Genomic DNA, 71,782 nt, shown 5'->3' on the forward strand with positions numbered 1-71,782 from the left:
ACATGAAATCCTCATGAAGAAGATGGTCAAATATTGCAATCAAGATACTATAATGACAGATCTTCCGGCTAGGTGTTTCGGCTAGAACATCAATCTTGTCGGGACCTACATCATAGTTCTTGGAAAAGTTCCAACCATCATATCTGCCAGAGATTCAGATCTGGTTGGTAAGGAATATTTCAGACAGCATGTCCGGAAAAGAAAGTTTGCAACACAAACCGACGAGATGATGTTGCGAGATTCTCGGGGAGTGAACTACGATAGCAAGCTCCAAAACATGAGCTGGTTCTGCTACATACATGTGAACACACTATCCCAGACAAGCATGACCACGTAGTAGTCTTATAATAAACACTACCGAGTTCAGGTGGGGAACCATCATCGAGGATATCGAAGTCCTTGTATAAGTCTTGCTCTTAAGAAGGAACTTCTTTTCCTTGAACAAATCAATCAGTGGCTTGGTGTACTAGGAGATACATATGGAATGGAGGTAGCGAGCCTGTCAAACCATAGCATACTTCGTACATGCATGACTGACTTGGGATGGTACCGGAGGGATCAAAAACAATCTTTCTCGAACTCACGGCGGCAACTTCCACCAAATGCACATGAATCAGAGAAAGTCGCTTCTTTCATCCAACATATGCTTCATGAACGGGACATGAAGATAATGCTTTTAGAAGTTTCCAACACTAGCGGGATGTTCAACACGAATCATGGAGGAGATAAAAATGTTGCTGATGGGCTCAACAACAATTCATCCAGGTTTCCATATAAGTGGAATTCCACAATTATGTGAACAAGGTGATAGCATTGGTCAGACCCAAAATATATAATGGTGTATGCTCGAAGAAACAACCACGAGTAAGACAACATTACGAATATCGTTGGTTCTGATTTGATTTGAGGATAGCCCATACTCAAATCAAAGATTGGATAAGATGATAGGTCCGTTAACTGATCACAAGGGTCAGTCGATGAAAATGCCATCTTTCTTCAACACACTTACAAGATATCCCTTACAATGAACTAAGTCGTACAAGCTTTTATCTTCCAACTCTCCAAGTTGTTGTTTAGCCTAACCAACTAGCTCAGGGGTATCCAACACAGATTCTTGGAGAAAAGGGTGGTTTATAAGAAACCAACTTGATCACGAACTCAACATAGCGGTCAGGTGACAACCTAGTAATACCTCCGAGAAAATATTCGGAATATTACGAACCACCGATATGTTATTAAGCTCAAGAACAATCTTGCCTTTCAAGGCAGGATGACATGATCAAAAGAGCGAGGGTTTGGCAAAATCCTAACTCATCGATCGAAAAGTGCACCAGGAATAAGGACTAGGTTGCACGATCAATCTTAGAATGATGATTCAGTTACCATCACGCTAAGAATGAGAATATTGTCCATTTACTACCAAGCAACGAGTTGCTCGGAGTATTGATTTCACACATCATGATTCACTTGTCGGCATTTCGGTTACGACAACACGATGACCGAGGAATGAATGATGATGGTGAGAAGTATCACTGCATCAAGAATTCATAAGAGATGGTACAATTCCTATGATATTCTTGACATAAAGAGGGCAACACTCCAAGGTAGAATAGAACAAAAGATGGATTGGCATTTTGATCTGCGGGATACAACTACTTTGACCCATTCCTAGATATGGATGAGGTACTAGAGTTTGTTTCTCCTAGACATTCCGGAATAGAATGGCTTGACGGACCACAAGAATAATAGGCATCAATGAGCACAAATGCACGACATACTCTTGACTATCAATTGGTACACGAGGGTCGGAATCCAACCGAAGAGGGACAACTCAAAGGAACATAGCACTTTTTGAGTTGTGGATGCATAGATTAGTATGTTGAACAAAGCTCAACACATTTCTTCCAGATAATCCATGCATAAAGGTAGGACTGGCAGATTCACAATGCATAATGGAGAACTCCTCAAGAGCACTCTTGTTGTGATCTTTTGGTTCAAGAGAACTCTTGCCATATTGGTTCATGGTATTGGAAGAACGATGTACCACGGACCTCGAGGACTATCGCAAGGTTACTAATATCCTAAAGGAACTAGCAAACACTTTCAAGACGAGGTAAGTAGTGTGAATCTCGGGTTCAAAAACCCAGGAATAGAATGCCTACTAACTAAGTGGCATCACGAGATGCTTTCGAGAATGATGGCCAGAATCATCACATCGGAACACAAAACATGGCTAGATTACTAGGTGACTCCCTAAAACACCTAGGGTCATAATAATAGCCCCAACATATATACCGAGGCAATAGAGTACCTCAACACACCGGTTAGTGTGCTTATTCTGACCAAAAGGACATCGGGAATGGAAAGAAAGGATTTGCAGATGCATCAGACTATTTAGTAACCTGGGATGACTCGGACAACATAACGGCTATAATTGCTCAAAAGATTTGAGACAACTTGCAAAAAAATGGTGGCATAGCCACTCAACATCACAAACTCAAGGTTCTGAGGCCAGCTATGAACATATGGAAGTAGTAGGAACTAAACTGAGGCTTGAACTCAACAATCCTAGGCAACTACGGTTTAGTAACACGTCATCCTGAGAGATAGAAGAGAAGCCTAGTTCTTACCCCCGTAGAAAAGATAAGATGACTCACATCAGAGGGTCATGAGGATAAGGAGTAAAAAGAGCCTTACGTTCCCATCCACAATCAATTCCCTTATATAAATAAAGCATTTCTAGACACGACTTCGACCAGCTTGGCTTGGTAATCCTACAGGAAGTCAGGCTCTGATACCAAAGCTGTCAGGACCCCGATTCCAAGTCACATCGATATAGCCGGTAACACCTCATATCACTTTGCGGCCTCACGCATGGTATTCCCACGGGTGTCGCCTTACCATGGCCCGAGACCATTTGCGCCTTTTGGCTCACGTATATGATAGTGTCGCTAGCATCCATATGACAGAGAACCCGGGCCGACATGACTAGTCATGAACCCAAAGTGGCACTAACTTACGAGGACAGGCATACATGAATCAACATCGAGCATGTCGGTCAGCAGCGTGCGAATCCGGGATGTGGCACTGGGCTAACAGGACTCCGGTGAACCGGTCTGTAGCAGGCTAGGCAGGACTCCGGATGTCACCGCGTGACATTTCCCCGAAGGGACAGACACAGGAACGAAGTGAATCACATGCCGGCCAGTCAAGTGTCTGGAGCAGTAGTGCTGGGCTAGCAGGACTTCGGTGAACCGGGCTGTAGTGGACTACTATGGCTCATGGAAGCACAAGACTACATTTCCCCATAAGAGAGGCTACCAAGGATAAACAACTAGGTTGTCGGATCCCACACATACCAAGCATTTCAGTCATACACACAATATGCTCGATATGTGTAAATACAACATGGCATCACAACAAAACTCTACGACTCAAAGTATTTATTCAAAAGGCTCCAGAGAGCCATACATAACATGTTCATACAGGTAGGGGTCACATTACTCGACACTCAAGTCATACAAGCATACAAGCACATGCGGAAGCTTAACATGTCTGGGTACAGACATCTACAAATGAAAAAGGCTGAGAAGCCTGACTATCTTCAAGACACTGCCGAGGTCACATGAACGTAGCTGAGGTATCAAGCTAAACGTCGAAGTACACACGAAACTAATAGCGAGACTGACGTCTCTCTGCAAAACATAAAATAGGCAAACGTGAGTACAAATGTACCCAGCAAGACTTACATCAGAACTAACTACACATGCATCGGTATCAATAAAGGGGTAGTGGATTTTAACTGTAGTAAGCCAGCTTCGACTCGGTGGCTATCTTAAACTACGACTGCAAGTAACTCTTTTGAGGTGGCGCACACGAGTCCACATATTCACCATATCAATACACCACTATGGATCCGCTCCCGTCTCCCTACGAGAACGCCATCCTTAGCACTCACGCTTATCTTGTGCATTTTAGAGTATCCACTTTCACTTGTCTATGAACTATGCAAGGGGTCCAAGTTTCCATATCCGAGGAATCCGGCTATTCAAATAGATAATGATAACCCTGCAGGGGTGTACTTCTTCACACACGCTCTCACCACTTATCACCATATACACGTCATGTATCTCAGCAACCTTCAAGCGGAAGCCTGGCGAGGGTGTCGGCCATGACCTGACTAACCACACAAGTCTCTAGTCCAGGTTTATCGCCTATTCGGGTTCCATCCGCGAGGAGATCCGGCCGAAGTTTTGCTCACAACCCCAAACAATGTGTGCAGGGTTCCCGAGACACCAAACGGGCGCCCGGTACACCGTGCCACGGTGTATCTACCGCATTATAGCCCACCCCTAGGGTCAGCGCTACGCACGGCCGCCAACACATATCCTATAAACACCAGAAACTAGTTGCAACTCCTGGACAGAGGACTAGGGCAGTTAATAAGTCGAGAGGGTCAATTAAGGATCCCAATGAGTGGTAGTAGCTGTTCATGGATCACCAACACAGAACTCAGTTCCTGAGGACGGTTTCAATGAGACAACCCACCAAGTATAACATGGCCTCTCACCGCTACCTTTACCAAATCGTGTTCACACACTTAGCTCACACACAGTAGGGCATGTTCATCGCCATTCCAATTCATCCCCGATGAATCAGACCTGACTCAACTCTAAGCAGTAGCAGGCATGACAAACAAGCATGAATGAGTAGGCACATCAGGGCTCAAACAACTCCTACTCATGCTATTGGGTTTCATCTATTTACTGTGGCAATGACAGGTCATGCAGAGGAAAGGGGTTCAACTACCGCAGCATGTAACAGTTGAATCGTTGTTGTCCTAATGCAGTAAAAGAGAGCAGGAGTGAGAGAGCAGGATTATATCAGAATGAACAAGGGGGTTTTGCTTGCCTGGCACTTCTGAAGATAGTATAGTTCTTCATTGGTGTCAACGATCTCATCGTCGAAACCACGTCTATCGAGAGGGGACAAATACCGGCACAAAGAAAGAAACACAATCAATGCAATGTACAATATGATGCATGATCATGACATGGTAAAATGAGAGTGTTGGGCTAATGCAACTACAACCAGATGGGTTTGAGCTATTTTGAATCAAAGATTCAAAGTTCAAACTCATTTGTGATCTTAAATAGTGCTTTATCATGTTTTGCACTAAACAGCAAGTTAAATTGTTTAAACATGCATGAAACTAGTACATATGGATAGATTGGATTTTTCTGATCATTTTTCATATATAAATCTTTTCAATCCGAGTTATAGATTATTTTCTATGATTTTTAGAAGTTTTGAACATTTTCTGGAATTTCCTGATTATTAATAAATCCAGAAAATGTATTACTGCGTCAGCATCAGGTCATGCTGACATCAGCAGGTCAACAGGGGCTGGTCCGGGTCAAACCTGACCAGTGGGGTCCACTGGTCAGTGACTCAATTAACTAACAGGGTTAAATAGGATTAAAATTAAGAGGCACTTGGCCCATTATCAGTGTCAGAAGTGGGGTAATTAGTCCTAAACTAAACGAGTCAGGGCGGGGCCCACATGTATTGACCACAGGGAGGTCAAACCCCGGTCGAATGGGACAAACTCGCTGGTGTTGAGTCGCCGGCGAGGTCAGCGGCGGCGAGGGGCTTCGGAGAACCCCTCTGGTGCACCGTTTGGCACGCGGTTGGGCTCTGCGGGACGCTGGCAAAGCGGCGCATCGAACGGCGATGGGCTCCGGGCCTGGGGTGGCCAGAAACACCGATGGCGAGCAGTGCAGCGGAGGCTGGAGCTCAGGCCCGCTCGGGTTAGGTGCTATGGCGCGCAAACGCGCGAACTAAAGCTCAGGGGCTGCTCTACGTGAGGCTGCTAACGCGTTGCACACTGGCGCATGACCAAATGGTCACCGGAGCGTCGCCGGGGTCGAGCTTGTGCGGCGGAGCGTCTCGGCTCTGGTGGATGAGGCGGCTAGAGCTCGAAATTGGGCATGGAGTTAGGGGGAAACGAAGCAGGGGCTCACATGGAGTCAGTAGGGCGGCTCAGCAAGCTCGGGGAGGTCCGGACGGCGGCGGAATCACGGCGGCGATCGTCGGGACCCGAGGATGAAGATGACATTGATGGTGGCACTTCGGGGGCCTTCCAGTCACGTGGATCGGCGGGGACGGTGTAGCGGATGACGGCGGAGCTCATGGGCCGGTCGAGGGAGCGAGGGGGATGCGGTGGACACGGTGGCAGCGAACGGCGGCGACGGCTGCGCTCGGTGTACTCGGGAGAGAGAAACAGAGGAGGGGAGGAGCACAGGGAGAGTGAGAGGGGTCAGGGGGTTGCGTGGCGTCGCGGAGGACGTCCAGGGCAACGAGGGGACAGCCAGGCAGGCAGCTGCCGGCGTGGCACGCCGCGACGCCGTGGCTAGCTTCTCTACCTTCTGGCGAGAGGAGGAAGACAACTGGCAGGGGGTGGCTGGGCTGGGCCGGCTTCAACAGCAGGCCGCACAGGTGGGCTGGTCTCTCTGGTGGGCTGCTGCTACAGGTAAGAAGCCCAGGTGAGTTTTTCTGCTCTGTTTTAATTTTTGTTCTGTTTTCTTTTATTTATTTAAACTTGCCACTGTTTAAAATTTAGAACAATCAAAACAGTGCCAAATATCCTCCAAGTATAACTTATGTTGCTCATTGGACATTTCCAAATGCACATAAATTATCACAGAGCATTTAAAGACATGTCCATATATATATATATGAATATATTTTCAAATTCAAATATTGTTTTAAATTCAGAGACCAAATAATTTCTTTAAAATGTTCCAAAATTTTGGTTTGGCATATAACCCTTGCCAAAATTCTCAAAACTATTTTTAGGGAATTTTGGATTCACTGAATGCAATTTAAAGGGTTCTTGCCCTTCTTTTAAAAGATTTTGAGGCTTTCAAATTCCCTCAATTCAAGTTTCTTTAATTTAAACATGATGCATGCTCACGGATGCAACTATTACACTCAGATATTCTAGGGCTGTGACAGTGATTTTTTGAACAAATGTGATCCAGGAGACTTGGAGTGGACGTCAAGAATCAATCAAGGAGGCCACAAGGCAGGGGGCGCGCCCACCCCCTGGGCGCGCCTCCACCCTCGTGGGCCCCTCGTTGCTCCACCGACCTACTTCATCCTCCTATATATATCCATATACCCCGCAAACATCCAAGAGCACCACGAAACCCTATTTCCACCGCCACAGCCTTCTGTACCCAAGAGATCCCATCTTGGGGCCTTTTCCGGAGCTCCGCCGGAGGGGCATCGATCATGGAGGGCCTCTACATAAACTCCATGGCCCCTCCGATGATGTGTGAGTATTTTACTTCAGACCTTCGGGTCCATAGCTAGTAGCTAGATGGCTTCTTCTCTCTCTTTGGATCTCAATACAAAGTTCTCCTCGATTCTCTTGGAGATCTATTCGATGTAATCTTCTTTTGCGGTGTGTTTGTCGAGATCCGATGAATTTTGGGTTTATGATAAAGTTTATCTATGAACAATATTTTATGTATGATTTTTATGTATGATTGGTTTATATTTGCAAGTCTCTTCAAATTATCAGTTTGGTTTGGCCTGCTAGATTGATCTTTCTTGCAATGGGAGAAGTGCTTAGCTTTGGGTTCAGTCTTGCGGTGCTCGATCCCAGTGACAGAAAGGGAAACGACACGTATTGTATTGTTGCCATCGAGGATAAAAAGATGGGGTTTACATCATATTGCAGAGTTTATCCCTCTACATCATGTCATCTATCTTAAGGCGTTACTATGTTCTTATGAACTTAATACTCTAGATGCATGCTGGATAGCGGTCGATGTGTGGAGTAATATTAGTAGATGCAGAATCGTTTTGGTCTACTTGTCACGGACGTGGTGCCTATATATATTACCATACCTAGATATTCTCATAATTATTCGCTTTTCTATCAATTGCTCGACAGTAATTTGTTCACCCACTGTAATACTTATGCTCTTGAGAGAAGCCACTAGTGAAACCTATGGCCCCGGGGTCTATTCTCCATCATATAAGTTTCCAATATATTTTATTTGCAATCTTTACTTTCAATCTATATCATAAAAATACCAAAAATACTTATCTTATTATTATCATCTCTATCAGATCTCACTCTTGCAAGTGGTCGTGAAGGGATTGACAACCCCTTTATCGCATTGGTTGCAAGGTTCTTATTTGTTTGTGTAGGTACGAGGTGACTCGCGCGTGGTCTCCTACTGGATTGATACCTTGGTTCTCAAAAACTGAGGGAAATACTTATGCTTCTTTACTGCACCACCCTTTCCTCTTCAAGGGAAAACCAACGCAGTGCTCAAGAGGTAACAATCATGCACAACCCAATGACAAGCCAAGCAATTGTTTCATACTTTTGATGTTCTCAAACCTTTTCAACTTTCACGCATTACATGAGCGTGAGCCATGGATATAGCAATATAGGTGGAATAGAATATGATGATGGAGGTTCTGTGGAGAAGACAAAAAAGGGAGAAAGTCTCACATCAACGCGGCTAATCAACGGGCTATCGAGATGCCCATAAATTGATGTCAATGCGATGAGTAGGGATTGCCATGCAACAGATGCACTAGAGCTATAAGCGTATGAAAGCTCAAACAGAAACTAAGTGGGTGTGCATCCAACTTGCTTGCTCATGAAGACCTAGGGCACTTGAGGAAGTCCATCATTGGAATATACAAGCCAAGTTCTATAATGAAAATTCCCACTGGTATATGAAAGTGATAACTCAAGAGACTCTCTATATGAAGAGCATGGTGCTACTCTAAAGCACAAGTGTGGTAAAAGGATAGTAACATTGTCCCTTCTCTCTTTTCTATATTTTTTTTACTTTTTTTCTTTTTTTGTAGGCTTCTTTGGCCTCTCTCTCTCTCTTTTTTTGGGGGGGGGGGGGTTCTCTGGCCACTTTTATTTTGGTAACCTCACATGGGACAATGTTCTAATAATGATGATCATCACACTTTTATTTACTTAAAACTCAATATTACAACTCGATACTAGAACAAAGATATGACTCTATATGAATGCATCCGGCTATGTATCGGGATGTGCAATGATATAGCGTAGCAATGAAATCAAAAAAACGGACAAGCCATGGAAACATCATGCTAGCTATCTTACGATCATGCAAAGCAATATGACAATAAATGCTCAAGTAATGTATATGATGATGATGGAAGTTGCATGGTAATATATCTCGGAATGGCTATGGAAATGCCATGATAGGTAGGTATGGTGGCTGTTTTGAGGAAGATATAAGGAGGCTTATGTCTGACAGAGTGTATCATATCACGGGGTTTGGATGCACCGGCAAAGTTTGCACCAACTCTCGAGGTGAGAAAGGGCAATGCACGGTATCGAAAAGGCAAGCAATGATGGAAGGGTGAGAGTGCATATAATCCATGGACTAAACATTAGTCATAAAGAACTCACATACTTATTGCAAAAATCTATTAGTCATCGAAACAAAGTACTACATGCATGCTCCTAGGGGGATAGATTGGTAGGAAAAGACCATCGCTCGTCCCCAACCTCCACCCATAAGGAAGACAATCAATAAATACCTCTTGCTCCTACTTCGTTACATACCGGTTCACCATACGTGCATGCTACAGGAATCACAAACTTCAACACAATTATTTCTACAATCCACAACTACCCACTAGCATGACTCTAATATCACCATCTTTATATCGCAAAACTATTGCAAGGGATCAAACATATCATATTCAGTGATCTACAAGTTTTATGTAGGATTTTATGGCTAACCATGTGAATGACCAATTCATGTCATCTCTCTAATAGATATAAGTGAAGAAAGAGAGTTTAATTGTTTCTACAAAAGATATGCCCATGCTCTAACAAATATAAGTGAAGCACAAGAGCATTCTACAAATGGCGGTTTTCTATGTGTAGGGAAACAGGCAATCCAAACTTCAAATGATATAAGTGAAGCACATGAAGCATTCTATAAAGCCATACTCAAAATATATAAGTGAAGTGCAAAGAGCATTCTATAAATCAACCATGGACTATCTCATACCAGCTTGGTGCATCAAAGAAAAGTGAAAACTAAATGCATAAGGCACTCCAAGATTTGCACATATCACATGAACGAAACAAAACCGAAAACATACCGATACTTGTTGAAGAAAGATGGGATGCCTTCCGGGGCATCCCCAAGCTTAGACGCTTGAGTCTCCTTGAATATTTACTTGGGTTGCCTTGGGCATCCCCAAGCTTGAGCTCTTGCCTCTCGTCCTTCTCCTCATATTAAGACCTCCTCGATCCTTGATCACTTCATCCACACAGAACTCAACAGAAAGTTTTGTAAAATCCGTTAGTATAATAAAGTAGATCACTACTCTAAGTAACATTGCAAACCAATTCATAATTTGTTTTTGCATTGTAGCTACTGTAATTTAACTTTTCCATGGCTTAATCCACTAATAGAAATCAATAGTTTCATCAAAACAAGCAAATAATGCATCAAAAACAGAATCTGTCTTAAACAGGACAGTCTGTAGTAATCTGAACATTCACCATACTTCTGGTACTCCAAAAATTCTGAATAAATTAGTAAATTTGTATATAAAGACAGTGCAAAAAAGTTTCAGAACCGTTTGACATTCCAGTCAAAAATGTAAAATCGCGCACTACAACCAAAGTTTCTGTTTTGCACCGCACAAACCAACAAGCAATGTAGACATCCTAAAAGCAAATCTTGGCCATTATTTTTATAATACAATGAAATTGTACAAGGGGATAATTATTTTTGTTGAAAAGTTTCTGTAATCAAGATTCACAAAGTTTCCGCGAGCATGGAAAAAGTTCAAGGAGCTCCCTCACTTCAACAATGCTTGTCTCTCTCACTTTCACTTTCCTTTTTGAAAAGTTTTGGGTTCCCCTCTTTTGTTAAAACTCTATAAAAGCACTCAACAGAAATAAATGACTCTCTAAAACTTCCGGGTTGTCTCCCTGGCAGCGCTTTCTTTAAAGCCATTAAGCTAGGCATAAGGTGCTCAAGTAATGAATCCACCCGGATCCCAAGGTATATCAAAGCCAATTTGAATTAGCAATGATTTGGCATTTAGTAGTGAGCACAAAGCAACATATATCAGGCAATGACGAAGTCTAACTCTCTTCCTATGCATCGGCATGTCATACAAGAACAATTCATGCACATCAAGTAAAGGCCAATGCATAGCAAAAGAAGTTTCTTGCAATTTTATCGTGTTGGAAACATAGAGAGGCGGAGATGTAGTTCCTCTCTCATAATAATTGCAAGTAGGAGCAGCAAGCACATGCGTATTATATTCATCAAAGTTATCATGTGCAACGGTAAAAGGCCACCCATCAATATAATCCTTAATAAGTGCAAACTTCTCCGATATAGTGTAGTTTGGAGAATTCAAAAAGATAATAGGACTATCATGTGTGGGTGCAATAGCAACAATTTCATGTTTAACATAAGGAACAATAGCAGGTTCATCTCCATAAGAATAACTCATATTGGCATCTTGGCCACTAGAATAGCAAGCATCAAGTTCATCAAAAAGGGATATTTCAAATGAATCAATGGGATCATAGCAATTATCATGGCATTCATCCTTCGGTAAGAATGAAGGGACATTAATAATGTATGAGTTGGAGAGTTACTCTCACTACAAGGTGGGTACGGGTAGCTAATACGATCTTCCTCCTTTTGTTCTTCGCTCTCATCATCATCTTTTTCATCTAATGAGCTCACAGTTTCATCAATTTCTTCTTCCATAGACTCCTGTAAAATATTAGTCTCTTCTCGGACAACGGAGACTTTCTCAATAAATTCATCAATATCATAATTGCATTTATAATTCTCATAGCAATATTTACGGATAGCTAAATTTTCAGGTCTATAAACTGAATCATCAAAATCTTCAAACTCTTTAAACAAAGATTCAATTTCACAAGCACCCTTAAAAGCAACAAATTCTTCTATTCGTTCCATATCATAGTAATCATATATACCATTAGCATAAGAAGCTAAGGTTTCATTATCATTAAATTTACATGAAAAGGGAAGGTGTGGAGCTTTCATCCTAGAGCAACAAGTATAATCATATATCAAGCATAGTTGCCGAGCATACCAATGCAACATATAAATTTGATTCCTTAATAGTTTCCCTTTTTGAGTCAAGCGATAATCCCTAAAGTATTCACGTTGATCCAACGTGTCTCCCATTATATAATTGAATCAGGTTTTCTCAGGGTTATTAAAGTAGTGCATAATATCTTTCACATAATGAGCATCAAGGGTTTTACGAGGTTCCCCATCTCCATGAGTAGCAAGAAACCTATTTTTTTGGTATTTAGTGTTCCATATCCATAACTAAAGACAGAGACACTTCAAAAAAAGACACTTCTGTGATGATACGTGTTTGTCATAGTAGGTCACATTTTCTGTCATGCATGTACATCCATGACAAATTTATGATGGAACGAAGATAGTCATACATGTGTTGTCGTAGAAGTGTTCCATGACATTACCAAAATTATCATCACGGAAGTGTCCACTTCCATGACGATAAATCGTGCGTCATAGAAGTGCTGTCGTCAAGGGTGACCGACGCATGGCATCCACCGTAACGGGACGCCGTTAAGCTATAGGGTCCGGTTTTGGATCCGATAACCCTCTAACAGCCATGACCAATGCCGATTTTCCACGTGTAAAATTCTCATTGGCCGACGGAACCACGCGTCAGCTCCGCGTTGGCACAGGTGTCACTCATCCAACGGTCGAGATGGGCCTATGATATGTTGACACGTGGACGGGCCCAAAAGTGTCCCATAAAGTTTAAATGGGTCGGCCCAACTAAAGGCCCATAAGATTTAGCAGACCATAATGGGTTGGCCCAGCTAAAGGCCCACAAGCTTTTGCAGACCATAATGGGCCGGCCCAGCTAAAGGCCCACAAGATTTAGGAGACCGCAATGGGCCATCCCAGCTAAAGGCCCACAAGATTTTGCAGACCATAATGGGCCGGCCCAGCTAAAGGCCCAACATTCTCAATTAAGTCCCGTACAGCTAGTGTCAAATCGGCCCGTCAACGGCATGTCCTAAACTTGTCATAATCGCGGCCCATGGTCACTTCTGGCCCATGAACAGTCCGCTAAGTATATCGGTTGAATTACGGCCCGGTGTATTTCCGTCCTGTTAAAGGTCCTGCTTCATTTGGGCCCGTTTACAGGCCATTGAAACTTTTGGCCCATAAACGACCATGAAGGATTTGGGTCATATTCGGCGATGTCTGACATCCGGCCTGTTAGAGGCCCACTATAGATTTGGGCCACTTTCAGCCTGTTGTGATTTTCGGCCTGTTAACGTCGGACGAAATCCATGGGCCATATGTGGCCCAACGTCACATCAGGCCCATTAACGGCCCATATAAAAATGACGATAATCTAGCCCGACCGAACTTCCAGCCTGTTAAAGGCATGTGTATTAGGTCGGCGGATTTACGGCCCGTCCGAATTTCGGCCTGTGAAAGATCCGCATCGTAAATGGGCCACTGTTTCGTCCTGCTAAGCCTAGTGGGTTATTTGGCACAATCAGGGCCCAATCTCACTTTCGGTCTATTAAAGGCCCATGCTTTTTATGACCTCGAGATATTTACACTTGTAAACGGCCTATTGTTACTGACGGCCCAAATTATGTTTAGGCATGTTAAAGGCCCACTATTGGCACAGGCCTACCAGAAAAATATGAAAGCTTATGCTGATTTAGGCCCAGATATTTTTAGTGGGCTACATGCAAATTTCGGCCCATAATCGTTTTTAGCCCAATTGGAATGGGCCCGACGAATGTTGGCATGTTGGGCTCCTATGAGGCTTTCCGCCGAATACATTACTAAGATAAACCTACACTATACAAAAATAGCGTCGTAATTACTGCAGCCTTTGGCAGCATCATAAATGTTGTATCACAACAAAATAAATTCCAACCATACAACAAAAGGCCTCTTGGCATAAAGTTTATAGTCCTTGCAGATAAAAGCACCATCAGATGTATATAAGCACAGATCATTTGACCTGAGTGCTGATGTTTCATGCTGTAGAATATGATGGAGCAGCACGGTCTTCACCTTTTATCCACCATTGCTCTTGAACAAAGAAGTGAATGTCTGATAGTCTGGTTCCAAAACCATTCATATCTTGACGACATTTGTCAACCACTATTCTTGTTTCCAAAACAACGTCCATTAGGGATTGGACTTGTGTCTGGAGCACAGATATATCACTCTGTCTAGCAGGAAGATTTTGTTCAGTAGACGATTTGGACGAGGTTGCCTTGACAACCAATCCAGAATTACGCAGGAAGGTGCTTTTTGCACTGTTAGTGGAGAGATACTGATGCACTGCAGCAAGAGGTGACATTGTGCCTATGGTAGCCTCGTCACCTTCAGGTGGTTGTGGCTGTTCAACCATTTGTTCCATAGCTTCCTGAAAGTTTGAACTTGTAGATTAGTGTACTAGATAAGTTACTAATGAGACAAAAACAAACAAAGTAGGTTACACATTTATACATAACTTATTTTGGTGAACTACTGTAATACATTAGCATGTATTGTAGTTCCAACTACATAATAAAATCACTTTCGGAACATATGTCCATGTACCATGCCTACTGTATTATCTATTTCCTCACATTCATTGACATCTAAGGATAAAGAGACATGGTTTAAAGTAGGATGAACATAGTATGACATCATTCATATCATGGGCAAACATATATAAAACAAACAGGCTATTTTATCATTATGTGCGCATGTGAACATAACAACTAGATTACAGATCAAGATCAAAAGAATATCATTCATCTCTTTTAAACCATGTAAGGTGAAATGATACGTTAAGAAAACTGTGTATAAAAGTGAACAGAGTAACTTACATTGGCTGCAAACCAAGTAGTTAAATGAACATATCACAGTACCAATCAGTTCAAAGGCAGGAGGAGTAAGGACTTACAACATCGGCTTTAACTGGTGTGCTCATGCCCTTCATCTTGCTGGTGTGGCAATCCTTGAAGATTTGCACTGCATTCGGTTCAGGTTCTTTTTGGTCCGCATAGGCTTTCCTCTGTATTTGGAACAAGTCAATGTAGATACGATAATATGGCACAGAAAAAATAAGGAAGTAGCAGCTATTTACAAGAGCCTCGCAGTGTGCAATATAGCTACGAGATCCTGTTGTCTGTTGGAATTTCACTTTAGAACAGTTGGTCTTGTTCTCAAAGAGTTAGCCTAGAAGAATATACACTTGTAAGGCACATACATAAATACAAGTTCAATATGTGGTCTGATCAAATACATATAGCCTACCTGATACTTTGGATCAGACCAGTGTTTAACGAGGTATGTCCAGTCTTCATCTGTAATATATTCCACTAGAGATGTTTGGGCGATTTCATTGTTAGCCCTGCCGTCAAAGTAAGATTTTCTAAGGTAGTACCGATACTGTCGCAAAGAAGACTGAAAAACATGAGTGCATGCTTGTTTAGTTGCATCATCTTTCGGATCCAACTTGAACCTCATCTGTTGAAAAAAGAATGTGAGTCTTATTAGGAGGAAGCTAGAAAGTATGGGACAGAGCACGACAATATTACTAAGTGCGATGAATAACATTACTTACGGATAAATGGTCAAGGAAGGTGTTAAACTGGGTATTGTCTTTCTCATTCCTGTACTGTATCCACGTTGGGAGGATACGTGCATGACACCTAACGGTAATGGCTACCTCTGATACTAACTTGGCTGACTCTGTAGCATCACGTGGCCTTTTTAAACCTACCTCAAAATGGATCTCCATTCTTCCTCCTTTAAATTTTGTTAATCTATCAAGCATTATCCCTGATGTTTGTTTCCACTTGCGTTGTGGTGCTAGTTCAACAACGAATGTGGAAAGTGTTAGTGTACATCAAACTGTGGGAGTACATATAAAGGAGCATGCAACTGCAACTTGACTAGGTCAGGTACCGTCTTGGTGTTGATGCTCATGAGGTTCATCCGATCTTGCCAAGTCCTGTTGTGTCAGCAGTGCTTCGGAAGTAGTGTTAGGTGTGAAGGCAGCTTGGGAACTGGCCAGTTCCGGAGCAAACGAACGAGTAACTCGTTGAGATGCTGGTACAGTTGAAGCGGATGTTGCAGCTGGTGGAGCAGGTGATACTGGTTGTAGATTTAGCCGGTGGACTTGGACCTTCTACTGCACTATAAGTACCAGTAGAATCTGGACAGCAGATCCTTTTCCGTTTCTCCTGACGAGTAACACCACTCCCTACTATATTATTTTCCTTGCTCTTTTTTGACTTTGCCATGTCAAGCTATACCCACAACACAAAAGAATAAAATCGCTCTTCAGAACTCATTGATGCATAATATAGACAAGCAATACTTTGATGTAAGACAACCGTATGAGGATGGAATATGTAAGAAAAACAGGACGGCATGACATATTCATAGCTACGATGTGTAAACTAAGCAGAAGGATTTTTAATAAAATAGAAGTAATGCAAGCTAGACACCATATGAAAGATGCAACCAGTATTACTCTGCCAAGTTAAAGTGTCTTGTCATAAGTGGCAATTCAAAAAATTAGAAGCAGTACAATGTAGAAATCAATGCAAGATGCAACCGCTATCAAACTGCCATGTTAAAAGCCTCCAATCATGAGTGACATACGGGATACACAACATTAGTACTTTGATGTAAGAACATGGTATGATAGATAGATGCAGTGTATTCTAGACACAGAATGCCATGCCATGTGCACATGTATAACATATAAACTCAGCAGGTGCAATTTAATCAAAATAGAAGAAATACAGACTTGACAACATATGCAACATGAAACCAATTATCACACTATCAACTTAGAGCAAGCACCTGCGATGGTGGAGTAAGGGAGATGAACTCATCATGTAGACTTGGGACTTCAACTTCATTAGCAGTGGCAGTGGCAAATCTAGAGAGTCTCTATTTGCGTCGGTGCGGAGGACCACCAACATCCCCTAACTTACTTTTTTCCTTCCTATTTTTGATATTGCCTTTTGAAGTCAAAAACCACAAGAAGATGAATAAAATTAGCTCTGCATAACTGGTTGATGCATGATACAGACGAACACTACTTTGATCTAAGGCAAGCGCAGGATAGGAGGATGGAATATATACAAAAAAGACAATGTTTCATATTCAAACGTACGATAGGAGGATGAAATATGTATGAAAAAACAGTAAGCGGAAGGCATTTCAACAAAATTAGAAGAAATGAAAGCTAGGCACCATATGAACATGCAACCAATATCACTCTATCAGGTAAAAATTGCCTCGCCGTAAGTGTCATTTCAAGAAATTAGAAGCAGTACAAGCTAGAAGACAATGCAAGATGCAACCTACATCACAGTCCCAAGTTAAATGTATCTTATGGGTAAGTGATCATTGCAGGTATAAGTTGTAAGCTTCGCGGATGCAATTCAACATAATCAGAAGCAATACAAACTAGACATCATACGGAAAACGCAACCACATATAACATTTCCAAGTTAGAGCAAGCACATGTGATGGTGAAATAGGGCAGATGCACTACTGGAATCAGAATCTCTGCCGTCAGCCATCTCTTTGTCGTCTGCTAGCTGACAACAAAGAAGGTCTTTGCCGTCTGCTAGAAGACAGCATAGAAGCTTTGTCGTCTGCTAGAAGACGGCAAAGAGGGAGGGTGGCCCACTAGTGAGAACCAACTAACAGCCACTTTCTTTGCCATCTACTGGCAAACGGCAAAGCTTGTTTATCGTCTACTAGCGGATGGCAAAAAAAGTGACCAACCTAACATTCGTTAACTAGGCGCTTTGCCGTCTGCGACCTAACTAAAAAGCGGGCCAGCGCCCGCACCCGTGCCCCACCGCTCTCTCTGTCCGCTCTCTCTCTCTCCTGCCCGAGCCACCGCCGCCGCCCCTCACCCGCACCACACCCGTTCCCGAGCCACCGCCGCCCCACGCCACCCCCGCCGTCGGCCACCCGCCCCCACTACCCCCGTACCCGCACCCACATCTCCTCTCTGCTCTCCCGCGCCCTCGGGTTAGCCACCGCCACCGCCCTTAATCCGGCGAGCTCCGGCAACCATGGTCGGCGTGCAGCATGCTACCGAGCTCACCTCGCCCTGCTGCGTCGATTCCTCCGGCCAGATTCGTCCCCCCCCCCCTCGAACGCTGGCGCCCAACCCATCCCTCCGCGACTAGGGTGTGGTGCGCGGCCTCGTCTCCGCCGCCGGCATGCCTCTGGCGGTCCTCTACGCCTCGTCGCATGGCTCCTCATGCGGCTGCGCCTGCTGGACGCTGCTTCTCCACCACAAGGCAGCGGCAGAGGAGGGCCTTATCCACCACCACGCAATGGCAGCCAAGGTCCTCCTCCCCCATCTCGCCTCTCTCCCTCTCTCAACCCCCTGTTTCTTCCGATTTGGGAAGAAAATTTCCTTTTTCCCTTGTGCAATTTCTGATCTGACCGGGTTTGTTTTTAGGGGCATTAATTTGGTGCTTTCCGTGTCCAGAGAAAAGTAGTAGAAGGGGATGAGGAAGGAGGAGAAAGACCAGAAGAAGGGCAAGGGAGGTGGGGCGATCTGAATGTTCCTTGTTTAATTTTTTTATGTTGCATGCTCTCTGATTTCAGAGTAGATTTCTTTACAGCTTGTTGAATACCAATGGTGTTCTCCTCTGTTTGATTACTATGGCTGGTTGCTTGTTTAACTTTTGTGTGAGAAATAATGGAGATCAAGTGAGGTAATCTTGTTTCTAAATTTAGATACATGCATGTATGTGGGGCTCTAGTTCTAAACATAGCAGACTACTACCCTCCTATATGTTGTGCGAACCAGAGAGCTTCTTAATTGATTAACATTTTGGATTGGTTTAATTTTTCTAAAAATGGCTGCTTCTGTTGTCACACATACACATGCTTCTGGACAGTGCTACTAGCTATTATCTTTGCTATTTTTTTTATTTGTTTCAACCATGTACTGCTAGTTGTGGTTGTCAAACAAAAAGAATTGGTTTATGATTCATAATGTACAGACATTAGCTTGTCTTTTCAAGGAGTCGGTTTGTGATACATGCCCACCTATTCATTTTACTTTCAAAGAAAAGAATTGGCTTGTGATTTGTTATGCTCAGGCCTCGGGCATTAATTTTCACTGTCACATGCATGGTTTCAGATTACCTGTGAGGTCGTCCACCGCGACTGTCACTGTGAGGTTGGTTATTTCCCTACAAACATTGCTCTACTGTAGCCTAGTTCGTTTCTATGCTGCTGGTTGTGAAACCAAACTAGGTGGGGGTGTGTGTGATGAGGTTTGGTTTAGTGCTTGATGCCACCGGACTGTAGGTTCTTGTGTAGGACTACTTGTTATATAACTCTGGTTCCTGATGAGATCATGTATATACTAGGCTAGTTGCACTTTGGTTCTATCTATTTCAAATCATATTTGGTCATTCATGTTTGTATGTGTGTGTGTGTGTGTGTGTGTGTGTGTGTGTGCGTGTGCGTGTGCGTGCGCGTGTGCGCGTGTGTGTGTGTCGTCTCTCTGCCTCTGCATCTCTGCCTCTGTCTCTCTGCCTCTGTCTCTGTCTCTGTGTCTCTGTCTGTGTCTGTGTGTGTGTGTGATGCATGTGTGCTTCGATTTGGAGCAGCAGTAGGACGACGACGAGAGGACGAGTACCTCGACGGCGACGACAACCAGGAGGATGAACCCACCCACAAGGGCACCGACGCCGGCCATCAGAACGACGACTCTTCGTCCTGCACCACCTCACGCTGCGACGGCTACAGGTAATTTTTTGGGGATTGCCTATGTTTCAATCCTATGGATCCGCTGCATGCTTGGTACTACTTGCAATCTGCCTTTCAAGTAGATCCAATCAACATCCAAGTTTCTGAAAATTCAGTTTAGAATTATATGCAATTCCATCAGTAGAGAGAGAGAGAGAGAGAGAGAGAGAGAAAGGGGGTCCATGGTCTAAACATACACATCATCTGCAATGCAATCGAGAGAGAGGGAGAGAGAGGCATCAGCTGAGTGTGGATGAATTTCCTAACCCTAATAGGCAATGCCAATTTATTTCTTGAGCCACATGCTTCCTGGTAGGTAAACTCAAGAAGGTTCCGTTAGTGTTGGTAATCTGTACTTGTGTTATTCAAGAGGTTGTATTATTTTGAGAAGGCAAGAGGTCGTATTTACAGTATGTTTCATAAATCCTACAATATGTATAGCTTCCCATCTCGATTATTTTCAGGATTGCGATCCTTTTGACGTATTTAATTTTCCTTTAATCATTGGGACTGGGCAAGGGTTTGAGCTCTGTTTTGTGCACTGGTTTTAGCTCATTTATGCTGCCTAAATTCTGCTTTACTTCCAAATGCAACGCACTAATTAGTGCATGTACATGGTTAGTGAAGGAAAGTTTGCAGTTGCAGCCGTCACTCTAGATGATTATCTTTCGATGCAAAGTACTGAAGTGAAAAGTTGGTGACTTGCTTTCTAAAATATGAAAGCATTAGTTTCTTGTTCTATTCATTTCATCATAGATTTGGTAGCACAAAAATGGCATACTTAGATAGGTTAACTCTAAAATAACACAAATAATGAATAAGATGGAAAAAACAAGGAAGAGGAGGAAGAGAAGGAATAGGAAGAGCTCTTCTTCTTCTTCTAGTCTTCTTCTTCTAATTTCTTACTCCCATTTTTGCAGGTTTGGTTCACTTCATGGAAGGGCAGAATGCTACTATTTAGATGTTTGATGTTTGATGTATTGGATGTTTGTGGAACTATTGGATGTTTGTGAAACTATGTATATATGAATTGGATGTATGATGTTTGATGTTTGATGACGATGGTGAAACTATGTTTGATGTATGATGTTTGAAACTATGTGATTCTGAATATATGTGTGTGTGTGTGTGTGTGTGTGTGTGTGAATTTCTATGAAAATGAATTGATATAACAAAAAATAGAAAAAACAGGGGCTATATAGCCACTGTCGGCGTTCTGGGAACGGGGGTCTCCAGACTTGCTTGTCTGCGGCCTGTGGCGTGGCTCAAAGGGGGGCCCAGCACAGCCCATCTTCACCAACACAAACCCAAGACCCTCGCGAGGGGCCAAGCCTCGCGGGGCGGACGACGCGAAGCCTCCTCAGACACGGCCTCGTTAGGCTGGCTCACAAGGAGGCGGAGAGATCAAGGCGGGGTACCTCACGAGGTGCCCATGACACAAGCCGTGACAACTCAGGGCGCCAGGCGGGTGCCAGCCCGCGGAGCGTCCTCCTTTCCTCTTTGGTGCAAAGGGGGCAAGCGCAGCCGCGGAGTACCGAGACATCAGGCAAAGGTTGCCATTTCGGTGCAACGAGACCAAGACCAGGAGGACTACGAGACGGAGGTCACCGTGGAGCCCAAGACGGCGTCATCATCAGAGCTTTGCGCAGGCGAAGACTACTTTTGTCAGGATAGTTGATACTTGCTGTCCCCCTTCAAATTAGCCCGTCATTGTTGGCTCCCTTCCCGCTCAATATTTGGGGAGAGGACTAGGGCCTCTATAAATAGGACCAGCCACCCACATAGCTGGGGGGGAGGACGAAGACAAAAGGAGAGCAGAGAGAGAGAGAAAGGTGGCTGAACTCCTCCCAGCAGTTCATCGCCTCAGCCAAGAACAGATCCTCGCGAGGCTGTTCTTCCTTGTATCGTTCATCATCATCAGCCCAAGAGGCAATCCACACACCACACACTGGAGTAGGGTATTACACCATAACGGTGGCCCGAACCAGTATAAACCCTGTGTCTCTTGTGTTGTTCCTTCCTTAGTTTAGATCTTAGCATGGCAGAGGGGTGCAGGTAGGTAGGAGGCGAAATCTCCACGCGCACCCCAGTGTTCGAACCTCAAGGGTCTGCTGGAACCCGAAATCCGACATTTGGCGCGCCAGGTAGGGGTGCACCGGAATTCGTCTTCCACCGCCCCGTTCTCCTCCGACCGTCACGCCCATGTCTGACGCTCGTCGGGCCCGCGCCGAGCGCCGGGCCGCACTCGCTTCCCGCGTCGCCCAGACGGCCCCTGTCGGCGGGCATCCACGCCGTTCCCCATCGCCTGCCGCCAACGCCGCCACCGGCCCGGCGGGGGACGAGCGGCAAGCATCGTCCCAGCATCCGTCCGTGCGGCAAGACGGCCGCACCGCAACTCCCTCGCTCGCCCCAGCTGGATCTTCGTCCCGCGCGCTCCGCGCGCCCATGGAGGCTCGGGTTGCACTCATCGCGGCAAACGAGCTCCTGCGCTACCGTCCCGTCGACGACGTCTACGAAGAATGGCTCGACCGCGTCGCCGAGCTCGTCCGCGCTGCAGGGGGCTCTTTCGCGCCATCGTTCTGTTGCACCGCACCCCGCCCCGCGTGGGCGAAGAGGCTCCGGCGGCGCCCCGGCCGCCTCCTCCTCAAGAAGACGCCATGGCTCCAAGGCGCTGGCCCCTAGGCGGAACCTGCTCCGTCAGGTGCCAGCGCAACAAGAACAGAGCTGCCAAGAAGTCCCTCGCCCGCCAGAAGCTGCCCGGGCGCTCCTCGCTCCAGCACGTCGCGACCATCCCCCTGCTCCAGCGTGTGGGGACATGCAAGACCAGGCTCTCCGTCACCTAAGGCCTCCCGTGGCCACAGCAGGCTGCGCGCCTACACCACCAAACTACGCAGCGTCGTGTGGCCCGGCAAGTTCAAACCAGACCTGCCTCCTCGCTACGACGACACGGCCGACCCTGTGGAGTTCCTCCAGCTCTACGAGCTGGGCATCGAAGCTGCCAACGGAGACGAGAAGGTCATGGCGAACTGGTTTCCCATGGCGCTCAAGGACGGGGCCCGCACCTGGCTCCTGAACCTGGCTCCAGGCAGAATCTCCTCCTGGAAAGATATGCGCACCCGCTTCATCGCCAACTTCCAAGGTACTCGCGACCGGCCACCCGCCGTGAGCGACATGCGCCGCATCAAGCAACAACCCGGGGAGACCCTGTAGAAGTACATCCAGCACTTCAACAACGCACGCCTCAAGATCCCCAAGGTGACTGAGGAGGCCATCATCTCAGCTTTCTCCGACGGAGTGCGCGACGTCAAGATGAAGGAGGAGCTGGCGATGCGTGAAGACCTGTGCACTTCCTTGGAGCTGTTCAACTTGGCAAACAAGTGCGCCAGGGCTGAGGAGGGGCGTCTCTCCCTCCTCGAGCTGCCTGCCGCAGACCCAAAAGAGAAGAAGCTCAAGGCCAAGGATGTGAAGCGCAAGGGGGCTGTAGTGCTCGCGGCAGAACCAGACACCAAGCGGGGCAGAGATCAGCCCGAACCTCCCAAGGGTAGCCGGTACTGCGTGTACCACGACCTCCACACCCATAACATCAACGAATGCCAAGGATCGGCCGTCACCCCGACCGCGGTGACCGGGGCTACGGTCGAGGAGGAGGAAGAAACACAGGACGCTAGGAAGACCGTGGGCCGCGCCAAGGGTGGCGCGACCAACCTCGCGAGGATCGCTGGCAAGACCCGCCTCGCGAGAGAGGATGGAGGGATCAGCCTCGTGAGGATCGCCCGCTAGGCAATGCAGGCCTCCCACCGCTGCCGCCACAGCCAAGGAGAAACGAGGACCGCCATCAGGACGAGGAGGCTGGGGGCTTCCAGGAGCCACGCGCGATCGCCTGCATCTTGGGCGGAGCACAAGCCCCAGCCTCTCAGCGCATCTTCAAGCAGTTCGCCCGCGAAGTGAACGCAGTACTCCCCAGACTCGAAGCCACACGCCCTCTCAAGTGGTCGGCGTGCGCCATCACGTTCAGCTCAGCAGATCAGCTCAAGTGTGCGGCAACAGCCGGAGTCCTCCCGATGCTTTGTTCCCCAATCATCAGCAACGTGGTGGTCACCAAGACCCTCATCGATGGCGGGGTAGGGCTCAACGTCCTGTCCGTGGAGACGTTCAACAACCTCCAAGTGCCCTACAGCCAGCTTCAGCCAACCAAGCCCTTCTCCGATATCACTGGTGGCTCCACGGTCCCGATTGGGCAGGTCCGCCTCCCTGTCACCTTCGGGGCACGCGACAACTACCGCACCGAGCTCATCAACTTCGACATCGCTCACATTCGCCTGCCGTACAATGCCATCCTTGGGTACCCAGCGATGGCCAAGTTCATGGCCGTAACTCACCACGGCTACAACGTCCTCAAGATGCCAGGAAGTGGCGGAGTCATCACGGTGCCCTGTGAAGAGAAGGACACGGTGTGTTCCCTAGAACGAGCCTTTCAGGCCGCATCACTGAAAGACCCGGATCGCGGAAGCAGGAGGCTTCCTGAGACCGCCCCCAAGAAGAAGAAGACATCGTCCGGCTCGACCACTCAGGAGGCAGGCCCCTCTGGGCCCGCGCCTGCCCAGGGGGAGCCTCCCTCCATCCCATAGGAAAGCACGCCCGGCGCCCTCCCCAGGCAGGGCTCGGGGGCTCCCCCCTGGAGGGCCACCGACCTAGCTAGGATCACAAGGGAGGCGCTTGGGCACCACATGGAGGCGTGTTTTGAAGCACGTTTACCTCAAGAAGGAGCAAGGCAAGGAGATCCAGACCCACAGGAGTTCGTCAGCAAGGCCATTCAGGAGCTACAGGAGTCAAGAGTCATGAGAGGCGCCCGCCGCCTACCAGAAGTGGCCCCCCATCCAGGCGAGGATGGTGGGCTGCGCGTCTGCATCGACATACCAAGGCTCAACCGAGTTATCTCTCTGGAGCGCCTCTGGCCCTCGCGAGTGGGGCGCTGCGGAGGTCCACCCCACAGCTACGTTCGCATGCCTTACGGCTTGCCGAACGCGGCTGACGCGTACCAGCGCCTCATGAGGGGCATCACGGAGGCACGAGAGGCCAGGCGTTCCACAGCCCCGGCAGAGATGGAGATGGCCCGCGAGGAGCCGCCAGCGCCTCCGGAGCCTCCCGAGGCCGCTGGGCCTGGGGGCTCGTGAGGATCGGCTCCCGCAGCCCCCCGAGCCTGCTACACCAACACCCCTTCGTCCTCAACATCATCAGGTGACATCTTTCGAGTTTTACTTCCAGCTGGGAGCGCCCCCAGGGCTGCATTATTCCCAGGCCGCGTGGGTCCGTCCCTGCGGTGAGTATCCCTTTATTCCATGTTGTTAGCTTACCTTGTTGGGGGCGCCCCTCAGGCTGCATGATCCCTAAGCCGCTCGGGCCAGGCCAAGTGGCATGTATCCCATTTGTGTTTATTTCCGATCATGCGTTAGACCCACCATGCTTGATTATTTGACGCCAGTCCACGGCACGTCTTCTCCTCCATGCCGACCACTGGCACGTTAAAGGGGGGCACCTGAGCATCGCGACTCAGGGCTCTTACTGGCTCTCCAGCCCTCACCCTCTGGCCTTGTCCATGGCATCGCGACCTGGCATACCAGCGACGGCTGAGACCAGCTCGAGGGCCGGGACCCGAGGATGTAGAGTGCCGACATCTAACCAAAATTGCAGGGACACATCACAAGATAAGGCCTGGTGCCAGGCGCAACCCGCCTAGAGGTAGGGCCCCGTGAGTCCCGCGTTGGCTCACGGGTGCCCAGATACACCTCGCCAGGCCCTACCGTGCTAGCCACGTGTCAGGGCGGGGCTGTACACGCCCCGGGGGCTCCTCCCGAAGGGGCCCCCCTCCCACGTACCAGTGGAAGCACCATGCTCCGTGCTGGCTGACGACACTGCCGAGGAGCGGCTATGCCCGTACACATACGGTAGCACTATGCTCTGCGCTGGTGATAAACAACTGAGGGTGGTCCCCGGGCCGCATCAACCTCAGGGAGCCCAGAGCTCAGTGTCCAGACTCATCGTAACGCCTCCCCTCGGGAGTGCCGCGCGAGGGGGCTGGGCACGGGGGCTGCACCTGGGTCACACCCAGACGCACGCCGCCCGGCCAGGTCCCCCCGGGCCTGGTTCGTCGCGCGTCTCTCCCCGAGCGGAGCCAAGGTACGAAGGTCGTTTGAGCGTCAAGGGGGACTCCTGAGCATCGTGACTCAGGAACCTAACTGATCACGTAGCCCCTCACTCCGTGGCCCCGTCCTGGTTTCTGGTCGGGACCATCGCTGGGTGAGGCACGCGCGCGGCCGGGCCCTGCAGACGTAGAACGGTGGATCCACCCGCATCACACCTCCCTACTTGCTGTTTGTGCGCCAAGGGGGACTCCTGAGCATCGCGACTCAGGAGCCTAACTGGTCACGTAGCCCCTCACTCCGTGGCCCTGTCCTGGTTTCCGGTCGGGACCATCGCTGGGTGAGGCACGCGCGCGGCCAGGCCTTGCAGACGTAGAACGATGGATCCACCCGCATCACACCTCCCTACTTGTTGTTCGTGCGCCAAGGGGGACTCCTGAGCATCGCGACTCAGGAGCCTAACTTGTCACGTAGCCCCTCACTCCTTGGTCCCGTCCTCGTTTTCGGTCGGGACTATTGCTGGGTGAGGTACGCGCGGGGCCAGGCTCTGCCGGCGTAGAACGTAAGCAAGTAGGAAGAAAAAGCGCTAATCTCAAGGAATTCAAGAGCAAATATTACAGTCCACACTATTATTTCAATGCCAAACGCAAGTTTAAACGCCTCCTGAGGCACGATACGTGTGCAGGAATTAAAAGCAAGACAGGAGCCACGACGGAGTCACTTGGCGGCGGGGGAGCAGCACGGAGCGGGTTCGCCTCACGGAGCAGCGAGGTCGGCAGCGCCTTGCTCCGGCTTGGTGCTGAAGGCCCGGAACTTCCCTAACAGAACCTCTGCGCGACCCTTCACGGCCTCGGCAGCGGCAGCGGCACGCTCACCGCTCACTGGCTCCAGCAGGCTGTCGAGGTCGACACCGGGATCGCGAAGGTAGATGTGGGTGAGGACCCGCATCAGTGCTGCAGAAGACAGGACACGCGCCTCGGCCTCGGCCGTGGGGCCAAGGCCAAGGGCGACATCTTCAAGAGCGTGAACCAGGAAGGGAAGCAGCTTGGCGGGGCCATCCTCGGCGCCAACCAGCGCGCTCTCCAGGCCGCTGTCGTAAAGCGTCCTCAGCGAGGAGCGAGCCTTCGCCTCCAACTCCGTGAAGGCCGCGCGGTCCTCAGCAAGAACCAGGGCCTTGCCGTCCAGCTCGGCCTTCCTCGCCCCCAACTCCTGCTCCAGCATGCCTAGGCGGTCGCGGCACTTCCTGAGCTTGGCCTCCCGGCCCTCGACGGCTGCCTCGCGAGCCTTCACGCCTTCTTCCTGCTCTTGGCGAAGGCGGAGCTCTTCCGCGAGCCGATCCCGCAGGCCTTGTAGCTCGCCCTCCAGCGCCTTGCAGCGACCGCGGACATCGACCACCTCCCCCAAGGCTGCATCACGAGCAGCCTTCGCCTCCAGGACGGCCTGCTTCTCCTTGTCGCATGCCGTCGAGGCCTGGACCAGTGCCGCCCGAATCGAGGCGTCGGAGCGAACCCATCCAGAAGCCAGCTCCAAGCGCCCGGCCACCAAGCGGGGGTCGGCGCCAAGAAGATCCTGTCGTAGTCGGTCCAGCTCAGCAACAGCACGATCCAGAACGGCAGAAGGAGTCGGAGGGACAGCGGCCGGTGGAGTAGGAGGAGAAGGCGGCAGCGCAGCCACAGCATCCTGAGGCGGAGTCTGCCGCGCCCCGACAGCTTTAGTGGCGGCGGCAGGAAAGAGCACCTCGGGAGCCACTTGGGCCGTGGGGGCTGAGCTCGCCCCAGCCAGCTCAGCCAAACCTCGCGAGGACGACTGGGCAGGAGAAGCCTGTGCGTCGCGGTCACCTTCCTTCGCGGGCAGAAGCGCCGCCACGGATGGAACCTCGGGAGCCCCCTTCGGCTTCTTTGTTGCGGGCTCCAACCTATCCAAAGATGCGGACGTCAAGCCTCAGAAGCAGAGCAAGTGATAAAGACAAGAATCGAATGCTTACGGGTCATCGCCAGTGAGCTCAAGCGGCCTCCGGCCAAATTTGAAGCCTGAAAGTCGGCTGGAAGGGTCGACCTCGGGAAGCTTGGAGGCGGAAGGTGCGTCCGCGGTTCGCCCCAGGGCCGGGGGAGACCTGCGGGAGATCAGCCTGGTCCTGTCCTTCTTCGGGATCGGGGGCGAGCTCCTACCGTCCTGCTCGTCATCGTCTTCGTCGTCATCCTCGTCGTCATCATTCAGAGAGAGGCGGAGAACGCGGGACCTGCACCAGGGGAGGGGAGGCCTCGACTCTCCGTCAGTCGCCTCGGAGTCAGGCCCCTTTCCGCGCTCCCCTCCCTCTTCCTCTTCGCTGGAGTCGCCGGAGGGCACGTCCACCGGTTCCTCAGGAGCTTCCAGGGGCACTGGCCCATCCCCGTTGAAGACGGGCATGGACTTCACCACCTACTCCCAGTCGTTGCGGAGGAACAAGGGCGTAGGAGCGCCCTCCAGCCTCGCCACATTACCCCCGACCAGAGATTGGAGAACCGCAGCCAGGTCTCCGGCGGCCAGGACCGCGGGGTTCGGACGGGGCCTCCACATTGGAAGCGAGTACTGCCGAAGGGGAGCCAGCCGGTGCTCCAGGAACTCCCTCAGCAGCGACGCGCCGGTCAGCTTCGCCGCCGCCATGTCGGCCGGCCTCAAATCCGCGTCCATCTTCTCCAACACCATCTTCGCGCGGGGATCCGTGAGCTCCGCTCGACCCCAGTCACTGGAGCTCGTGGGCTGCTCTGTGGGCAGGATCAGCCGAGGGTGGATGCGTCCAGCATCCACCAAGATCCACTTGCTCCTGAAGCCCTCAATCCTCTTCCCAGAGTTCGAGATGGCAATGGCGCCGCCGGACGCGACGAAGCTCGTGCACGCGGAAGCGGTCCCACGAGAGGTCCGGAGGTAGAAGTAGTGGCGCGGCAAGGCCACTGAGGGCTGCACCCCAACATGTGCTTCGCAATAATAAGCAAAGATTGCCAGGAGAAGGACAGAGTTGGGATGGAGATGCAGAGCCTGTAGCTTGTAATGGCGGAGGACAGAGAAGAAGAACTCGGAGAAGGGAGGCACCAGGCCAGCAACAATGGCACTTACGAAGAGCGGATAGAAGGTGCTCCTTTGACCCTCAGGGGTGGCGGAGCCGGCCTTGAACACCTTCTCCCCGTCGATGCCCCACGCCGTCGCCATCCGGCGCAACCGGGCAAGGCCCGCCTCTGACATGTTCGGCGTGTCCAGGGCGGACGAGTACCAAGCTACGGTCGGGGGCTGACGAGGCGCCGTGGCTCCCTAGGCCGCGCGGTCAGAGCAGATCTGGAAATCTCGGAGGAAGGAAGGAGAGGCGCAAGAAAGGGGATCTGAGCAGCAGCCGGAGAAAGCAAGAAGCAGGGCCTAGGCGGATGCCACTCCTCTATCAACTCGCGCGGTTGCTGAGGCGCCCACGTCCAGTCAACCGCCACGCAGTGCCCAAGGCCGCAGGCTGTTAGGGCCCGCGACGCTTCGCTCTTGCCATTCCGCCTCCCTGCACGGCCAAGCCCGGGCGTGCCTTGGGCCCGGGGGCTACTGTCGGCGTTCTGGGAACGGGGGTCCCCAGACTTGCCTGTCTGCGGCCTGCGGCGTGGCTCAAAGGGGGGCCCGGCACGGCCCATCTTCACCAACACAAACCCAAGACCCTCGCGAGGGGTCAAGCCTCGCGGGGCGGATGACGTGAAGCCTCCTCAGGCACGGCCTCGTCAGCCTGGCTCACGAGGAGGCGGAGAGATCAAGGCGGGGTACCTCACGAGGTGCCCATGACGCAAGCCGTGACAACTCAGGGCGCCAGGCGGGTGCCAGCCTGCGCAGCGTCCTCCTTTCCTCTTTGGTGCAAAGAGGGCAAGCGCAGCCGCAGAGTACCGAGGCATCAGGCAAAGGTTGCCATTTCGGTGCAACGAGACCAAGACCAGGAGGACTATGAGACGGAGGTCACCGTGGAGCCCAAGACGGCGTCATCACCAGAGCTTTGCACAGGCGAAGACTACTTTTGTCAGGATAGTTGATACTTGCTGTCCCCTCCCTTCCCGCTCAATATTTGGGGAGAGGACCAGGGCCTCTATAAATAGGACCAGCCACCCACATAGCTGGGGGGGAGGACGAAGACAAAAGGAGAGCAGAGAGAGAGAGAGAGAGAGAGAGAGAGAGAAAGGTGGCTGAACTCCTCCCAGCAGTTCATCGCCTCAGCCAAGAACAGACCCTCGCGAGGCTGTTCTTCCTTGTATCGTTCATCATCATCAGCCCAAGAGGCAATCCACACACCACACACTGGAGTAGGGTATTACACCACAACGGTGGCCCGAACCAGTATAAACCTTGTGTCTCTTGTGTTGTTCCTTCCTTAGTTTAGATATTAGCATGGCGGAGGGGTGCGGGTAGGTAGGAGGCGAAATCTCCACGCACACCCCAGTGTTCGAACCTCAAGGGTCTGCCGGAACCCGAAATCCGACAGCCACTTTGCCGTCTGCTAGTAGACGGCAAAGAAGTTTGCCATCTGCTAGCAGACGGCAAAGAGGCCACATGGCAGCAGCCTGGGCTGGCCTATTTGGGCTCTTTACCGTCTGCCAGCAGACGGCAAATATGCAAAGGTCTTTGTCGTCTGCTGGCAGACGGCAAAGCACGTCGTTAACCCCCTAACGGACCTACGCTGCCACGTGTGCCATCTAGGTCCTTTGTCGTCTGCTGGCGGATGGCAAAGACCATTTCATATTTGCCGTCCGCCAGCAGACGGCAAAGTGCCCTTTGCCGTAGCTTATTCAGCCGGACCTTTTGCCGTCTGCTGGCTGACGACAAAGGTCTTTGCCATCCGTGATCCATGCCTTTGCCGTCCGCCATGGCGGACGGCAAAGAAGCTGATTCCAGTAGTGATGTGCTCATCATGTACACGTATGTTCTAGAAACAGGAACACGTGTCATATTCACATGCATTATGTGTAAAGTAAGCAGATGCAATTCAACAAAGTTAGAAGCAATACAATCTAGACATCATACACAACATGCAACCACATATAATAGTGCCAAATTAGAGCAAGCACTTGTGATGGTGGAGTAGGGGAGATGTGCTCATCATCTACACAGCTACGTTGACTGTCCAGCCTTGTGTTGTCTTGCGAATCTTGTTGGGAGGATGGTGGAGTAGAATCTGTAGAGACCCCCTGTTTGAGTTGCTCCGAAGGACCACCATCATCCACTACCGGACTAATTTCCTTCAGCTGTAATGATTTTGCATTGTGAAGTCAAATCGATAAGAAAAAGGGATCAAATTCGCTCTTCAGAACTCATTCATGCATGATACTGACGAACACTACTCGGATGAAAGGCAAACACATTATGCAAGGATGGAATATGTATGAAAAACAGGATGGCGTGACATATTCACACCTATGATGTGGTAACTAAGCAGAAGGCATTTCAACAAATTAGAAGCACTGCAAGCTAGACACCATATGAAAGATGCAACCAATATCACTCTGCCAAGTTCAAACTGTATGGCGTTTCAACAAATTAGAAGCAGTACATGCTAGAAATCATATGCAAGACACAACCAATATCATAGTGGAGACTTAAAGGTGCCTTATCATAAGTGACTGATGCAGGATATGCAAGATCAGTAGTCTGATGTAAGAACATCGTGTGATCAGATATAGTATGTTCTAGAAACAGGAACATATGTCATATTCACAGGCATTATGTGTAAAGTAAGCGGATGCAATTCAACAAAGTTAGAAGCAATAGTACAAGCTAGACATCATACGCAACATGCAACCACATATAATAGTGCCAAATTAGAGCAAGCACCTGTGATGGTGGAGTAGGGCAGACGTGCTCATCATCTACACAGCTACATTGACTGTCTAGCCTTGCATTGTTTTGCGAATCTTGTTGGGAGGATGGCGGAGTAGAATCTGTAGAGAACCTCCGTTTCAGTTGCTCGGAAGGACCACCATCATCCAATGCCTTGCCAATTTCCTTCAGCTTTATTGATTTTGCATTGTGAGGTCAAACTGACAAGAAAAAGGAATATAATTCGCTCTTCAGAACTCATTCATTCATGATACTGACGAACACTAATCTGATGAAAGGCAAAGTCATGATACGAGGATGGAATATGTACGAAAAAATGGATGGCTTGACATATTCACACCTATGATGTGGTAACTAAGCAGAAGGCACTTCAACAAATTAGAAGCACTCCAAACTAGACACCATATGAAAGGTGCAATCAATATCACTCTGCCAAGTTAAAAATGTCTCGTCATAGGTGGTGTTCATCAAACTAGAAGCAATACATGCTAGAAATCATATTCAAGGCACAAACCAATATCACACTGCCAACTTAAAGGTGTCCCATCATAAGTGACTGATGCAGGATACACAAGAAGAGTAGTTTCATATAAGAACATGGTGTGATAGACAGATATAGTATGTACCAAAAATAGGAAAGCATGTCATATTCACATGTATCATGTGTAAGCTAAGCAGATGCAATTTACACTAATTAGGAAAAATACAAGCTAGACACCATATGAAACATGCAACCAGATATCACACTGCCAAGTTAGAGCAAGCACCTTGGATGGTGGAGTAGGGGGAGCGGAGACTTGGACCTTGTAATGCACTATCAATACAAGGAGAATCGATACAGATACTCCATTTATGTTGCTGCAGAGGACCACCACCATCGCCTTCCTTACTCTTTTCCTTCATCTTTCTTGATTTTGCCTTGTTAAGTCAAACCCACAAGAAAAAGGAATAAAATTTGCTCTTCAGAACTCATTGATGCATGATACTGACGAACACTACTTTCATGTAAGGCAGCTGCATGATAGGAGGATGGAATATGTATGAAAAACAGGACGGCGTGACATATTGACATGTATGATGTATAAAGTGTAAACTAAGCACAAGGTGCTTGAACTTGTTAGAATCAATGCAAGCTAGAAACCATATGAAAGATGAAACCAATATCACTCTGCCAAATTAAAAGGGTGCCCTAACAAATGTATTTGACCAAATTAGAAGCAATACATGGCAACAGGCTAGAAATAATATGCAATATGCAACAAATAAAGGTGACTCATCGTAAGTGATTGATGCAGGATACAGAAGAGATGTAGTTTCATGTAAGAACAAGGTTAACACATAGATGTAGTGTGTACCAAAAATAGGAAGGCATGCCATATTCACAGGTATAATGTGTAAACTAAGAAGATGCAATTTACCCTAATTAGAAGCACTAGTCGTCAACCCGTGCATTCGCACGGGCTAGTCTTGACGGTTCTGCAAACCATTATTATTTTGTCATTTGTGTTGCCTTCTATTTTCTATGCATGCATGACTTATATGAGATTGTTAATTTGTAAGCTACTTTAAGAAAGTAATTCAGATATCATTGTATTGTAATTTTTCAAATTTATTTAAAAACAACTTCATATAAAAGAATCATTTATGAATTCACATTAATAAAATTCTTACATGTTCGGCGTTGCAGCGTTAAACTAATATGTACTCCCTCTGTAAAGAAATATAAGAGCATTTAGATGACTATTTTTGTGATCTCAACATTCTTATATTTTTTACGGAGGGAGTATTATTTAACTTGCAACAACCATCCAACTATTTGATCTCAAAGAAGAAGAAAAAACCCAACTTTAAAATGGTGCAAAACATGAGGTGGACGTACATAGATTTATAGATCCCTTTTCCTGCAGAGTTTATATCTATTTGACATTTACTTCAGAATTTAAGAATTCATTTCATGTAGCAAAGAACTACTAAATCATTGTTATTTGTGCCAATATGCATCTGAGAATTTAAAGCACCAAGAACAAAGGATTCAACAGTCCAGGAGTTTTAGTTGCCAGGTTCTAAATGAAATAAAGAAACCAATATTTAGAAAACTCCAAATACTATACTGTAATGGTTCTAAATAAAATTTGAAAATAGACATACCTAGGCCTTAAACATCATGCATCATGCATGCATAACTGCAAATATATATATATATATATATATATATATATATATATATATATATCCTAAGAAAACACTGAAAAACGTAGCCAACATGTAGGAATAGAATAGTCCAACATATTAAATAAAACCTGGCATATAACCAATAGTCACATTGAAACATCATTCGCTTTTATTCTGATTGGACAAAGTGAATGTTCTTTTTTTAGTCACACTGACCCAAGACATAAATCAACTTGTATCTTGAAATTCGAGCGTAGCATAGAAACTGAAAATTGCCTAAAAGGTTAAGATTTGCACATGATCCAACTATCCAAGTGAACCAATCTATAAAGTCTACAAAGATGATTCACTACCTTACCGTGTAATTAACTGATGGAAAATTGGCTCAGCTTCTAGGATAATCCTGCTACTACTTTACCAGTTGGATTTTTTTTCATTAGAATAAAAGAACACAAACCATTATGAGGCCGCTATGGAATTAGCAGAACCATGATTCTGATCTTTTTTGCATGAACCATGATTCTAATCTGCTATAAGATTTATCCTTATGTTCGTCATATTCAGACCTCACATGTGAAAAAACACCTAGCAAAACTGTGTATGCATGAAAGAAACATCAACAGTTAGTATTATCTAGATAATCATGGGAAGAACATATAAAAGTTAATAAAGTTTGGTAGGAATCGATCAAGTGTGGGGAATTCACCTGGTTGCTAGCTAGCTAGCATGGCCTATTAGCAAATAGAGCACGTACTGCAGGATTCAATCTACGTCATCGTTGCCGGGTAATACGTTCGCATCTGGGCAGCTTGTGGTTGCTAGTTAGCTAGCATGGTCTATTATAGCCAATAGAGCACGTACTGCAGGATTCAATCTACGTCGTCGTTGCCGGGTAGTACATGCGCATCTGGGCAGCTTGCTTCGTCATATTCGCCGGTGGCACGTGCGGCGCCATCCCAATATAAATAAAACATGGCATATAAAAATTACGTACGATGTTTGTGGCATGTTCAAACCATCAATAGAAAGATCACATTAAGCAAACCTTCACTATTCTTGATTTCATATATGTGAAGGGAGAAGCGACCATGTACAACACATATTTTTGATGTACTTCTCTAATGCACACAAATCCCTTATTGAACCAATCCGATATCCTAGCGGCAAGAAGAAGAGGACACCTTCGTCTAAAAAAGGAGAAGAGGACACCATAGCTGGTGGGAGGGACGACATGAAAGGAGTTGCAGACAACACGGAGACTTGATGGTTGTACATGGCGGCTTCTTGAAGGGCACTTCGGCGGTGGTGCCGGCGCATGGCGCTCAAACGAAAGCGGCCGGAGGCATCTTGTAGTTTTGTACGTGGATATCTCATACGAAGCTGGTTGTTGGGATATCTCCGGAGAGGGTTACGGGATCGTATTTCCTAACGTTGTTACGAAAGTGGCCAGAGGTGCTCAGTAGTATTTTCGTGCGTGGATAATTATATTATGAGAATATGTGGGAGTTTTTTCTTGTGATCCGTAATGAAACAATTTGTTACATGGTCACATAAAGACATGAACCAATTTTTAACATGGTTACGTAAAAAGAAACATTGTAACGTGGTCTTTTTATGGAACTTTGTAACGCGATTTTTTCATGTTTTTATACGAAGGTTAATCTACACCGTAATAATTCGGTCCCACTGCAGATGAACGGCCTCTAATTTCTAATTAATATGGTACATGGTCACGTAAAAAGAAACATTGTAATGAGGTCTTTTTATAGAAGTTTATAACGCGATTTTTTCATGTTTTTTACGAAGATTAATCTACACCATAATAATTCGGTCCCACCGCAGATGAACGGCTCCTAATTTCTAATTAACATGATAATTATTTGAGAGTCTGTAATTAGTATAGGTATAGATAGATTACAAGCTAGACACCGTATGCAACATGCAACCACATATCACACTGCGAAGTTAGAGCAAGCACATGTGATGGTGGTATGGGGGAATTGCGGTCATCAACTAGAGAGCTGACAGCTGGGTCCACGGCCGCAGCAAGGAAGTGCATCCTTATTACGTGGAAAATAATGATTCCTCCACCTGACAGCAGGGACCCACCGTACGGGCCACCGTATTTTGTGAAAGAATGTTTCCCCCCTGACTGCTGGGACCCACCAGACGGGCCATCATATTTCGTGAAAAAAACGTTCCCCCCGTTGTCAGCTCGGACCCACCGGAAGTGCCTCCTTATTACGCAGAAAAAATGAATAATCCCCCTGCTAGCTGGGACCCACCTTGGTGAGGCTGACTTGTGGTCCTACTAAGTTGACGGGAATGGAGAGCTTTGTCAACTTAGTCAATATGAACGATTCTAGCTCCAGTGGCCGTACAATGTCCATCCAACGGCCGTAGTGATTCTTCAACCTCTGGTCTTCTTGCTCCAGCCGCCCAAACCAGCACCGATTGTGCCGCGTGCTCCTGCCTCTCGTGGCCGGCTGTGATGCCGCGGAGGCCTCACAGCCCCCTACTACTCCCACCGCTGGCCAGGTCATCCCTCTACTCACCCACACCCCCTGTTATTATGCGGCGACGGCAGCCTCACACCATAGCCGAACCAGTGAACCCTCATACTCCTCTACGCGTGGGCATCCACTGCCGCCTCTTCCCCGGCTCCGTGTCATCGCCTTCCTAGGCCTCGCCGTCGTCCATCGCCCTGGTGCTCTCGGCGTGGCGTGGTGAACATGGTAAAGGAACGGCTTCCATAAGACGTGGATTGTATGTGGAGAGGCTGACAGCTGGGTCCACGGACGCAGCAAGGAAGTGCCTCTTTATTACGCGGAAAATAATGATTCCTCCACCTGACAGCAAGGACCCACTGAACGGGCAACCGTATTTCGTGAAAAAAAGTTTTCCCCCTGACTGTTGGGACCTACCAGCTACATCTTTGCATGCAAGGAAGTGCGCCCGGGCAAAAAAAATGATTCGCTCCCATGACTGCTGGGACCCACCAGCTACATCTTCGCACGCAAGGAAGTGCGTGACAGTCGGGACCCACCTGGTCGAAGCATACGTAGCGTTGTCATTCTGGTCGCGAACGTGTACGTTCATACTGGTCGATGTAGAGGCGTGCACGTGTCGTAGTAGAGGCGCGCACGTAGCATGTACATGTACATACAGCGGCCAATGTGCAAGAAAGAAAATACGGCCACATACGTACATACAGGCGGGGTCTCGAACGCCTACTCGTGCATACGTACGGCCATGGCTTGTGTACATGGATGGGTCGAAACGGAGAAACTGCGTCATCGTCGTGTTCATGGGGAGGCAATGGAATGCGTCGTGTTCATCAGGAGGCAACGGAACGCGTGGGAGCCAACCGGCTTGGACGGAACAGCCGATGGAAACAAGGCCTGGCATACCGCACAACGGAGGAAATGGCCTTGTGTTTGACCGGCCACGTTCGAAAGGGGGTCCTGTTCATCGAGAGGGGTGTGGCGTACCGCAAAACGAAAGAAACGGACTTGTGTTGGAGCGCTACGGTCGAAACGGGGGTCCTGTTCATCGGGAGGGGTGTGGCGTACCGCAAAATGGGACTCCACGGGATACTATTCATCTCCATCGTCGACCCCCTCCAGCCTCCATGGGCTACTGTTTATCCACCGTCGACCTCCTCCAGCCTCCACCTGCGACTGTTCATCCACGGGCTCCTGTTCATCCAGCCTCCACCGCGCGCTACTCCACCGGCTACTATTCAACCAACCCTCTCCACGGGCTCCTATTCAACCACCCCTCCACGGGCTACTGTTCATCCAGCCCTCCATGGGGTGGTCCTGTTCATCCAGCATTCCACGGGGTCCTGTTCATCCAGCCCCAACCGGCTTAATCGATCAGGGTCCTCTTCATCTAGAGGCAACACCATGGGGTCCTGTTCATCCACCCCCATTGGGAACTGTTCATCCAACCCCCCCCCCAGCAACACTCACTGTTCATTCAGAGGCAACATCGATCGGCTTCAGTAAAGAAGGAATTGCTCGATCAGGTTCAGTTAACAGCCACCGATCGATCGCTCGGGTTCAGTAACGCTTAGCCTGCAGTGCAATCACTCGGGTTTAGTAAGCGTACGCCTCGCTCGGGTTCAGTTAGAGCCCAACGCCTCGCACCCATGCGCGTGCGTGTACGAGAGAAACGCGCAAACCTTCGTGCATCGCTCAGCCCCAACCACCCACCGTAACCGGGAACACCTCGATATTTTCCTCGCCCTCGCTTCTACCACGGTTTTTTCCGTCATGGACGGCCCAAAGAATGTCATGCAGTTGCATCTCCGGCCCGCCCAGGACGAAAAGCCCATTTTCTGTCATGATTTTTTGTCATAGAAGTAGGAGCCCACCACATCTATGATGATACCGGGTTTTGTCACAATTATCGTCATAGAAGTGTCATAAGTATGACAGAAAAAATATTCGTTTTGGCCCAAAATGTTGTGGATGTGTCTTTTTTTTGTAGTGAGAACAACTTAGAACAACAAATAAAATCCACTTAGTGATAATGCAAACAAGCACACACAAGAATATTCACCCCACGCTATTGCTCCCGGCAACGGCGCCAGAAAAAGGTCTTGATAACCCACTAGTATAGGGGATCAATTGTATCCTATTTCGATAAGTAAGAGTGTTGAACCCAACGAGAAGCTAAATGTAGAACAAATATTCCCTCAAGTTCTATCGACCACCGATACAACTCTACGCATGCTTAACGTTCGCTTTACCTAGAACATGTATGAAACTAGAAGTACTTTGTAGGTGTTGTTGGATAGGTTTGCAAGATAATAAAGAGCATGTAAATAAATTCTAGGGGTTTTTTAGATAAAGAAACAACTAAGTTACTTTCAGTACAGAGCTTTTTGTCACGAGAAAGTTATTTGTCCCTAGACAATCGATAACTAGACCGGGTAATCATTATTGCAATTTTATTTGAGGGAGAGGCATAAGCTAACATAGTTTCTCTTCTTGGATCATGTGCACTTATGATTGGAACTCTAGCAAGCATCCGCAACTACTAAAGATCATTAAGGTAAAACCCAACCATAGCATTATAAGGCATCAAGTCCTCTTTACTCCCATACGCAAACAACCTACTTACTCGGGTCTGTGCTTCTGTCACTCACGCCACCCACAATAAGAAAATCATGAACATATTGCAAACTCTAAAGTGGGGATCCCTCATGCTTGCGCGACATGGAGAGCACCATAGGACAACACCAATAATAAAACATGCAACTCAAACCAATCACGATCATCAATTAACCCATAGGACAAAACGGATCTACTCAAACATCATAGGATAGCCATACATCATTGGGAAATAATATATAGTATTGAGCACCATGTTTAAGTAGAGATTACAGTGGGTAAAAGAGGGGTTACACCACTACATAGAGGGGGAAGAGTTGGTGATGACGATGGTGAAGTTGTTGGTGTAGATTGGTGTCGCGACGATGGCCCCGGCGGCGTTCCAGCGCCACCGGGAAAGACGGGGAGAGAGCCCCCCTTCTTCTTCTTCTTCCTTCACCTTCCCCCTAGATGGGAGAAGGGTTTCACCTCTAGTCCTTGGCTTCCATGGCAGCGGAGGGGCGGGAGCTCCTCTGAGATTGGATCTCTCTCCCTCTCTCTGTTTCCTTCTATTTCTGTGTTCCCCGATTCTGCCCTTTCACCGTTTCTTAAATTCCCGGAGATCCGTAACTCCGATTGGGCTGAAATTTTGACATGATTTTTATCCAGATATTCACCTTGTAGACTATTCATCGTTACAATAGACAAGGACGAACCCGGTCTAACCGATATGCATCATCCTTGACACTGCCAACTCGGTGTCACCGATGAAAGTGGATCAGCCTTACCGATTTCACTACTGAGAAAATATTTTTGCCATTACTATTGGCATTCCTTCTCCAGCTCCACTCGATGATTCTTATCCTCTACTCGCATCTTAAACTACATGTTGCTTTGTACTGTGACTCAAGGACCAAACCTATTTGACTCATGCTCCAGAAAATCCCTTCTTGGAAATTGATGTCAAAGGGGGAGAGAGAGCACATCAAAGCTTATCTCATGGGAGAGAAAGCACATCTGCTTATTAACAATAGAGGAGAGAATTCACGTGTATTTAAGAGGGGAGAGATAGGTTAGTGTATGTTATATTTTCTTTGCTATGATTTTCCTTTGCTCTGATTTTCTCTTACCCTACCTTCTCCCATTATCCAATATCAAATTCAGGGGGAGAAAGAGTTCATTTCTAAGGGAAGAAAATCTTTGGGATTCATTGCATATCTTTATTCCTTAGGGACATGTCTATATCCAAATAGAGTACTAAGTAATCACCCTTTACATGTCATCCTAGTCTTGGTACTTTTGTGGTTTTTCTGAACTTGCTTTGATTAGTAGTGTCCTTGTGTTATCTAACCCTGTTTTCTCAAGTTCATCTCTTTCAAAGGCTAGCTCAAGACCACAAGGTAAGTATATGCATCACACTCATGTGCATGATGATCTCTAGCTGATGTACATATTGTTTGCAAGAAGGACTCATGTATTTGCATCATTTGCTCTGTTACATATAGCCAAGATACATGTAACTCATTGCTTGCTCTGACATGCCTATGCATTCACAGGCTCTTACATACTATCTTTACATTATTGCACACATGTAGTGGGAGCCTATGCATGTTACATGTCTTTCCAAAGCTTTACTTGTTACTCTTCATATCTTTATCTAAAGCTTTGATGTATGTTGTCATCAATTACCAAAAAGGGGGAGATTGAATTCACAAGTGCTCCCTGGGTGATTTTGGTAATTAATGTCAACATATCTCTTGTTGGACTAATATCTTTATCTAGTATATTTCAGAAAGTTCAACAATGGTGTGGCATGGACTAGAGATGTGGACCCTTCAAAATGGTAAGGACAAAGATTGGCAAAAACTCAAGACTCTTCATTTCTGTTTTAGTGATCCAAGATCACATTGAGTCCATAGGAAAGGCCAATACTATTAAAAGGGGATGAGGTGTTGCCTAATGGTCTACTTGCTCAAAGTGCTTAGTGATATGCTCCAAAGCCCTCAACCACTCTCTTAATTCCAAGTATGTCCTAAACCTAAAGTCAAACTCGGCCCCACCAATTTGATTCATCCGGCGCCACCGAGTTCAGTTGACATAGCCACTGCTAGAAACCCTAATCACTTTGGTCTCACCGATAGGATCTTGGTCTCACCGAGATGGCCTTGCAAACTCTGTGTTCCCTGTTGCAATTATTTCGGTCTCACCGAAATATCCAATCGGTCCCATGGAGTTTGCCTGACAAACTCTCTGTTTTCTTATTACTGAAATTGGCCTCACCGAGTTTATGTAATTGGTCAAACCGAGATAAGGTTTTGCCTTAACCCTAGCACATCGGTCCCACCGAGTTGATCATGTCGGTCCGACCAAGAATCCTAACACTCACATTTTGAACTGAATCGGTCTCACCGAGTTCACCTATTCAGTCTGACCGAGTTGGGTCAAATGTGTGTAATGGTTAGATTTTGTGTGGAGGCTATATATACCCCTCCACCCCCTTCTCTATTCAAGAGAGAGCCATCAGAACGTGCCTACACTTCCACTACTCATTTTCTGAGAGAGAACCACCTACTAATGTGTTGAGACCAAGACATTCCAATCCAACCACAAGAATATTGATCTTTATCCTTCCCCAATAAGTTGCTTTTCACTCAACTCATCTTTCCACCATAGCCAAATCTGTGAGAGAGAGTTGAGTGTTGGGGAGACTATCATTTGAAGCACAAGAGCAAGGAGTTCATCATCAACACACCATCTATTACCTTTTGGAGAGTGGTGTCTCCTAGATTGGTTAGGTGTCACTTGGGAGCCTCCGTCAAAGATTTTGGAGTTAAACCAAGGAGTTTGTAAGGGAAAGGAGATCGCCTACTTCGTGAAGATCTACCCAAGTGAGGCAAGTCCTTCGTGGGCGATGGCCATGGTGGGATAGACAAGGTTGCTTCTTCCTGGACCCTTTGTGGGTGGAGCCCTCCGTGGACTCGCGCAACCGTTACCCATCGTGGGTTGAAGTCTCCACCAACGTGGATGTAAGATAGCACCACCTATCAGAACCACGCCAAAAATCTCCATGTCTCTGATTGCATTTGCACACTCCAATCATGTCCCTTTACTTTCTTGCAACTTGCATGCTTTACTTTCCGCTGCTCATATACTCTTGCCATGCTTGCTTGAAATGTATTGTGAATGCTTAAACTTGTGCTAAAACTCCACCTCAACTTGAAGAACTTAAAAACTGCTACTTTTGCCTGTTGAGGGTCTAATCACCCCCCCTCCCTCTAGACACCTCTTCTCGATCCTTTCAATAGGTCGGTGTTGGCCGGCCTTTATCACGTGTACTCGAACATTGGAGGTTGTCGGGTGTCGGTGTCAAAATAGGCCGACCTCGGGTAGGGGGTACCGAACTATGCGTCTGAGGATCAAAGGTAACAGGAGACAAGGGGGACACGATGTTTACCCAGGTTCAGGCCCTCTTAATGGAGGCAATACCCTACTTCCTGCTTGATTGACTTTGATGAGTATAGGGGTTACAAGAGTCAATCTACCCCGAGATCATAATGGCTAAACCCTAGATGTCTAGCCTATGTGATTTTTGATAGCCTCTACAGACTAAACCCTTCGGTTTATATAGACACTGGAGGGGCCTAGGATTGTACAGAGTCGGTTTACAGAGAAAGGAAACTACATATCGGGATGTCAAGCTTGCCATCCACGCAAAGGAGAGTCCCATCCGGACACGGGGGGAAGGCCTTCTACCTTTTATCTTCATGGCCCACCAGTCCGGCCCATGTCACATAGCCCGGACACTCGAGGATCCCGTAATCCAGGATTCCCTCGGTAGCCTCTGAACTAGTCTTTCGATGATGATGTGTTCGGTATGCAGATTGTCTTCGGCATTGCAAGGCGGGTTCCTCCTCCTAATACTTCAAAGCAGTCTTCTGAGCAAGAGAACAGTATCTGGTTCTATATAACGGCCACAAGCCTCAACTACAAGGGCATAATGCTTAATAAGGTATATCCACTGGCATCTTTTTCGATGAAATGTTATGTCTAGCCTCTTTATCATTTCGAACCGTTTTTTGGCCTCTCACTTCGTGTTTCGAGGTACAGTCTCTATCGACATGTCTTGTGAAAGAAGAGATCGTGTCCCCTCATTGTGGGATTCTCATTAATACGGGTTTGGGTAATCCAACCATGCGATTCGCACGACCCCTTGGGAATAGACGAGTTTTAAGGCTAGTGGGGCGGGCTCTTGGTATTCACGGCCTATATAAGCGGATAAAGATCCATCTTTTTTACCCCATGCCTTCTTCTTTCCTCAGCCTTCCCATCCTTGAGCTCCAGCACTCAAGCTTCGATCTTCCCCACCGTCACCAACCTCTCCAGCCATGTCTAGATCCGGTTCTCAAGGAAAGTGGGTGGCCTCCTCCGTGACGGAGAAGGACATCAAGGAGCTCCGGGAGGCGGGGTACCTGAGTGCGGACGTTGCACACAGGATCCCTGCCAAGAAGCAGGTCATCCCAACTCCGGAGCCCGGCAAAAGGGTGGTATTTATCCCCAACTTCCTTCACGGACTAGGGTTTGCACCTCACCCTTTTGTCCACACCCTCATGTTCTATTATGGGCTAGATTTCCATGATCTAGCCCCAAACTCCTTCCTCCACATCTCAGCGTTTATCGTCGTGTGAGAGGTGCTCCTCCGCATCCCCTCCTCCCACTTCGTCCTATGGCTCAAAGTCTTCAACGCGAAGCCGAAGGTGGTTGACGGGCAGCACACCGACTGCGGAGGTGCTATGGTGAGTAAGCTCCCCAATGTCACCTGGCCCAAAGGGGCCTTCGTGGAAACTGTCAAGATATGGTAGCAGGAGTGGTTCTACATCACCGAACCCCACGGCGCCAACTGGGCAGCCACTTCTGAGTTTAGATCTGGACCCCCGATGTGGCTCGCGTCGTGGACTAACAAGGGTCTGGACTGGGGATCGATCGACGAGGTGTTGGTGCTGCAAAAGCGCATCAAAAACATTATAGAAAAGAACACCAGCCTCACTAACGTGATTCAGGTGATGCTATTCCGCTGAACCCTTCCCTGCCAGAGACAGCCTCTCCACATGTGGGAGTTCAATCCGGAAGGGCCATGGACCTTGTAGTGATTCTTCGGCACGATGCACGAAGATATCTCGAAGCTGCTTTTCAAGGCCCAGAAGTTGTGGCCAGAGACGACCGACGACATCGGCCTCGACTGCGCTCATCCAGCCAGCCCGGTAAGTTTTTCAGTTTCCGAACATAACTTAGCTCACAAATCAAAGGGGTATGCTGAGACTTCCATCCTTTAATCAAGGCTGGACGAAGAAGGTGGAGCGGATTAAGTGTCCATCTCCGCTACCCGAAAACCCAGCTGATCCTCTGCTAACGAGGATGCTGGTCCCAGTGCCGTACCAGGCACCCGAGAAGAAGGCCAAGAAGAAGGGCAAGGAGGACAAAGGTGGCCTCCGCTGTAAAGGTACTTCGGACACTGTGTCCGGAGATACCGAGCCTCCGTCCTCCCACAAGGGACATGAAGACGAAGAGGAGGAGGAGGAGGAAGAGAGCAATTCTCCCCTTAAGGGGAGCAAGAAGAAAAGGGTGGCCTCTGTAGACCCAGAGGCGGAGGCGTCCAAGAGGGGAAGATATCACTCTCAGATGACTCGAAGTCAGATGCCGAAGCCATCCCCGAGTGGCACCCCAGGTCGAAGCCCCTAGCCAATTCATAAGTATCCAAGGATGCCTTACATATATCCGGTATTTATGATTGTAGTTTTAACACATTATATTGTGTGCTTCAGTCCGGCCCGTGATCTCACCCAACTATCATCATCTTCGGGGAACTCGCTGGAGCCGGCCATGGTGGAGAGTGAGACGCCTCCGCGAGCCTCTCCGCCAACCGCCACGGACGACGCCGAAGTGTTGTCCCGAAGAGCCTCTCCGGGCCATTCATGACCCACAAGTGTAGGGGATCTATCGTAGCCTTTTAGATAAGTAAGAGTGTCGAACCCAACGAGGAGCAAAAGGAAATGATAAGCGGTTTCCAGTAAGGTATTCTCTGCAAGCACTGAAATTATCAGTAACAGATAGTTGTGTGATAAGCTAAATTGTAACGAGCAACAAGTAATGAAAGTAAATAGGGTGCAGAAAGATGGCCCAATCCTTTTTGTAGCAAAGGACAAGCCTGGACAAACTCTTATATGAAGGAAAGCGCTCCCGAGGACACATGGGAATTATCGTCAAGCTAGTTTTCATCACGCTCATATGATTCTTGTTCGGTACTTTGATAATTTGATATGTGGGTGGACCGGTGCTTGGGTACTGTCCTTACTTGGACAAGCATCTCACTTATGATTAACCCCTATTGCAAGCATCCGCAACTACAATAGAAGTATTAAGGTAAACATAACCATAGCATGAAACATATGGATCCAAATCAGCCCCTTACGAAGCAATGTATAAACTAGGATTTAAGCTTCTGTCACTCTAGCAACCCATCATCTACTTATTACTTCCCAATGCCCTCCTCTAGGCCCAAACAATGGTGAAGTGTCATGTAGTCGACGTTCACATGACACCACTAGAGGAAAGACAACATACATCTCATCAAAATATTGAACGAATACCAAATTCACATGACTACTTATAGCAAGACTTCTCCCTTGTCCTCAGGAACAAACGTAACTACTCACAAAGCATATTCATGTTAATCAGAGGGGTATTAATATGCATAATGGATCTAAACATATGATCTTCCACCAAGTAAACCAACTAGCATCAACTACAAGGAGTAATCAACACTACTAACAACCCACAGGTACCAATCTGAGGTTTGGATACAAAGATTGGATACAAGAGATGAACTAGGGTTTGATATGAGATGGTGCTGGTGAAGATGTTGATGGAGATTGACCCCCTCCCGATGAGAGGATCGTTGGTGATGATGATGGTGATGATTTCCCCCTCCCAGAGGGAAGTTTCCCCGGCAGAACAGCTCCGCTGGAGCCCTAGATTGGTTCCACCAAGGTTCTGCCTTGTGGTGGCAGAGTTTCGTCCCGTGAGCTTGCTTATGATTTTTTTTCCTCGATGAAAGACTCCATATAGCCAAAGGTGGGGATCAAAGGGCCACCAGGGGGCCCATGAGGCAGGGGGTGCGCCCCCCACCCTCGTGGATGGTGGGTGGCCCCCCTCTGATACTTTCTTCGCCCAGTATTTTTTATATATTTTGAAAATAACTCCCGTGGAGTTTCAGGGCTTTTGGAGATGTGCAGAATAGGTCTCTAATATTTGCTCCTTTTCCAGCCCAGAATTCCAGCTGTCGGCATTCCCCCTCTTCATGTAAACCTTGTAAAATAAGAGAGAATAGGCATAAGTACTATGACATAATGTGTAATAACAGCCCATAATGCTATAATTATCGAAATAAAAACATGATGCAAAATGTACGTATCAACTCCCCCAAGCTTAGACCTCGCTTGTCCTCAAGCGAAAGCCGAAATCAAAAAATATGTCCACATGTTTAGAGATAGAGGTGTCGATAAAATAAAATATGGACATGAGGGCATCATGATCATTCTTAGAACAACAACATATATATTGTCATATGATCTCTCATGCTAAAGTAACAATTCAATCACAATTTCAAGTATGAATCATAAACTTCATTGAAAACTAACAAACTACAATTTTAGTCATTGAAGCAATTGCAATTTATCATAATATCGAAAAGAGTCAATAAGAGCTTTTCAGCAAGTCCACATACTCAACTATCATTTAGTCTTCCACAATTGCTAACACTCATGCGATATGTATGGTTATGAAGTTTTAGCCGGACACAGAGAAAGGTAGGGGCTTATAGTTTGCCTCTCAACTTTTTACCTCAAGGGTAATGTCAACAATAATAGTTCATGAAAACTCACATCCAATTAGCTATATGTATCTGGATCTTTCCAACACATTGTGCTTGCCAAAGGATAAAATGTAAAAAGGAAAGATAGGCCCTTCGCAGAGGGAAGCAGAGGTTGTCATGCACTTTTATGGTTGGATGCACAAAATCTTAATGCAAAAGAATGTCACTTTATATTGCCACTTGTGATATGGACCTTCATTATGCAGTCCGTCGCTTTTATTTCTTCCACATCACAAGATCGTATAAATCTTATTTTCTCCACATTAATAGATCATACATATTTAGAGAGCAATTTTTATTGCGTGCACCGATGACAACTTACTTGAAGGATCTTACTCAATCCATAGGTAGGTATGGTGGACTCTCATGGCAAAAACGGGTTTAGGGATATTTGGAAGCATAAGTAGTATCTCTACTTGGTGCAAAGAAATTGGCTAGCATGAGAGGGAAAGGCAAGCTCAACATGTTGGACGATCCATGACAATATAATTTATCTCAGATGTAAGAAAACATAATCCATTATGTTGTCTTCCTTGTCCAATGTCAACTCTTTAGCATGTCATATTTTAATGAGTGCTCACAATCATAAAAGATGTCCAAGATAGTATATTTATATGTGAAAACCTCTCTTTCTTTATTACTTCCTATTAATTGCAATGATGACCAAAACTATGTTTGTCAACTTTCAACAACTTTTATTCATCATACTTTTATATGTGAAGTCATTACTCTCCATAAGATCCTTATGATCTCTTTATTTATTTTTCTTTTATTTTATTCCCTCAAGATCATAGCAAGATAATCAAGCCCTTGACTCAACACTAATCTTTATTATATAGCTCACAGACTCAATTACATAGAAGGATCATAAAGCAAAACTCACAACTAGATCATACTAAAACTTTATTCTACTAGATCAAGATATTACCAAAAGGATCAAACTAAGAAAAACATTAAAGATAAAAGTGATGGTGATACGATACGATACCGGGGCACTCCCCCAAGCTTGGCAGTTGCCAAGGGGAGTGCCCATACCCATGTGTTTATGTTTCCTTCCTTGGAGGTGGTGATGAAGGAGTTTTTGATGATATAGGCTTGTCGTCCATCTTCCAAGGCATAGGCTCACCATCATAGAAGGATGATCGAGTCTCCGGGATCCTCAAATCTGTAGCCAAACTCATCCTCTTGAATCTATATTCATACTCATAGTTTTGGTTTTGAAGGTCATAAATCTGGGCTTGGAGGCGCTCGATTTTCTCGTGAAGCTTGAAGATGGCCTCCCCAATGTTCTTGTCATCCAGCTTATGGTTGTTGGTGAACTCCATGATCATTATATGATTGGAGTCGAGTCCATGTTCCACCATCTCCTGGCACTTGAAAACTTGTTGCTCCAATGCCTCGAGCCTTATCTCCATTCTTTCGGTCCTCCTTGGTCCCTCAACATCACGGATGTGCAGCAACCCCTCACACATCTCAATGGTTTGAGGGTGTTGCAGCACCTCCGCGAGGTAGGGGTTGATGACCTTCTTGAAGAACTTGTCCTTGGGGGCACTTGAAGACGCCATGTCGATCTAGATCTGTCAGAAAAACAACTCGAAACAAAGACAGGTGATATTTGCATGATACGGTGGTCAAAACCTTCGGGAGATTATATAATGAATTTTTACTAACCCAAAGAAGTATCGTGCAAGAAAACAGAGTCCGGAGGGCACACGAGGTGACCACGAGGCAGGGGGGTGCGCCCAGGGGGGTAGGGCGTGCCCTCCACCCTTGTGGAAGCCTCGTGTCCTTTCCGGAGTGCTTCTTATTTTCCTATTTTCTTAAATATTCCAAAACAGAGAAAAAATGTCGTTAGAACTATTTTGGAGTCGGTTTACTTACCGTACCACATACCTATTCCTTTTCAGAGTCTGAAATGTTCCGGAAAGTGTCCCTTATGTATTCCTCCGGGGTTACAATTTCAATAACATTAGTTTCAACTTTTATGGGATTACCTGAGATATAATGTTTGATTCTTTGATTCTTTGACTGTTTACCACCCTTGGATTTGTGCCTTCGAAGTTGTTGATTTTTATGGCACCAGAACGATAGACTTCCTCGATGACGTAAGGACCTTCCCATTTAGAGAGGAGTTTGCCTGCAAAAAATCTCAAACGAGAGTTGTATAGCAATACATAATCACCTACATTAAACTCACGCTTTTGTATCCTTTTATCATGCCATCTTTTAACTTTTTCTTTAAACAGCTTGGCATTTTCATAGGCCTAGGTTCTCCATTCATCAAGTGAGCTAATGTCAAAAAGCCTCTTCTCACCGGCAAGTTTGATATCATAATTGAGCTCTTTAATGGCCCAACATGCCTTATGTTCTAGTTCAAGAGGTAAGTGACATGCTTTACCATAAACCATTTTATACGGAGACATACCCATAGGATTTTTGTATGCAATTCTATAAGCCCATAATGCATCATCAAGTTTCTTGGACCAATTCTTTCTAGATCTATTAACAGTCTTTTGCAAAATTAATTTAAGCTCTCTATTACTTAATTCTACTTGGCCACTAGACTGTGGGTGATAAGGAGATGCAATTCTATGATTAACATCATACTTAGCAAGCATTTTATGAAAGGCACCATGAATAAAATGAGAACCACCATCAGTCATTAAGTATCTAGGGACTCCAAACCTCGGAAAAATAACTTCTTTAAGCATCTTAATAGAGGTGTTATGATCAGCACTACTAGTTGGAATAGCTTCTACCCACTTAGTAACCTAATCAACAGCAACTAAAATATGTGTGTATCCATTAGAGGAAGGAAACGGTCCCATATAATCAAAGCCCCAAACATCAAATGGTTCGATAACAAGTGAATAATTCATAGGCATTTCCTGACGTCTACTAATATTACCAATTCTTTGACATTCATCACAGGACAAAACAAACTTACGGGCATCCTTGAAGAGAGTAGGCCAATAAAAACCGGATTGCAATACCTTGTGTGCAGTTCTATCTCCAGCATGGTGTCCTCCATAAGCCTCAGAGTGACACTTAAGTAGGATCTATTCCTGTTCATGCTCAGGTACACAACGTCTAATAACACCATTTACTCCTTATCTGTAAAGATGTGGGTCATCCCAGAAGTAATGTCTTAAACCATAGAAGAACTTTTTCTTTTGCTAGTATGTGAAACTAGGTGGTATAAATTTAGCAACAATGTAATTAGCATAATCAGCATACCATGGAGCAGTATGAGAAGCATTTATGACAGCTAGTTGTTCATCAGGAAAGCTATCATCAATAGGTAGTGGGTCATCAAGAATATTCTCTAACCTATACAAGTTGTTTGCAACGGGGTTCTCAGCTCCCTTTCTATCAATAATATGCAAATCAAATTCTTGTAGCAAGAGGACCCATCTAATAAGTCTAGGTTTAGCATCTTTCTTTTCCATAAGATATTTAATAGTAGCATGATCAGTGTGAACAGTTACTTTAGAATCAACAATATAAGGTATGAACTTATCACAAGCAAATACAACTACTAAAAATTCTTTTTCAGTAGTGGCATAATTTCTCTGGGCACTGTCTAGAGTTTTACTAGCATATTGAATAACATTTAGTTTCTTATCAACCCTTTGTCCTAGAACAGCACCTACAGCATAATCACTAGCATCACACATGATTTCAAATGGTAAATTCCAATTAGGAGGTTGAACAATAGGTGCAGAAATCAAAGCTTTATTAAGTATTTCAAATGCTTCTACACAGTCATCATCAGAAACAAAAGGAACATCTTTTTGCAAGAGGTTAGTCAGAGGCCTAGAAATTTTAGAGAAGTCCTTAATGAACCTCCTATAAAGAACTGACATGACCAAGGAAACTTCTTATACCTTTAATGTCCTTAGGGCACGGCATCTTTTCAATAGCATCAACTTTAGCTTTATCAACCTCAATATCTCTTTCAGAAATTTTATGCCCCAAGACAATACCTTCATTAACCATAAAGTGGCACTTCTCCCAATTCAAAACAAGATTGGTTTGTTCACATCTCTGCAAAACTCGATCAAGATTGCTTAAGAAATCATCAAAAGAAGTCCCATAAACAGAGAAATCATCCATGATTACCTCAACAATATTTTCACAAAAGTTAGAGAATATAGCAGGCATACATCTTTGAAAGGTAGCAGGTGCATTACATAAATCAAAAGGCATACATCTATAAGCAAAGGTACCGAAAGGGCAAGTAAAAGTTGTATTTTCTGGATCCTCTTTTGACACGGGTATTTGAGAGAAACCAGAATAACCATCTAGGAAGCAAAAATGTGTATGTTTGGATAATATTTCTAGCATTTGATCAATAAAAGGTAACAGGTAATGATCCTTTTTAGTAGCTTTATTTAATTTGCGGAAATCAATTACCATTCTATAACCTGTAACAATTCTTTGTGGGATCAATTCATCTTTATCATTAGGAACAACAGTAATACCTCCCTTCTTAGGGACACAATGGACATGGTTTACCCACTGACTATCAGCAACGGGATAAATTGTACCTGCCTCCAGAAGCTTTAGTATTTCTTTTACCACTTCTTTCATCTTAGGATTTAACCGTCGTTGGTGATAAACAACTGGTTTAGCATCCTTATCCAATTTTATTTTGTGCTGGCATAAAGTGGGACTAATGCCCTTAAGATCATCAAGAGTATATCCAATAGCAGCATGGTGCTTCTTCAGAGTTTTCAATAATTTCTTTTCCTCATGCTCTGAAAGGTTAGCACTAATTATAACAGGATATATCTCTTTCTCACCAAGATAAGCATATTTGAGAGTATCAGGTAAAGGTTTAAGCTCAAACACGGGATCACCCTTGGGTGGAGGAGGGTCCCCTAGAATTTCAACAGGCAAGTTGTGTTTCAAAATAGGTCCCTGCTTAAAGAATACTTCATCTATTTCCCTTCTTTCATTCATGAATATATCATTTTCATGGTCTAGCAAATATTGTTCTGAACGATTAGTAGGAGGCACGACAATAGAAGCAAGACCAATAATTTCATCTTTACTAGGCAATTCTTTATCATGGGGTTGTCTACGAAACTTAGCAAAATTAAACTCATGAGACATATCCCCCAAACCAACAGAAACAATATCTTTATTGCAGTCTATCTTAGCATTAACAGTATTCAAGAAGGGTCTACCAAATATAATGGGACAAAAGTCATCTTGTGGGGAACCAATAACAAGAAAATCAACAGGATATTTAACTTTCCCACACAAGACTTCAACATCTCTAACAATCCCAACTGGTGAAATGGTATCTCTATTGGCAAGCTTAATTGTAACATCAATCTCTTCTATCTCAGCAGGTGCAATATCATGCATAATTTCTTTGTATAAGGAATGAGGTATTGCACTTGCACTAGCACCCATATCACATAAACCATGATAGCAATGATCTCCTATTCTAACATAAATAACATGCATGCCTACAACAGGTCTATGTTTATTTTTAGTATCGGGTCTAGCAATTCTAGCAGATTCATTGCAGAAGTAAATAACATGCCCATCAATATTATCGCCCAAGAGATCCTTAACCATAGCAACACTAGGTTCAACTTTAATTTGCTCAGGGGTTTGGGTGTCTTAATATTTCTTTTGTTAACCACAGTTGAAGCTTTAGCATGATCCTTTATTCTAACAGGGAAAGGTGGTTTCTCAATATAAGTAGTAGGAACAACAGGATCATTATAAGTGATAGTATTTTCTTCAACTTTAATAGGTGCAACTACTTTTACTTCAATGGGAGGATTATATTTAAACTACTTCTCCTTAGGGAGATCAACATGAGTAGCAAAGGATTCACAGAAAGAAGCTACTATCTCAGAGTCAAGTCCATATTTAGTGCTAAATTCACGAAAAGCATCGGTATCCATAAAATATTTAACACAATCAAACTTAGGTGTTGTACCTGACTCCTTACCTTCGTCAAGGTACCAATCTTCAGATTTGCATTTAATTCTCTCCAACAAATCTCATTTAAATTCAATAGTCTTCATCATAAAAGAACCAGTACAAGAAGTACCAAGCATGGAGCGATTACTGAGAGATAGCCGAGCATAAAAATTTTGAATAATCATTTGTCTTGAGAGCTCATGATTGGGGCATGAATATAACATTGACTTAAGCCTCCCCCAAGCTTGAGCGATGCTTTCTCCTTTGCGAGGCCAAAAATTATATATATAATTACGATCACGATGAACAAGATGCATAGGATAAAACTTCTAGTGAAATTCCAATTTCAATCGTTTGTAGTTCCATGATCCCATATCATCACATAGCCTAAACCATGTCAATGCCTCTCCCTTCAAAGATAAAGGGAAGACCTTCTTCTTGATAACATCCTCGGGCATACCTGCAAGCGTAAATAATCCACAAACTTCATCCACATAGATTAGGTGCAAATCGGGATGTAATGTTCCATCACCTGTGAAAGGATTAGCTAGCAGTTTCTCTATCATATCCGAAGGGATTTCAAAGTAAACATTTTCAGTAGGTTCAGTAGGTTGAGGAGCAACTCTTTGCTCTACTGGTTGGGGTGAAGATACCCCGAACAAGCCCCTCAAAGGATTATGTTCCATAGTAACAAGTGACAGTAAATTTCAGCACACTATGTAAATTTTTCCTTACCAAATTCCACCTACCAAAGGCGATTCACTCCCCGACAACGGCGCCAGAAAAGAGTCTTGATGACCCACAAGTGTAGGGGATCTATCATAGCCTTTTCGATGAGTAAGAGTGCCGAACCCAACGAGGAGCAGAAGGAAATGATAAGCGGTTTCCAGCAAGGTATTCTCTGCAAGTACTGAAATTATCGGTAACAGATAGTTGTGTGATAAGATGAATTGTAACGAGAAACAAGTAAATAGGGTGCAGCAATATGGCCCAATCCTTTTTGTAGCAAAGGACAAGCCTGGACAAACTCTTATATGAAGGAAAGCGCTCCCGAGGACACATGGGAATTATCGTCAAGCTAGTTTTCATCACGCTCATATGATTCGCGTTCGGTACTTTGATAATTTGATATGTGGGTGGACCGGTGCTTGGGTACTGTCCTTACTTGGACAAGCATCCCACTTATGATTAACCCCTATTGCAAGCATCCGCAACTACAACAGAAGTATTAAGGTAAATCTAACCATAGCATGAAACATATGGATCCAAATCAGCCCCTTACGAAGCAACGCATAAACTAGGGTTTAAGCTTCTGTCACTCTAGCAACCCATCATCTACTTATTACTTCCCAATTCCATCCTCTAGTCCCAAACAATGGTGAAGTGTCATGTAGTCTACGTTCACATGACACCACTAGAGGAAAGACAACATACATCTCATCAAAATATCGAACGAATACCAAATTCACATGACTACTTATAGCAAGACTTCTCTCATGTCCTCAGGAACAAACGTAACTACTCATAAAGCATATTCATGTTCATAACCAGAGGGGTATTAATATGCATAATGGATCTGAACATATGATCTTCCACCAAGTAAACCAACTAGCATCAACTGCAAGGAGTAATCAACACTACTAGCAACCCACAGGTACCAATCTAAGGTTTGGATACAAAGATTGGATACAAGAGATGAACTAGGGTTTGAGATGAGATGGTGCTGGTGAAGATGTTGATGGATATTGACCCCCTCCCGATGAGAGAATCGTTGGTGATCACGATGGTGATGACTCCCCCCCCCCCCCAGAGGGAAGTTTCCCCGGCAGAACAGCTCCACCGGAGCCCTAGATTGGTTCCGCCAAGGTTCCGCCTCGTGGCGGCGGAGTTTCGTCCCGTGAGCTTGCTTATGATTTCTCCTCGATGAAAGACTCCATAGAGCCAAAGATGGGCATTGGAGGGCCACCATGGGGCCCACGAGGCAGGGGCGCGCCCCCCACCCTCGTGGATGGTGGGTGGCCCCCCTCTGGTACTTTCTTCGCTCAATATTTTTTATATATTCTGAAAATAACTCCCATGGAGTTTTAGGGCTTTTGGAGATGTGCAGAATAGGTCTCTAATATTTGCTCATTTTCCATCCTAGAATTCCAGCTACCGGCATTCCCCCTCTTCATGTAAACCTTGTAAAATAAGAGAGAATGGGCATAAGTATTGTGACATAATGTGTAATAACAGCCCATAATGCGATAATTATCGATATAAAAACATGATGCAAAATGGACGTATCAGCCATGGAGAGGTGCAGGAGGCCGCCAAGACGGTGCCAGAGTGTAACACCTCGGCTACCGAGAACATGGGGGAACCAACCCCCATGGAGACTGATGACGGGGGCCATGACCAATTCGGCCCGCAGCCGAACATCATTTCGGAGACCCACACGGCTCTAGAATCGAGCAAGCAACCCCCTTTAAAGGAGGGGGAGCGTCGACTCCACCGGCGACCTCTATCAATCCAGAGGCACCGAACACTTTGGTGGAAGCACTTCGACGTGCTTCCATCGTGGAGGAGCACCGTACCCTGATGGGTATAGTGGTTGAGAAGGTTCAGTCCGCCAAAAGTCGGCTGAACGAAGCCTTCACCAGCCTATTAACAGGCTTCGAGGTATGCGATGTAATACTCTTAGCCGCCTTCTATATGCAAAAAATATGCTTGTGTATAGATAGTAGCCCCTGAGACTCTGTTCGGCTTTTTTTAAAGAACAAATAGAGGATCAAGTAATATTCAAAGGAGATAACGTACTTGTCTATTTTGATAAACAGGCTTCACTGTTAGCAGCGACCGCCTAGGCCGCCGAAGTATCCGAACTCAAGCGGAAGCTGGAGCGGGCCGATGAGGATCTCGTCTGTATCAACAAACGGCTTGATGAGGCATAGGGTATGGTTTGAAAAAGTGCTTACACACCTGAAGTGACATGCCAATGTGGAGTCTAATCTCCTGTGTTATCCTGAACATATTTGCAGGTAGTGCGGCCGTGGTCGAGACCCTAAAGAGTGCCCTCGCCCAAGCCAAAGAGTAGGTGCGGGTGAGCGAAGCGGCCGCTGACAAAGCGGCTGTGGATTTAGAGGCCGAGCAGGTCACCCGCCGCAAGTATGAGGAGCGGGTGACCGAAGTGGAACAGGAGCTCAAGGATGCCGCCAGCAAGTGTGAGGCCTTGGAGGAGGAGAATAAGGCCCAAGCAGTCAGTCTCACCAAGGCTCTTCAGGAGGCCAAGGAGGCGCGGACCGAGTCCCGAGCGGCTCGCGGGGAGATCAAGCAGGCCGAACAGATAGCGGCTGGTAAGCCCTTCCTTTTACAGAGTATATTTGGCGGTCGGAGATATGCTTTGCTTAATCGACTATGGAGTTCTCCAGACGCCTTTGCGGACCTTCCGAGGAGTGCTGCCGACGCTGCACAGTATTTCCGGGCCCAAGAAGGGAACACGACGGAGAAGCTCTTCTGGTCGTAGTACATGGCGCCGGAGCGGCCAGCGCTGCTGAACAACTAGATGATGCAGCTGGCAGAGCTGCATAGGATGTCCGGTTTGGCCATGAAGGACATCATAGTTCGGCTATGGCCAGCCGGACCCATTCCTGGTAGCTACTTCGGTCTCGTCAAGAGGCTCGGCGACGCCTTGCCCCGAGTTGAAACTGTAAAGCGCTCGGTGTGCATAGAGGGTGCGCGGATGGCCTTTACCCGTGTCGAGATGCACTGGGCGAAGATGAAGGTCGCCGTCGTGGCACTAGAGGGCCCACCCGAAGGCAAGGACCACCGCAAGCCGGAGCGATATTTCGAAGATGTCTAGAGGGTTCCCGTTTAATAGAGGGTCAATGCTCGAAGGATATCATGTTTGAATGAATGTATCCCGACTGTCCAGAATTTGTTTTATGAACCAAGGCTTTTGTAATATATTTGTGCCTTTATCTGAAATTATTATCCTCCTTTACAGTCGTTTTTATTTCTGAAAGTTTGCCAGTCGTCGGCTTCAGCACCCACGTAGATACTAAGGGGGTGTTCGGAATAGCACGTGACCACACTTGATCCAACGTCTTGGTCCGTAAAGGAGGTGTCTATGCAGCGAACCAGGTAATCAGACTATGCGGATTTATCACTCTCACTTAGCTATAGGAGTTTGACAATGAGACTATGAGCTAGCCCCTGGTGCGTGTGCGGCTATCCGAACTTGGATGCTTTAGGCGCGTGACTGGGTGGAGGCCAGTCCTTGTTTCTTGGGGGTTCTGTTCCAGCCAACCCTAACTATTTTGCTAGTGTGCTAGCCAATCAGCTAGCTTTCCAGTAATATGCATTTCCTATCCTAAGGTCAACAAGTAGGTAAGAAGAAAGATTTTCCAAGGTAGCAAACAGGTTCAATTTCAGGTGAAATAACACATCTAAAAATGGAAAGAAGAATTCCTAAATTCGAGAATATTTCCAAAATAGGCAAACATTTTGGACAGTATTTTTAAAGTTTCTGGAGCATTTTTAAAATCTACAAAAAAAATTCACGAACATTTTTCAAAATCTGAACACATATTTTAATGTTTGAATATTTTTCAAACATACATTTTTTTAAGAATCTCGAAAAACTAATGAAAACCGGCTAAAAACCAGAAAACCAAAGAAAAACATCGTTGAAAGGCCGAAGGTGTCGCTTGGTAAGGCGCACAATGCAACTCTCTCGGTTGGGCCAGCCCCTGAGGAGCGGCATTGTGCGTTCGACCACCATTTTGACGCACAAAGAGTCAAGGGGGCTCTCATGTAGGGTGGCTCCTATATGGCGTGTAGGTCGCTGGCAAGCGACATAACGCATGCTACCCCACCCCACCCCCCCCCCCACACCCCCTCTCACACGCGGGTGTACGTATGGGCCAGCCCATTTCCCGTTTCTCTTTCTTTCTTTTTTTCCTTTCTTTCTTTTTTCGTTTTTTCTTTTCCTTTTTATTTTTATTTCCTGTTTTTTTATATTTTCTATTTTTTTTCTTTACCTTTTCACTTTTTTGCAAATTTTCTTTTCAAATTCATGAACATTTTTTTCATCAAATTCACAAAATGTTCATCAATATGAAATTTCATCATTCAACAAGTGTTCACTGAATTCAAATTTTGTTAGTTAGATATTAAAAAATCATACAATTAAAAAATATTCATCATTTTTGCCAGTGCCTCACACGCCCAATAGGAGCAGCCCTCATATAGCAGTCGCAATCCGTATTTACCGGTCGCACAGGCAACCAAACCAGCGAGAGCAAGTGTGCTGGCCCATTTAGCAGTAGACAGAGGCATTCCCGTACCAGTTTTGGGAATCTTATGGACGATTCCTGAAATGGTTTCTTACTTTATGTTTACTTCTTATTGGTTTTCCTGGGGTTTTGGTTTATTTTTTATGTTTTTGAATTTCAAGAAAAGTTTCATGTTTTCAATAAATGGTTGAAATTTTGAAAAGAAAAAATGTGTTTTCAAGCAACATTCAAAATTTTAAAATCTCTGTAAATTCAGAAAAATATTTTTGTTTTCAAAATAATCAAAAATTGTTCGTGTTTTCAAAAAACATTCGCATATCCTACTACGTCCGGTTGGGTTTATTAGTCCATCGTATTTCTGGTTAAAGTTTAACCACATATTTGACTAATAAAATGTTAATGCATGTAATCAAAAAAATCCTTGCATTGAAGAAGGTCAATTGTTGCAGATATTATATAGTCATGGAAAAAGGAGGCAAAGAAGTTGAAGAAGTGGCTAGAATCATGATTCCATGCACACAACTCAAGAGAGAGGATCGTCTGATCACAAGACAAGTGGACTCGACACTGCAGCATATATATAGGCGCTTTAGGAATTTTCGCCGGTGCCCACTGCCAAACTTCTGGCTCACTCCCGTCCTATCTCCTACTCGTTTTTGGCTCGGCCTCATGATTTTGTGTGAAAATCGGCTGGTCAATGATTTGTTTTCATATGGTTGAGTAATAGCGGAGAATTTCAAAAAAAATCGTGTCTTAAAAAAATCAATTTTTCAAAAAAATGATATTGTTTCCAAAATGTGTTTGTCTTCTCAAAACAAATGTTCAAAATATTTTACAAATGTCTGTTTTCCAGAAATAATCGAATAAAATTGAAAAATAGTTATTTTTTCAAAATTGTTCAGGTTTCAAAAATTGGACACATTTTCATGAGGCGCTGCTACAGTACCACATGCTGCAACATCCATGCTACATTAAGACGCATCCGCGCTACAGTAGCCACGCACTGCATTAACTCGTGCTACAGCAAACAGTGTGTGCTGTGGCAAACCGGGCTACAATGAACAGCGCGCTGAATACCGTCAATGCACAGCCCAGTTCATGCTGCCACTGTGCGTCGCAAAGAGCGTCACATGTCGCCCTTAATTGGGTTGGCTCACTTACGCGGCCGAAATGATCACACTTTTAATTGTATTTATTATTTTAAAAGTACATTTATTAAATCATAAATATTTTATAAATCTTATAATTTCCAAAAATATGACCTTAGTGATAATTTTAGAAGAACATTAAATCTGAAATACATAAAAAATACTTTGAAATATGTGAATCATTTATTTGAAAAAAGAATCATCGTAATTAAAAAGCATTCATGTACATGCAAAACTCTTCATGTGCAATTAGAAGTGTTCATCCATTTAAATATGTAAACTGAAAAAAGTGATCACGTATGTAAAAAAAATTTGTATAATTTTAAAAAGTGTGAACGGGTTTATAAAAATCATGTACAATTTAAAAAGTGTTCATGTATTGAAAAACAATTTGCGTAATTTATAGGCATTCACTCCTTTTAAATAAGTATTCATGTAATATTTTAAAAAATATATGTATTTACAATAGTTCCATGCAATTAAACAAGTGTCCATGTCTTTTTGAAATAATGTCCATTTTCGAAAAAAACTTGTGTTTACAAAAAGTGTATAATTTTAAAAGAAGAAATACAAAAGGTAAAAGGATATAAGTAAAAGGGAAAGGGAAAAAAGAAAAACAAGAAATCCGAAAAATTGAAAGGTAAGAACCAAACAAAACCAAGTCAAAAACCAAAAAACATGAAACAGAAAAGGCAGAAATAAAAATCTGTGCAAAATGGCAAGCCAGTGTGCGTCTCCCTATGTGTTATTCGGACAACTTGCTGTACGCCCTCGCAAATGTGGATTACCAACCACATGGCCTCGCAGTGAAAACCAAGAGGCAAATTGGCAGCCCTATTCCAACTAAATGGGAGATTTACACAAATCACCACTCGACCCAAATCTCATGAATAAATGAGAGAGGTACCGGGAAATGTTTTGAGGGCCCATAGATCATCACCAACATGATGTCAGTGGATATCTTTTCTAGACGGGCATAAGTTGCCAGGTTTCCTCTGTATTTAAAGACTTTGCATTGCAGTTGATCATTTGTCACACATTCGCCTGCAATAAATAATCCTACGGATTTACACTGTTTTTCAGACTGCACAACTAAACTGATGACCAACCACTCCAAGCCCAAACAACACAAATTATAATTTAATTCGCTTTAGGTCCCTTTTGGAAGTTGAAAATGAAGTGGCCCATGTACCATCAAGCCCTGTCGTGAACCGGTGCTTCTGCCACCTCTTGGATTGTAATTTTCATTTTCATAATGGTACCCATCCAAGGTCAAAGAGTGGGTTTGATTCCTGCAGGATGCAAGGTTGGTGGTCCAGTAGTGCCGCAACCAATTCCGCCTAAATAAATTGTTGCTGGTGTGTGTGACTGTGTGACTGTGTGTGTCTCTCTCTCTTTGAAAGGAGTTGATCGTGTTGTTATTAGGCCCACCGACCAGCCACCGGGGACACGATCTCATCAGAAGGCTCCACCGCGCGCCTTTCCGTCCCCCAAATCCGATCTACCTCGGTAAACCCGCAAGCGAACTAGGCACGGGCGCACGGCACAGCCAGCGCGCACAAAAAGTAGCCGTTGCCTTTTCCCCCGAATCTCTCGACCCATAAACAAGCACCCTATTACGCGCTCCCGGTTTCAAACCACCACGGAAAAGGAAGCGAACCACCCCCGAAAAGGCCCGCCCCCCGTTCCAAATCCGCCGCCGCAGAGGAAGGAAGGATCCGAAAAAGATCTTCGGGACAGAGGAGGGAGCGCGTGCGGGGAGAGAGCAGAAGGGGAATGGTCGAGATCGCCGCGCGCTTCATGGTACTTGGAACTCGAGATCTCCTCCCCCATCTCCGCCTCTTTCCATCTCCCCCGCCTCCTCCGCGCGATTGGGTTTCCTTCCTTGGTTTTCCGCTTCTCTTCGCCCGATTTCCGTTGACTTTGATTTTGACTCTCTGCGGTGCGCCGGGCGTGTAGGATAAGGTCGAGGAGCAGGCGGTGGCCGCGGCGGCGGCGGATGACGACGAGGATGTCGCCGGGAGCGTCGACGGCGACGAGGTGGAGATGGAGCCCGTGGAGCCCATGCCGGAGCCCCCCGACGACGCCGGCCCCGTCTGCTGGCCCATGCCGGACTTCTGCCCTCTCACGGTGAGCGCCCATCTGCGTTCGTTGTGGTTTGGATGGAACTTGGAAAATCGGAAACGGAATTGATGTCCTACCTTTCTCTCTCTCTCTGTCGGTGATGTTTGGTCGTATCAGATCGACGGGGTGGTGAAGGAGTCGTTCCTGGAGACCCTTCGGAAGGAGAAGGACGCGGAGGAGCTGCTCGGGGAGGCCGAGCCGGGGCCGACGCCCAGCCCGGACTCGCGGCCGTCCAGCAGCAAGCGCCAGCGCGCCGTCGCCGGGTCGCCGTCATCCAGGAGCCCGTGCCCGTACAGCAACCTCCTCCAGGTGTTCCAGCAGTGCAAGCAAGACGTTGCCTGAGGAGGCCGGGAGGAGCACAATCACAGTACAGGCCGTGATGTCTCGGCTGCAGTTTTTCCTTTCCTTGCGTACGTACAATAATACATCGATCTGTTCTTTACGACTTTGCTCCGGTGTAAGCTCCAGGAGATAGCAGTTTTTGTACAAATGGGATACGAACCTCACAAATACAGTGCGCCATTATCATCGAGTCTGATTTTGGGATGCTACTTGGCCAGTCTATACATCTCTTCTTACTCATTTGGACACTTCAAGAGCACAAGAGAATGATTTATTTTTATTTTTGAAACAGAGGCAAAAGAATTGCCTCACCAATTGATTGATTAAGCAGAAAAGAATTACCCAATTAATTAACAAAAAACATGACGCACAAATAGTTCACATACAAAGCATAAAACCCTATGACCTCACCGTCGACCCGACACTCTGAATGCTCCACAACCATGAACCCACCACACCTCTACATTACAAAGGAAACCCCAACAAGAACACTTAGACTGAAGACAACAGACACCACCAAATCCATAGAAGAGAATAATGGAAATAACAATGGCTGCGGACAAACATTTCCCTCATGGGTTTTTTTTCTTTTCTATTGATGTCAAAATCTGGGATACAACTAATGAAACAAAAATAACATATGTTTTATTGAGAAAACAACGACACTTGTTACAACAAAGGCTATATGAGGGACAGGTTACAAATATACATCCAGCTCAAGCCGCCAGTTTGGCCAAAATCACCATATCTAAGATCTTGACCTCATAGGTGTCGTCGAGCTTCACAATGCCATCAGAACCGTCTATTCCTATAAGTTTTCCAACAAATCCGCGGAAGGTACCATTCATGATCTTGATCCTGTCACTCTTCTTTGGTCTGATGACCTCGAGCTCAGTCGGAAGGACCGTCACAATGTCTCCGTTGCCTGACGACCCAAGTGCCACACGGCAAGTTCCATCCTGCAAGTTCAAACGTTCAGGGTCAGCTTAGGGCGCAAAACACTTCACATGGACATCTTGGAAGCCAACGATGCTCTCCACGACACATACCCCAAGCACTTCCCTGACCACACCAGGTCCTTCATCACCTGCCGCCAAGACATTAACTAACACATCTGGCAATGCCCAGTTAACTTCGCCCTCGCCACCTGCAAGGATTTGGGCATATAATTAGATGAGTTATCTGGGCTGCTTTGCCTATTTTGGTGATTCTGATGGCACTTTAATAAAACAATTCTACAAATAATGCTGAGAACACACACCTATTACAGGAGACATTATATCCATTCCAGCATTGCCTGGAGTCATTGGTTGACCACCAGGTGTACCAGGAAGGTACGCAGCAGAATTTGGTGTCATTGGCTGGCCAACAGGTGTGGAAGGCACATATGGGCTTGGAGCATTCGCTAAGAGAACAGAAACAATTAGAACAAAATAAATACGTCTTTCACAGTAATGGCATATCACATTAAGTAACACAAAGTAGATACTTGCACAAATTTCATTACCATAGTTGCCCTCTCTAGGAGTTGGGACGTCATTATAACTAACTCCTGGAGTATTTGCCCACCCTGATCCAGGTGTTGGGGCTTCATATGGCCGAGCTGGTGGTGTTCCTGGCTGAAAATTAACAAGAATAAAAATGTGGGATCAGATATAGAAGGTAATAGGAACAAATAAACAAGTCATCAAGTATCAGGATTTCCATCTTCCCAGTTAGTACTAAAGTTGTACTAACCTGGTAAGCTGGACTGCTTCCCCAAGTATCAGGATTTCCATCTTCCCAATTATCTCTGGCAAATTACCAACAAAGTCATGAACATCAACACATAAACACAAACACAATAATACACCCTAGTGACAAGAGATCTATCTTCATGGATCAGAAATATACTACTCCCTCCGTCCCAAAATAAGTGACTCAACTTTGTACTAAAGCTACTACAAAGTTGAGTCACTTACTTTGGGACGGAGGGAGTACCTCTGTACCAAAATATAAGACGTTTTTGCAGTTCAATTGTTTTTGCAGTTCAAATTGAACTGCAAAAATGTCTTATATTTTGGTACGGAGGGAGTATATCTATATAAAGGCTGCACAACCTTGGAGGACTCATAGGAGCCCAGGCCCTACTACGCATCGGGGTCCGCATTCCATCATGTATCGGTGTTGCTGTAAAAAAATGAAGGATATTGTTAATACATAAGCATAGAAAATAAATGACAAGTACGACTATGAATGAATAGCGCAAATACTGATGCGTTGGTTTTATATTCAACCAGCATTTGTTGAAAGGGCGCAAATAACGTCAACTTTCTCATGACCTTATCAGAAGCCTACTTAGGTTGAAACGTTTGATCGCATAGTAGGTTGAAACGTTTGATCGCATAGTTAAGATTAGAATGTGACTGAGCACTGCTGAGGTTATAGAGTATCAAAATAAACAACAACAAAAGGTAACAATCAGATAGTATCCTTTCAACAACAGTTCATATCAACACTGTAAGTTGAAATGAAACAGCTGGGAACGTGAGCACGATGGATCATGGTGATAATATTATTTGACATGCGATGGTTGAATGGCCGAAACATGAGGGCAGAAGGCAATCATACCTCCAGGGTCCCGCATTGGAGTCTGAAAAGGATGTAGTGGCGTCCTAGACGGGTGCATTGGTGTTTCACTGCCCAACGAAAATCGGGGCTCACTGGTGATAATAAGTCCTGTTAGTAATTGAACAAATGCCCAAAATGCAACGGAGAGAGGGAGAGAGAGAGAGAGAGAGAGAGAGAGAGAGAATTACCGGAATGGTGTTGCAACAGTAGGTGTGTCGGCAATATCATCCCTCTTAACTGTATTTTGGTACCATATTAGCAACAAGCACATGAGAAATCAAAGAATGCAATAAAATATGATTACTCGCCTGTGACAATCTTCATTAACGAATCAAGCTCCACGCGCACAAGCACCCCAGTCACCTCTTTAACGCGGCCACGGTACCCTTTGTAAGGACCAGATTTAATTTTGATACACTTGCCAACCAAGGCATCATGTCCTCTTCCACCACGACCACCTCCTCCAAATCTTCCACCATCTGCATTGAATGACAAGGCCATATTACTACATCAGCTTCAGTTAACAAAGCTACCGTGTTTGCCCAATTAACGGAGCTGGCTGAGAATCAACACTGAAGCAGAACACATATTTTTCACATTCACAAAATGAGGCACAGAAGTTTCATACAGTTCATTTGTGGTCCTCTTGGGGGCAGCCTTCCTGGAGACTGCAAGATGCTTGCCGGGGATCTCAAAGCACCCATCCTAGCATCTGCAGCATCCATACCCTGCATGCACAAAACAAATGGCAAGTTAATCCACAAAAACATAATCAGATTTTATTTACCAAGAGTACTAATACTCCAGCACAAACATTTCCACGACGGCCACCAGTCGATCCACCGACAAGAATGCACGATTGTGCTTTTGCACAAATGAAGCCTGCATGTTCAAGGTGGTGCCTATCATATATGAACAATATCCCCTTATGTATGTGTTCCACAGGTCCTTGTGTTCCCTAGTTCAAGAGGCAAAAAAAGAATGTAACTGTACTGGGATTACATAATAAAGTGCTGCTCAAATATAATAATAAATGTGAAAGGATACACACCTTACATGCTCCCTCGACAACTCTGACAACATCCTTAGTTGCAACCATATTATTAAACTTATCTTTCGCTGATGTACGCCGATCAATCTTGCTTTTTATTTCTCTTAATTTTACAAGCACCACTTCAGGTCTATCTGGCACTCCTTTCAGAACCTAAACATAAGTGTCGTAAATATTTTGTGGACTTGAACATCCATTAAAGATCCTGAGAAACAAACTTGCCTGGAATGCTTCAGTTTCCACTCTTATAATAACCCCAAATGACAAGTTGCTGAAAATATTGGAAATTAAGGTAAGCACTTGCACAAATGAGCTAACCTTATGGTACACTGGAAAGACAACTTACTCTAAAAGAACAAGATCATGTAGTTCATAATCACCGATTCTTGTAATTCCTGTGGTGATTTCAGAACTCTCCACAACATGGTCGGCAAACACACGTATCTGTAATCATCATGAAAAGATGAGAACACAGTTAAGAAGTAAATTATTTAGTACAGATTAGACTGAGTCGTCTCCAAACATAATAACTATTAAATTGGACAAAAATTGCTCACGTGTTCTTTAGTTGTGTCTGATAAAATGATTAAGACATGCCCATCAACTTTAACAACCATGCCGGTGGTACCCTCTTGGACACCCGATACCACTTTCACATGATCTCCAGGTTTGAAATATTTGCAAAGTTCTTTCTCGTTGAAGGCTAATGTTTTCTGCAGTTACAAAGAGATGCATAATTCACCAGATCAAACAGCTAATGTTAATGATAGCTACAAGTGCAAATAATTACCGGAAGATCGGATATTTTTGGCCTGATGTGGACAGTTGTGTCCTCTACTTTCTCAACCCAACCCTCTAAGTTTTTTAGATCGCCTTTAACAACAATGACAGCATCACCCTTCATAAAGTGTCCCTTTTTCCTATTAGAAAACAGAGTATTCAAGCTAGACATGTCCCCATTCATGTCATCGCCAGGTTTCTTGAACTTCTCCAATTCATCGAATGATGGCTGAATGCCCTGTGTGTGGATTGATTTTATTGAGACCGGTTTATACAGGAAACCATCTTTGAACATCAAGCCATCAACCATCTCAAAGTATTCCCCAGAGTCTTTATCCCGCCTCCGCTCCACGCGTATGTGCATTTCCCTATTTGTGTGAAAGTTAGCAAACAATGACAAAAACATAAAATAATTGATGACAGAGGAGGAGGAGAACACCTGGCTTCATCAATATTAAAGAATCTTGGTGGTGGTACAAAGGTTTTCTTCTTTGCAACCACCCTCCCTTCCTGAAATTATAAATTACCCATCAAATTCATACCATCCAAAACAAGGAATCTAAATCGTAGTCATAACAATCAGAGCAATCCGTAGCAAGTATTCCCTCCATTCCAAAATAAGTGTTGTGGTTTTAGTTCAAATTTGAACTAAAACCACGATACTTATTTTGGAACAAAGGGAGTAATATGTAATAACTCAGGACTCAGCGAACAGATGTTTTGCCTTCAGAAAAAAGCACAAGAGGGGACAAAAGAAAATAACATGAAAAAGGATAACTTAAATACTACTCCCTCCGTTCTTAAATATAAGTCTTTTTAGAGATTTCTATAAGGACTACATACGGATGTATATAGACATATTTTAAAGTGTAGATTCACTCATTTTGCTCCGTATGTAGTCCGCGTTGGAATCTTTAAAAAAGACTTATATTTAGGAACAAAGGGAGTACTTATGATATACACCTCTGTACCTTAATATAAGACATTTTTCCAGTTCATCTTATATTAAGTTAGAGGTAGTATCATCTTGTATCACAGATCAACCTATCGTTACGCCAAATAAGATTTAGAAAAAAAGAGATATGTGACTTACCAGTTTACTAGCCAAAACTTGTAAATCTATTCTAGGGATGAGCTTCACAGTTACCCTTTGGCGTACATTGTCAACATCAACAACCTGCAAAAAGACCATCTTAGTTTCTAGAGAAACATATCTAAGAGAAGTGATGTGATCGTACCTTAGCAAGGTCACCTTTATATACTCCCAGCTTCATTCGGACCCAAGTATCCCTTGCAAGATCAACATTCTTGCTCTCAACATAGAGGACGTCTGCCATTTCTTTTATTGGGACTAACGTTATTTTTGCCGAAGCATAGATATTTCGTAGACCTTTGCAAGCCTGCATATAAATAATTAGTAGGGCTGTGCTACCAAAAGAAATATAATGCCACGCATATGCATACCTCCTTGACATGGGCCTCTTTTTCCGCTTCAACATAAATATAATTTTTTAAATGATCTAACGCAACAACAGACTTTATCTGGAGATCTGTCCTATCAATGAACTTTTGCATTAGACAGATTGCTGTCTCCCTCTCATGCCCAATCTGAAATCATAACGTGACATTAGTAGAGTACAGACAGTGCTAAGAAAAGATGGCAGGTAGTTCAATTAAGCTACAGCTTCCCTACCGCACATTTCACCATCCAAAGCTTTGGATCTTTCACAGATGGCAAGAGAGCTTGCTGTTCAACGTCTGCAGCTTCCTCTCCATACTCAATATGAGTAGATCTTGCATATCTCTCCCGTACTTGTCGTTCAATCTCATCAATATCCTCTTCTTCGTCCCTCATAGGGATAGAGTGACGTGATCTGGAGCCCCTGCCGGCGTCGTCATCAGGAATGTCGGCTCCAGCATCATTGATAAAGTCTGAACAATGGCCAATGAACAGAGATCAGAGGCAGAGCATTAGAATTTAGAAACCTATCTAGCCTTGCTTCTGTAAATCAGTATGATAACTGTTATGAAACTAGTTCAGCATCCGTCCAGTACACATCTGAATAGTGTTAAATTCCTTGGTAACACTAACAGAACACTGAATTTTCTGTAATAGCCATCACAATATCTCAACACACTAACGTCTCATTTATTTCCGTAAATAACCATCTAATTCGTCAATTAGTTCAATCCAGATCCTCTGATCCTCAAGCAGCAGTAAAGGCAGGTCAATCAATTTTATATTCTAGTACAGTCATTTCTATTACACAAATGCAACGCCGCTAGTGGCAGATACATGGCAGATGTACTGAAATAGATCAGAAAACTGCTACAAAAATACCAGATGGTTTTGCTAATGTTCAACCATTGCTTCCCTTAACCTACTAGAACCAGGGGAACCATCATCATATTGACAAAGCATGATTCTTCATGGATTCTGACAATCAATTGGAACAAGAGAGCTATGACTCAGATCTGTCATGAATTAGTGGGACCATCAGTGCCAAAAGATATGTTGCTCGGGACCTGATGTGTCATTTACAGATACTAGCACTGGTTACCAGCATGAAGCATGTTGTCATGTAATACAAAATGCAGGAGATAGATCGAAAAGGCTCCATTAGAAATAGTTTTTAGTTGGCTCCTCCCATTCAAATGGCAATTCTAGGGTTTTGAGTGAACCATGCACTGTATTTTGTAGCACGTGAAGATTTTGACGGGTACAATGAGGACAGGTGCAAAATAGATTATATCAAGTGTTTCTTCAGAAATTATCTATCGATATCCATACCAATATAAGAAGTACTACTTGGGGTTTGACGCAGACCATCTTAGTCATCCAATTCAGTCTGACGGCTCAACAATAAAATTGACCATCTAAAAAATTGTGTTTACACATTGAACCCCTTGATGACACCATACTGAATATCCTTTACAGCCCCTCTTTCAAATTGTGGAAAATTGCACGATCTGTTTATCATTTTAGCCATGACACTATGATTGGTTACCATACTTACAGATCCACGTGATGTATTTCATAAATGCTGTGGTCACCAATGTTCAGGATAAAAGCAGGGGAATATGAAATCTGGCGGATTTCTTTTTACTACTAGGAGACATAGTTTATATTGGGCAAACCTGGCATCACACAATTACACCAGTCAAATATACAGGACATAATGTCGTGCTATTTTCCTTGCTCATAACAATGAATCTTTTAAGCCGTGCTGCAGTTTACAGATCAATAATTAACTGGTTTTCACCATGGTAGCAAAAGATATGTCAAGCTTAATATGTACTTTTTAACTGCACCAGATCAAGTTGTATTCACAGCTATTTTGTCCAGCATTCGGAAGACTCTATGAATTTAGATAACTACCCAAGACAAGAAAAGGAAGTAGTGTTGTTCAGTTAGGTCATACGCATGGTCTGCTTGACACAAGACTGGAAGTACTTACTAGTTACTACTACTAGTGGTTAATACTACATAATCTTCGATTAGTTCTGTTCCATGTAGGATGTGATAACATAGATTTATTCAGAAACAGCTTGTCTATAGCTCTATAGGGAGCACAATTTCGGCATAATTTTAATGAACAAAAAGGAAACAAAGATCTATAAACATTAAGTGTGCTTTCAAACAGGAAAGTTCACATGCCTGAAAAAACTCTCGACTTGACTCGAGTCCAAGCTCAGGATCAAACATTACCATAGAGTATAGCATCAATAAGGGGGTTAACGTCATCCTATTAGTATTCAAATTATTTTACTAGAAGATGGGCATCAAAAATCTTCACCACCTCTCAATGAACATAAGCACAGCAACAGATCAGAACTGAAGCAACCAAATCAGCTTAAGCTTGAACGAGCATGTACTACCAAGTAATGACCGGAATATACAAAGTTCTACTCCCTCCGTCCAGAATTACTTGTGGCGGAAATGGATCTATCTAGACGTATTTTAGTTCAAGATACATCCATTTTTATAGATTTCTGCGACAAGTAATTTGGACGGAGGTGGAGTACTAAATAACCACAAGTCTCAGTGTGCAACCATTGCCCATGACAACTAAACGATAACAAGCTCCAATTTATGACTAAAGAAAGCCATAGAATGGCATCAAAATCGCTGACACCTAGCTTAGGTAAAATTCAATACTACTATGTCCTAATATTTCCACCAACATCGCTTACCGCAGATCATGCATAAAAATAATAACAGCACCAAAGAACAGAACAGGATAAAAAATCACTTGCACCTCAAATCTAGTTCTGCAAATCAAGCCAGGCAGGTTCAGATCTCGCCAAAGGCCGCGGAGATATGCAAAGCATGGCATCGTAACCGCAATCGGATAGCGCAAAAACTAAAACTCACCATCCTCGCCTTCGCCTTCGTCCTCCTCCTCCTCGTCCTCGTCGACCTGCGCCTCCTCGTCGAAGAACCCGCGCACGCCGCCGCCGCCCTTCTTCCTCGGGCGGCTCCCGCCGTCGTCCTCCTCGTCCTCGTCGTCGTCCTCGATGGCCGAGTCGTCGATGAAGTTGTCCTGGCGCGATCTCTTCCGCACCCCGCCGGCGGGGGCGCGGGAGCGGGAGGCCGCCTTGCCCCGGCCCCTCGCCTCCTCCTCGTAGTCGTCCCCCTCGTCGTCCTCCTCGTCGTCGAGGTCGTAGGCCTCCTCCTCGTCCTCCTCCTCCTCCTCGACCTCGTCGTCGTCGTCGTCGCGGCCGCGGCGAGCCATGGGTGGATTTGGCGGCTAGGTTTTCGGGCGCTCGCGAAGGGGCGTCGAGGGGAAAGGGGAAACTCCTCTCCTCAGACGAGTCGTGCCCGTGCGCGCAGGCGAAGGCGAGGTGTAGCCTGGGCTAGCCCACTGAGGGGCTGCGGGCTGCGTCGCGTCGCGCTCTGGACCGTTGGATCGTGTCGGGAGCTCTACGATTCGGGAACTCGATGGGCTGGCTCCGCTGGCCCACTGGTTGGACCGTAAGTGGATACCCTCTCGTGTGTATATCCTTTTCCGTTCTCTGACAGACAATCCGGGTACGACGACGTCACCTGTTTTTTTTTCACTGAAAATGAAAAATACAGCGTCACCTCCTGGATACAGTCAAGTCAAAGGTGTTGCGCCTTGCCGATCTGCTCTTTCGTGCTAGAACAACGGGGGTGCGGCAGGGAACAAACACTCCTTTGAGCATCTGATCCTGATGCTACTTTTGCTCAATCCTATGGCCTGACTTCCAATTGTTTCTTTCTTTTTTTAGGGGTTCCAATTGTTGGGATGTTCATTTTAAGTGGGCTTTTGGGAGTGCTGAAATAGTTACTTGAGGGGGTTTAGGGTATCTTCAACGGCGTACATCAAAAATAAAAAGGACACATTAAATGTCCACAGACAGCGGATTGGAGACCATCATTCAATCTGATGCATCAAGGATGCGTTTGGTTATCTGC

At 45.6% G+C, this 71,782-nt stretch overlaps 3 protein-coding genes across 16 annotated transcripts; 2 read left to right on the forward strand and 1 right to left on the reverse strand.

Annotated features, from left to right (window-relative positions):
• The first annotated feature begins 17,967 nt into the window (after positions 1 to 17,967).
• Positions 17,968 to 20,954, forward strand: LOC123151817 (uncharacterized). 14 transcript variants are annotated; one of them, XR_006475863.1, is made up of 6 exons: positions 17,968 to 18,478; positions 18,625 to 18,683; positions 18,761 to 18,853; positions 19,285 to 19,323; positions 19,760 to 19,898; positions 20,819 to 20,954. XR_006475863.1 is itself a non-coding variant. In XM_044571459.1 (4 exons), the coding sequence occupies exons 2-4, from the start codon at positions 18,644 to 18,646 to the stop codon at positions 20,865 to 20,867; spliced, it is 225 nt and encodes a 74-aa protein (XP_044427394.1). In that variant the 5' UTR covers positions 17,987 to 18,478; positions 18,595 to 18,643; the 3' UTR covers positions 20,868 to 20,954. The 14 variants fall into 14 exon arrangements, 4 of the variants coding, with proteins under 4 accessions (XP_044427394.1, XP_044427395.1, XP_044427393.1 ...); XR_006475872.1 differs by lacking the exon at positions 18,761 to 18,853 and having other exon boundaries at positions 17,974 to 18,478; positions 18,595 to 18,683; positions 19,763 to 19,898; XR_006475873.1 differs by lacking the exon at positions 18,761 to 18,853 and having other exon boundaries at positions 17,978 to 18,478; positions 19,763 to 19,898.
• A 40,054-nt stretch (positions 20,955 to 61,008) lies between these two features.
• LOC123150385 (uncharacterized) lies at positions 61,009 to 62,118 on the forward strand. The gene is made up of 3 exons (XM_044570246.1): positions 61,009 to 61,238; positions 61,395 to 61,565; positions 61,677 to 62,118. Exons 1-3 carry the CDS (start codon positions 61,212 to 61,214, stop codon positions 61,899 to 61,901), a joined length of 423 nt encoding a protein of 140 aa, XP_044426181.1. The 5' UTR covers positions 61,009 to 61,211; the 3' UTR covers positions 61,902 to 62,118.
• A 337-nt stretch (positions 62,119 to 62,455) lies between these two features.
• On the reverse strand, positions 62,456 to 71,170 carry LOC123154918 (putative transcription elongation factor SPT5 homolog 1). The gene is made up of 22 exons (XM_044573526.1): positions 70,718 to 71,170; positions 68,036 to 68,274; positions 67,807 to 67,950; positions 67,581 to 67,742; positions 67,436 to 67,519; positions 66,782 to 66,852; positions 66,353 to 66,710; positions 66,120 to 66,275; positions 65,909 to 66,006; positions 65,785 to 65,833; positions 65,563 to 65,715; positions 65,326 to 65,469; positions 65,140 to 65,239; positions 64,820 to 64,990; positions 64,700 to 64,748; positions 64,512 to 64,603; positions 64,001 to 64,070; positions 63,639 to 63,693; positions 63,409 to 63,520; positions 63,163 to 63,306; positions 62,951 to 63,048; positions 62,456 to 62,860 (listed from the first exon to the last, which is right to left on the reverse strand). The coding sequence occupies exons 1-22, from the start codon at positions 71,076 to 71,078 to the stop codon at positions 62,618 to 62,620; spliced, it is 3,153 nt and encodes a 1,050-aa protein (XP_044429461.1). The 5' UTR covers positions 71,079 to 71,170; the 3' UTR covers positions 62,456 to 62,617.
• Positions 71,171 to 71,782: the final 612 nt, after the last annotated feature.

This window comes from Triticum aestivum, chromosome 7A (assembly GCF_018294505.1).
Source record: "Triticum aestivum cultivar Chinese Spring chromosome 7A, IWGSC CS RefSeq v2.1, whole genome shotgun sequence".
Taxonomy (NCBI): Eukaryota; Viridiplantae; Streptophyta; class Magnoliopsida; order Poales; family Poaceae; genus Triticum; species Triticum aestivum.

Coding starts and splice junctions, on each gene's coding strand:
- LOC123151817 (XM_044571458.1), top strand. CDS start 18,644: ATGAGGAAGGAGGAGAAAGACCAGAAGAAGGGCAAGGGAG. Junction 18,684..19,759: donor CCAGAAGAAGGGCAAGGGAG/GTGGGGCGATCT, acceptor GATTTGGAGCAG/CAGTAGGACGACGACGAGAG. Junction 19,899..20,818: donor TCACGCTGCGACGGCTACAG/GTAATTTTTTGG, acceptor CCATTTTTGCAG/GTTTGGTTCACTTCATGGAA.
- LOC123154918 (XM_044573526.1), bottom strand. CDS start 71,078: ATGGCTCGCCGCGGCCGCGACGACGACGACGACGAGGTCGAGGAGGAG. Junction 68,275..70,717: donor CGAAGGCGAAGGCGAGGATG/GTGAGTTTTAGT, acceptor GCCATTGTTCAG/ACTTTATCAATGATGCTGGA. Junction 64,991..65,139: donor AAGAGGACCACAAATGAACT/GTATGAAACTTC, acceptor CATTCAATGCAG/ATGGTGGAAGATTTGGAGGA.
- LOC123150385 (XM_044570246.1), top strand. CDS start 61,212: ATGGTCGAGATCGCCGCGCGCTTCATG. Junction 61,239..61,394: donor AGATCGCCGCGCGCTTCATG/GTACTTGGAACT, acceptor CCGGGCGTGTAG/GATAAGGTCGAGGAGCAGGC. Junction 61,566..61,676: donor CGGACTTCTGCCCTCTCACG/GTGAGCGCCCAT, acceptor TGGTCGTATCAG/ATCGACGGGGTGGTGAAGGA.